The sequence below is a fragment of the Phaethon aethereus genome (genome assembly GCF_964289735.1).
Source record: "Phaethon aethereus genome assembly, chromosome: 3".
NCBI classification, from domain to species: domain Eukaryota; kingdom Metazoa; phylum Chordata; class Aves; order Phaethontiformes; family Phaethontidae; genus Phaethon; species Phaethon aethereus.
The window spans coordinates 47,413,041-47,485,129 of NC_138576.1; positions in this window are offsets into that span (position 1 = coordinate 47,413,041).

Consider the following 72,089-nt stretch of genomic DNA (forward strand, 5'->3'; position numbering starts at 1 on the left):
TTTTCACTTATTTGTAGCTTTAAAATATTCAAGTGAAATTATGTAATGCTGGATATACTCTGCAGTTCATTTCAGTTATAATAGCCAAAATTATGTGTTTAAAGTTTTTACTTTAATTATTGTTGAGTTTTCAACAAAATTAAAAGTCTTAGTGGATAGCCCTTATAGTCCATATCAACAAGGTAAGTCTAAAAGAAACTTCAGAAACTCAGTTTAGCTTAGTTTAATTCTAAAGTAATCTTCTATAGCATATCCTAAAAAGTTCCTATAATGATATCTGGTGATTAGTGTGAAGAACTGAATGAATAAAAATGTTTCTGGCTTATTTTAGTTATTTCAGAATAAATATCCTGCCATATGATCTGTGAAGTTTACCGTCAAATGGGAAGGCTGAGCTCCTGAGGAGTTCCTCAGCAAACAGCAATAACAGGGGTGCCCAGCTGGTCACATACTAAATACCTCTCCGTAGAAAAGCCAATTGGAGACTTGGTTTGCACATCAGAAACTAAAAGGAATCTACTGAGAAAAACTCTCCTACCAGCTGCTGAATCTGAAAAAAATTTACATGAATAAGGGGCTAGTGTCAATAAATGAAGTAAGCTCTGCCTGGTAAGCAGTTTATGGTAATAATCTTCCTACCAGATTCCTTTCCTGGTAGGAAGACTGTGGTAAAAAATGGGTAGCAGATTTTAAGGACAAACTAGACCTAAAAAGTAGTTAGTGTTTATTCAACCAGATCATTCAACTATAACAGAACTATTAATTATACAGCTGTAGCTATCCCAGGAAAAACACAGTAGAGACATGGTTTCTATAACATCCTTTCATAAAATTAGTTTTAGGAAAATGAAAATATCTGTTTTACAAAAAAATTTATGGAAGAACAGAGATTCTGTGTCTCCAGTTTTCTGCCATTTATTCTGTGTCTCTGTTCCAGTTTACAAAGTGATTTAATGGCTTGTCAGTTTACTACCAATGTAGTTCATTTCACCACTAGTAACTGTTTTAGAAACAGGTTTAATGAAACCAATGTACACACAATCACTAGCAAATATAAGATGGACATTCACATAACGAACATGATGTTTGTTCTTCAGAAATGCAATGTTCCAAAATAATCTGGACACCAAATATTAAACTATAGTGACTGAAAAAAACCCTTAAAGCTTTCTGTATTCCAGCAAATATAAAGCTCACGATTTATCAATGACATATAGAAAGACATATATGGAGAAACCTACATTCAGATACCTTAATCTCAGGTTGAAAAAGGATCTCTCTTTAGTCTAATGATTTGGGTATTATTACATAGAATGGAATGAAATGGAATGGAATGGAATGGAATATTTCAGTTGGAAGGGACCTGCAAGGATCATCTAGTCCAACTGAGTGACCAGTTCAGGGTTGACCAAAAGTTAACAGATGTTATTAAGGGCATTGTCCAAATGCCTCTTAAACACTGACAGGCTTAGGGCATCCACCACCTCCCTGGAAATCTGGTTCCAGTGTTTGACCACCCTCTAAGTAAAGAAATGTTTCCTAATGTCCTGTCTAAACCTCCCCTGGAGCAGCTTTGAACCATTCCCATGTGTCCTATCACTGGATACCAGAGAGAAGAGACCAGCACTTCACTCTCCACGTCCCCTCCTCAGGAAGCTGTACAGAGCAATGAGGTCGCCCCTCAGCCTCCTTTTCTCCAAACTAGACAAGCCCAAAGTCCTTAGCCGCTCCTCACAAGACATTCCTTCCAGCCCTTCCACCGGCTTTGTTGCCCTCCTCTGGACACATTAAAGGACATTCACATGCTTTTTAAATTGTGGGGTCCAGAACCAAACACAGTACTCATGGTGAGGCCGCACCAGTGCTGAGTACAGCAGGATGATCACCTCTTTCGACCGGCTGTTACGCTGTGGTTGCTGCTCCCAGGATGCAGTTTGCCCTCTGGGCTGCCAGGGCACACTGCTGACTCCTGTTGAGCCTTTTGCCGACCAGCACCCCCAGACCCCTTTCTGCGGGGCTGCTCTCCAGCCACTCCTCTCCCAATCGATGCTTGTGCACGGTGTTACTCCATCTTAGGTGCAGAATCTGGCATTTCAACTTGTTAAATTTCTTCCTGTTGATCATTGCCCAGTGTTCCAATTACTCCCTATCCCTCCTGCTGCCTTCCTTCAGCTGTGAGAAACTGCAGTGCCATTGCCTTGTGTCAGGATAAACTAGCAAATATGTTCCTCCCCATGCTTTGGTAAGCATGTCCCCCGGCACTTCGAGCAGCCCTCAGCAGTCTCATTTAATCACTAGCACATTCCTTAGGGCAGTCTGTTAGTGAAGACATATATTAGTCTAGGCTAGCTCATGAACCCTGTGTAAGGCATCCAGAGGTAGGACCTCATCAGTTGTTCACGTGTCTGTGTCTGAGCTTGTTTCATCCTGAAAGCGCTGGATTTTGCTGCTGTTATGAATTTCCCTTTCTCTGTTACAGAAGCAGCAGCAAGGCAGTCCAGTATGCTGCTTTTGGGAGTGACAGCCCGTCCAAGCCCAGCCTTCAGATTTGCCCTTTGCATCAAGCTGCTCAAGATGAAGCAATTCCTTCCCACCACTTAAACCAAACCTGGCGGGTATTATGGCATCCCACAAAAGGCAGCTATTTCTACTCCTTCCAGGAGCCTCCACCCAGGCTGCTCTCCTCCAGATCCACTTACTGCTGGAAAATGCTACATTCCCTGGGGGACTGAGGGAGGAGTAGTAAGCTACATTGAAAAAGGCTGGCCAATTCTAACCTCGTAGCCTTTAAAAGAAAGATTACTGTTGTATTTCTGATGCACAGAAGTTGGAATGAAATACTAGAGTTGTATTTTTCATGCTGTTCGAGATCACAATGGCAGCACAGCCATCTGGTCTATCAGCCAGTTTTCCCAGTTTTGTATCATCTGCAAACTTGAGGGCTCTCTTATCCACATCCCCCTGCACCATTTGCTTGCCAGCCTAGTCCAGCATTTCCACAGTTGATTGGGGGTTGCTATCTCCCTCCCCCATAATTCCTAATTTAAAGCTCTCCTTGCAAGGTTGGTCAGCCTGTTGGTAAATATTTTTTTTTGTCCAATTGCTCAGGTAGATCCTGTCACTTCCTAGCAGTCCTTGATTCTTAAAGGGACTCCCATGGCCATAAAAGCTGAATCTTGTTGACACCAGCTGGGCCACAGATCTAGAACTCAGCAAGTTTAATTAGGAGGGGGGAAAAGATGCAATAAGCTGAAGATAATTGATACTAGAAGAGCAGTTTGCAGTTATCGCATCACTATACAAAACTGATTAAAAGAAGAGAGGAAAAAAGCCTTGTCATTTCAATAGCAGTGACACATGCCAAAAAGAAAAGTAAGTTTTCTTTTCCCATTATTTTAATATGAAAAGTGCTAAATAAAACCAGGAAAAATATGCTAAAGTACAAAGTATTTTCATTAAAAGGCATTATTTATAGAAATAAAAATAAAACAGCTAGGTATATTAGAGAGTATTTTACCATCAAATATTGCCATAAGATTATCTGGTAGGCTTTTGAGATAAACAAGGATTCTTGACAGAAATAGACATTAGAAAGGGATTTTATAAATATACCAAATCAAGCATCTAATTAATGTATGTCTTTTTCCAGTAGTTTAAGAGAATTTGTTATAATTATTTCCATATTTTGTCTCCTCTCTCTCCCTTTCCTTCTGTATGTGTCATCATGGATCCCTTAGTGCCTGATGCCTATTTGTCTCTCATGATGATCTCTGTCTCTCATGATGTTCTCTGTCTCTCACTGTCACCTCTTAACTTCTGCATGTTCTTTATCTGATTAGATTTTTTTCTTCATGTTTCCTCTTCCTTGTTTCTTTTTTTTATCCAGTTATTTCAGAATGATGATTTCTCCTCTGTTATTTCATCCAATCTTCATTAGTTAAAAGTATCTTTCTATTTTGGAGTGCCTCTTCTCTGAATATTGCCTGCTTCTTCCTCTCTCACTTTTTCTTCTATTAAGGAAGTTTTTGGGAACCTCCAGAAAACCAGTATTTATCATTATTCTGAAGCACCTTATCAGTTCCATCCTATTTTGGAAAGAAGTGTTCAATTCCTTTCTATAAAGCTACTTTCACCCTTGCTCTTCTTTGGGGGAAACGCAAAATTAGGTAATGTAAAAGTAGAGCTGCTCAGTAATTGAGGAAAGACCAGAGAAAAGCTGAAAGACAGGATTCTCAGCAGATCCCCAGCAGGGAACATGGGACATGGGAAAATTCTTATGCCAGGAAATGGGGTAAAACTGACGAATTTTTGCATAAAGTTAAGAAAGATCATAATTGTTATCAGTAAAGGGATTTAAACACTAGGTCTTTCACATGCAACAATTTTCTTTTACCCACTAGATAGGAAGAAAAATAGTTTGCAAGCACTTTCATACATGAAATATTTATAAGGGATAACTTTTTAATGGAAGCAGCCATCATGCTTAGAAACAAAATTCTTGATGTCTTAAATAGCTCTACTTGTGTGCTTAAATCTATGTGCATACTTCAGTCAATTGAACAAATTGACTTGCACAGGGTTCCTTTTCCTCATTATGAAATGCCTAAGGAGCACAGAGCGGCATAACAAACAAAAGCCTTTTTGCTACGGAGGAAGTGGGCTGTCTGATCTGCCTTACTCTACAGCACAGAAAAGGAGTTTAAAAGCTCTTCGGAAATATGTAAAACATCAGACCAAATAGAACTCAAATTCTCTTTAAGTAAACACAGTGGGATCTCAGAAACCAGAATAATTTTTTAGTATCAAACATTGACTATTAAAGTACAGTATTTGTGACCATAATATCTGTCTGACTGACCTTGAGATAAACAGCTTATGATAAATTCTGTAGCCCACCAAAGGCACTCTGCAGCTCTCCTCCTGGAAACGAGATCGGTCTTGCAGGGTAATTAATAGCTAATATTGTAGCTGACAGATTCAGGTTTTGGAAGCACTGATAAAAATGGGTTTTCTTGGGTATTGGGTTTTTGGGTTTTTTTCCAATTGCTTTGTTGACATTATACATATAAGTAACTACAGTCTCATTTTATGCTACTACAAACAGTGTCCTAGCTTTAGGTTGAAAGGATATTTCCTTTTTTTTTTTTTCTCCTTTTTGCATATTCAGTAATATCACAGTACAACATTGTTACAAAGCAGAAAATAATAATTTGTGCTTTTACTAATATTCATGATATTCCTGCATCCCATTGGTTTGTGAACAAGGATGCCACATAAGAAATGAAATTAAAAGAAACAAATAATTGTCTTTAGTGATTTCAAATATTACAGTGTTAACTAAGCAGAAGGCAGCGTTAGCATCTTCACAACAAAAATTAAAGAAGCCTTCTTACATACTATGTAAGAATCAATTTTTAACCCTTTCATGCACACATCTGACTGATATGGTAGAATAAAGTGTTGAGCAGTTATCAAAAGCTCTCCAGATAAATTTTCCTTAAATCTGCCACCTATGCCTTACTTTCATGGAGATACATACACATATACATATATATATGTTACAACTATTAGAGCAATGTATTCAAATGCATTTGGTGCCTCTCATTCTATCGTTTAACATCAATTAACATGCACATACATTTTATCTATTTTGTCAGCATCATTAAGGTTACAGCAAACATAGTATCACTATCTTTAATACCAGCACAGCTTAAACATCCCAAATATCTTATCAAAATACAAGCCTAATAAATCAACCCTATCTTAGTCCAACAGGCTAGCACATTAAAAAGATTTGTTCTTTTATTATCCAGAATATCGAATTTATTCTCTGTCAAAAGAAAGCTCTATAACTTCCTACTAGGAAGCTTCTTAGGATACTTTCTATTCCTATTGCCAACCACAAGTATTTCAGTTAGTCATATTTCTTAATTAATTTCTACCTTTATTAGTAATGTTGCTTAAAATACAGTGTTATGTGTTAAGATGGTTAACACAGGAGCACAGTTTTGAACCTGACAACAATCCCACTGAAATCAATAGGAATACACACAGGTCACTGTTGAACATATGTTGAGGTGTTTTGTTGTACTGGTCACAAACCACTAAATATCACAGAACCATGGGAAAAAGAGATGGAAATGAGCTAAGGCTTAAATCTGAAAATTTAACTGTGAATACTTACTCAATTAAATGTCACTGCCCACATTGCTTCTTTTACCACTACTGGTCCTGAGCGCCTGCTGTGAATCAGATTGAAGAAACGTACCTCAGGGGAATGTAATGAGACAACAACATAGTCTCAGCCAAGTTTTGTTCTGCACTGGTTTAGGTTTTTGCAAGGGTTTATATATTGTTTTCATGCATCTCTGTGCAACATTATTGTCCTTGGTATCATGGACTGCAGTGGCATGCAGAGATAGCCAAAAAGCTTGGCAAAATACAGGCTGTCTACAGTGCGTAGGGCAGTGAAATATATGAGAGTGGGTTGTGGCAGCCATATAGCTATTAGTTAATTATGGAAGGGCGTCATCTTGATGTGACTGTGCTGCTTCCAATTTTGGAAATAGTTCAGAGACCTCTACATCTGTGTCTGCATCTGCAGGGCCATATAGCTTGTTGCTGATATAGCTTTGATTTTCTAGAAAAAAAATAAGGAAACTTCTGGTCATTCATCTTTGAAATTAATTTTCAAGGCCCTTCATTTTGTCCTTGTGTTAGGAGTCCGTGAAGAAAGTAAGATGGCGTAAGATGAAGGAAAACACTGCTTACATATTGTAAGTCCTTTAAGATGTAAGATTTACTCAAAATTTCTTCTTGGTTTTGTAATCCACAAAATTCTACTCTTAGACAGAAAAAATCAAGATGATATGAGAGGAAGAAATAAAGCAGGCTATCCACATGGACTCACCACACTGTTTTCAACCTTGAGAAAATACTCGGCAAGCAAGATATGTTCAAAGATCTTATCTCTCTCTCTCATTTATCTAGAAATAAAAAGACATCTTTTTTATTTACCACAAATGATAAATGAGCTCAGTTCCTAGATCACTACAGACTATGTAAAGCCGCAGAGCAGTTCTCACAACCAAATACAAGATTTCTCAAACCTCTATTAATGAAAACAATTCCTACCTGGAATTTAAATTCACAATCTAAGCAAATTTTTACCTTTTTTTTTTTCCAGAAATACTGATAAATTTTCATCTTTGAAGGCTGTTAGCCTTACAATCATTTCACTAAGGAATGTGCTTTAAGGTTACAGTCTTATCTGGGAGAAGTAGTACTAGTTAAAAGAAATTAGTTGCTTCCATGTTCTACCTAGCCACATATAAAATACACAAACCCCACAAACATTGAAAAAGAAGTCCTCTACCAATCCCCGAGAAACCTTGATGTCAGAAAATCTCCAAAAACCAAGTAAATGAAACATCTCATTCAGAAATCTCTCATCATGATAATCTGTAAACCTACTAATTAATTAGAAATAAAAATAACACCTTGATGATAAGGCTCCAGTTATTAGATTGCTATATTAGTAATTATTAGATAACTAAATCAATATGTTGCCAAAGCTTTAAAAGCCAGCAGTCTGTTTTTTAAATATTTGTGCTTTTTCCTTACTAGCCATGTAAGCCTTCAGGCTAGGCAGCTCTTTTCCAACATACACAGAAATGTATGAATATTTTTGTCTTAAGTTGTCAAAACTATACAGGCAAACCTCCTCAGACCCTGCCGTTATCTGGAGGAAGCAGCACATTCGGCATACTGTTTCTGAACTGATATTCTTTTTCTTTTTTAAAGGAAGGGCAGTGAAACAAACTTCTTGCATTCACTATTTTCTTACATCCCCTGACATATAATGGGTACTGTATTGTAGTAAACCTGTGGTCTTCCCTGGGAGGATGTTTGCATACATTTAATTTCTTCTAGCAAGAAAATTAGAAGACCTCATCTACCCACCTGGCAGAAACAGCATGGTTCTGAGTCAGGAAAACAATTGCAAACTGTGTAATGCTCTCTTTGCCTCCCGTCTATACATATCTTTATGAGAGATGCTGTGGGACATAAAAACAGTTGCCATGGAAGTTTAAACTGTTCTGCAGCAGAAATTGTTTTTCTGGAAATTTTTTTTTTTTATTATTCCTATCAGTTTAGCTGTGAATTAAGCTGTAAAGGACTCCTTTCTATGAAGTTGCACTGGAAACTTGTGAGACTTGCTGATGTATGGCCTTATTTGACCAGCCTGGCTCTACCTCCAGAGAGCGGAAAGTATGAGAGCAAAACCCAAGGAGCTGTGGATTTCCCCTCTTAGAGAAAGGACATTTTTCAGGTAAGATAAATTTTCCTATATTGCCCTATAAATCATAAGAAACGAAACTCAGTGGTTTTATTCCTGGAAATATTTGTAAATCAGTTATTTTAACTATTCAACCAGCTCTGCTGACTACTCAGTTTCCTGATACAGCCGTACCCTTAGGAAATTACAGGATACTGACCCCGTTTACACAGATGAAGTTAATTAATTCAAATACAATTCAAACAGGATAGTTGTACATGTCTGCCAAATAAATCTTAACCAACTACCTTTCCAGCCCCTCCCTCACTAACCCCTACTTCTCATCCCACTCCACTTCAGCCTGGAAAACAAGCTTTCCTGTCCATTATTTATTTTGTGTGGCTCACCAAACCTACATTTGGCATCCCACACCAAACAGAAATCCATTCAAACATTAACAATAGATCACACCAGCTCTCAGTCTGCAGCAAGGGCAAGATTGAAAGTAGAGAGGCTGGGGGTTACAATGTCCCCCCAAGGTTTTTTTTTTAAAAAAAAAAAAAAAGAAAGAAAAGAAAAAGCCATATTCCTCTTTGATCAAAATGAACTGAAGCTGCTTGGGACCAGGCTTCAAAAACTACTGCTTTGTCTCTCCCACTCTGCTAGGGCCCCCAAGATCTCCTGCCTGCGCACGTTAACCCGCCGGAGCTCCCAGCTTCAACACAGCATTTCTTGCTGAGGCAGAACAATGGCTATAGGACCCGAAACTGGCCTCTTTTGCCTCAAGTTCCTCCTTTCCAAGTCTTTCTCCTTCCCTGACTACCAGGCACCTCTCTTCTCATCCTTTCTTCACCCACCTCCGTGGCTCAAGGTCCCCTGATCCGTTCAGAAAATCATGGCTGTAATGTGGAGTTACACTGTGCACACCTAAGTTTTTCATTTAAGTCCAAATTCAGATGCGTTCTCCAGTTCATTACAAATGAGGTGCTAATACACTCAAAGGATTATAGACTTTCTTGGCTGAAAACCAAGTGGTTGCTTTATACTGAAAATTTTAAGTAATTGTCCTGATGTAAAATTCCAGCAGTTGCTCAGTTTTCATGTCTATGCAGCTAACCAAGGTAAACCTCAGAGATGGGGAATAAGGCTAGCCTTAAATAGTTCTGCACAATGAGAACAGTTTTACATTAAAAGAAATAAGGCCACTTAAGCGTCACGAGTTTTGTCACTTTTTTGTCACAAGTGAGATCATAGTTGTAGTTTTGGGATGGGAAGAATTCAGTTTTCTCATTAGAAAAAAAAAGTTTTGATAAATCCCATACAGAAAATCCCATACAGCTGCTACATAGCAGCCTATACAGAAATCAAAATAATAATAATCACATATTTTAGCTAGGCTTTTATATGCTACAATATAGCACTTTTGCAAAGCAGGAGGCTACTAACATATTCACCTTAAGGTGTCTATTCTAGGGAAATGCCTGAATAAGTAGGTAAGGCTAATCAAGCTAATTACTGTGAACTGAATATGATTTTGTGTTTGTCTTAGGATAAGTGAACACAAAAAATAACCTATATGGATTTCACCAGAAAGTCTGATGACTAGGAAGCGTGCTTAGAAGAGATTAATTTGTATTTGTAAATAAGTATTTTTATTCACAAATGATCCTATTTATTAACAAACCTGCTAAACTGTAGTAGCTTAAAGGACACTTGAGTGTACGATGGGTTTCCCTATTAAGGCTGTTATTAATCTTTTGAAGATTTTGTAGTTTAGCTCCTAACATGTTATAAAACATAAAGTTGTGTGCTGCTTGCAAGAAAATTATTGGACTCCCAATTAATATTTAACTTGAATTGCTAGTTTTTGATCTTCTGTGTGACATCATACAAACATGCTCTTTGCACAAGAGTTTTATATTTCCAAATGAGATTTAAATTATAATCTTTTAGTGCAATATATCAGTGACTGCTGTTATTTAAGAATTCTTCAACAGAGCAGTTCTGCCTGTTATTATAGATTGGATTTACTGACCCAGACATCACATTCTTGTACTCTCAGAGTTGACATCCATGGCAAATGCTACAACTTTGGCATATCTGACAATGCTTTACAACGCATTCTAGTCTGGAATGGTTTATCTTCTTTAAGATCTCTTTTTCTTTTGCTTTTGATGGTAGCTCTGCATCTATAATAAATATTTGCATTAACATTTATCTACATGTGCATCAACTTCGTTTAAGTTGAAATATAAAATGATAATGGTAAATAATTTAATTCCCACAAAGCCCCTATTTGTATTTCACAATCGGTTGTTACACTATTATTTACTTTGCTGATGGTGAAGAAATAACAATATATGGCATTTTAGCAATAGAAAGAGAATAGAAGAAGGTTATTTTCCCCCCTTCCTCAAGACTCAGACCTGCTTACCTGTAAATTGCCAGGTGATACGCCTCCTGTGTGTGGGAATCTCTAGTGGAGAAAAGTTTTACAGTCTTCGCAAAGTTAGGGGCATGGTCCATTGAACGCCACATGGATGGAGCGTTATAGCTGTCAAACTGCTGGAATGTTCTTGGCAGCTGGTGTGCTGACATTTAGTCCTTCACTACCTCAGCTTGTGCCTGTTTTGCATACAATTTTGGTCATATTCTTTACTGGGTACAGAGGAACTTTGTTCAATTGACACAACGAATGTGACATGGATGAATCAAGCTATGAAGTCCTTTGTGGCTTCTGTTCTGATCCCCAATCCTCCAGACAATAGTATTGGGAAATATATACATACTTTTAAAAACATTTACACTCAAGTGGCTTCACTTTCAACTAGTGCAGTAGAGGGATAGGGAGCGTAAGAGAAGGGGCATGTGCTGTAAGTGGAAAATGGCAAGTAGTTGAAGCATTCAGAGATGTGGAATACAGGGCTGCTGTCTCCCTGAATTTCTGGCTGGGCAATACCCTCACTGCCAGCCACAGAACTTCTCTGTGAAGGATAAGCTGCTCAATGCACATTCACTTACTGTGGATGTAACTTCTGCTTTGGGAAAGTTCCCAAAGCCAAGGGTCTCGCTAAGAGACAATGACTTTGCTGTTAGGAAAATTCAGCTGCCAGGCAGCAGCTACAAGGCTCGTCTTGCCAACACGTTGAACCAGACAGTCAAAGTGTTATTGTATAGCTGAACAGGCAGTATTAAGACTGAGAACAGGACTGCTTAAAGAGAACAGATTGGCCAAAAGTAGATTTTTTTGGTGGATTTCAAGAAGCAAGATGCCTGTGTATCAATTATCAGAGAGCAGATAGAATTTAGGGCAAGACAAATGTGCCCATGTCCCTGTGGTGACTTCAGAGCCCTTTGTCTCTTAAGCTTACTATTGCTAAGGATAAGTAGTTCTCTGATTTGAGAAGGCAGGACAGTCACCCATATATATGTGAGTCAGGGTGCAATAGTCCAGAAATCCCACGTAAAAATAGGAAAAGGGATTTGAGGGCAAGACCCAAGTCTGAAAGAAGCGCGCTAAAAGATAGGGCGGAAGCAAAGATGCTTCGATGTACCACTCTCAACAAGTATGAGAGAGCAGCAGGGGTAAATATTCAGTACATGGCATTAATAATGATAAAATATAATAATAAAGTATCAAGTGGAACAGAGAAAAAAATATTCTATTTTGTCCTAGATAAAAAAGGACAAAAAAAGAGACAGGTTGCATTATGAGCTGTGTCTTCATAAAATAAAGCCAGGATAACTGGACTGAGCAGATAAACTAGACTACATGTCTAGTTGATTCTGCTGCTATTTGGATAGCCAAGGAAAAATGGGACTCAGAATTATATGGGAACTTTGCAGTTAATCAGCAGAAGCTGAGGACAGACAGGCAGATAAACCAAAGACTTGGCTTTAATAAGAAAATGGACTCCGGAGATCATTACAGCCATGGGCCCTGAAACAACTTTGCCCTGTGAGTTAAGCTGGAAATGTCGTTTTACAAGCATAGCTACTGTACTCTTGGCACTTTTACACTTTACAATTTTGGTGTACCTAAAATACACTTGCTGGGAACTGTTATAGTTAGATCCTGCATGATCTCAGCTGCAACTAAAATGACTTTACCAGTTTTCCTTGGTTTATGATACAGCAACTACAAAACTTCTGAAGGAGTTTGGCAATCCAACCCCCTGAGCAACTTTATTATGTTACACTGACATTCCTGGCTGATTCTGTTAATTTTAATGTCCAAGGCAAAGGTAATGACTTTCAGAAGGTTTTAGATTTACATTTGATTATTTTTAAAAGTTGGGGTCCTAGGCAAACTAAAATGTACTCTTTTTAACCAAATAACTTGTTTTTTAAAATAAAAGCAGACTAAATAATATCGACTGATGAAATCTTAAATATCCATTTGCTTTCTATGCTATAAAAACAGCTACCTTGATGATTATCTTGACAGAGAAAACTGCTCTAGTTTGGCAAATTAATAATAAAAAATAGTAGTGGGAGCCGAAAGGAATGCATATGCAGGAACTGATGTTAGGATTTCTAAATTTTGCAAATGCAGAGTCCTGCACCTGGGCTGGGGCAACCTCCAGGATCAGTACAGGCTGAGGGATGAAGGGATTGAGAGCAGCCCTGCTGAGAAGGACTTGAGGCTGCTGGTGGATGAAAAGCTGGACATGAGCCAGTAACATGCACTTGCATCCCAGAAGGCCAGCTGTACCCTGGACTGCACCAAAAGCAGCGTGGCCAGCAGGTCGAGGGAGGTGATTCTGCCCCTCTACTCCGCTCTGGTGAGACCTCATCTGGAGTCCTGCGTCCAGCTCTGGAGCCCTCAGCACAGGAAAGACATGGACCTGTTGAAGCAGGTCCAGAGGAGGGCCACAAAAATGATCCGAGGGATGGAACACCTCTCCTATGAGGACAGGCTGAGAGAGTTGGAGTTGTTCAGCCTGGAGCAGAGAAGGCTCCGGGGAGACCTTGTTGCAGCCTTCCAGTACTTCAAGGGGGCTTATAAGGAAGATGTGGACAGACATTTTAGCAGGGCCTGTTGCGGTAGGACGAGGGGTAATGGTTTTAAACTAAAAGAGTGTGGATTTCGACTAGATCTAAGGAAGAAATTTTTCACAATGAGGGTGGTGAAACAGTGGCACAGGTTGCCCAGAGAGGTGGTAGATGCCCCATCCCTGGAAACATTCCAGGTCACATTGGATGGGTCTCTGAGCAACCTGATCTAGTTGAAGATGTTCCTGCTCATTGCAGGGTGGTTGGACTAGCTGACCTTGAAAGGTCCCTTCCAACCCAAACCATTCTATGATTCTATGATTCTATGAAATTTTGCCTATTATGGTGAGTATTTCACATGACACTAAAATCTGAGAAAATTGATTGACACATGCACATTTAAACATATGTATTTATGCTCCTTTATTATCATGTACTTCTATCACAAGGGGCTACAAATTCCAGGTGTTGATGCTACTTTCCTCTTCTTCAAATACCATGCCAAGCCTGGTCATTAGGCTTACACAAGGTCAGCAACATCTGGCAGGAGGCTGCTCTGAGATCAGTCCTGTCTCAGAGTGCCCTTGTACTCTGCCATCTCTCTGGGTCCATTGGCTGCCTCTAAATTGCAAGCTTGTTAGGATAGGACAGTGGCTTTTATTCTGTGGTTGCACATTTCTGTTCCTCAGCCTTGCCTTGCTAAGCACAAAGGTAATATTAATGACAATAATAAAAAGTGAAAAGTTGCTGCTGTGTGTCTGCAAGTATTCATGGAGTTGTCTTTTTTTTTTTTTTCTTCCTAAGGGGAGAGCACATATTTAAGCAAGCAAAGTCCACTAATCTTCTGTTTTCACAGAACAGTTATTCTTCTTTTGATGCACCTGGAAACTAGCCCATGACTCCCACTAATGAGGGGAACCGTGTAGCTAATTCCCTGGTGAAGTGAGTTGCTGACGTGTTTCGTTCTTCATCGAAAACTCAAGTTTTGTATTACTCTGCTCCAGTGTGCTCTCCATAACAAATGTGGGCTGTCTGTTGAGAGATGTGCTGCCCCATGGGTACTACCTCTTGCTCCGGTGGGCAGGAAGCCCAGGCTGAGGTCTCTGGGGACCAGTCATAGAGCAGAGGAGGTGGAGGAGAAAAGAGGTGAGCTCTGGTGTGGGTGGTGGAGGTGGCAGTAAGCACAGAGGCTCTAAAGATGATAGTTCTAAATTGATTTCACCCAAATAAAGTCAACGAAATTATGCCAATTTATATCCACGGGGTTTTCTCTTTTTGGCTGCATTCTGGCCTGAAATAAAGGATAATGCAGAACAATGATAATATCATGCTCTGTATACCTAGAGAAGATTTTTCTTCCCCTTCAAGATCTATGCAATATCAGAGACTTTTCACTGTCTTTCAGCTATGCTTTTAATTCCTCTACACTTTAGTATAAATATATTTGTATTATATATTTTTACTACACTTGCATAAGCATAATCATGTCTGTAGAAATACAAAATGAAGGTTTTGTTATACATGCATTGATAATTACAACACCTTTAGTCCATGTTTGCTTTTGCTTTTCACTGTTGATGAATATGTGTAGCAAAGGCGAGTTGCTAGAGAATGGAAGCAGATCACATTGCTCATTAGCAAAGCTTTTTCCCGCCTTAACCTTATATTTTTCCTCAATAATGATACTTTCAAACTCATAAAGCCATATACTATTCTTGGCAGGGCTGTGCCTGTTTCCTGTGGAGACTTGCAGCCCACACGTGGTTGGGAGGAGACTTTACCCACCATGCATACCATGTTAGGAAGAAATCAAGGACTAACTTTCTCTTTTTTGAGTTGCAAGTGGTTTTTGCCAAGAGATACATCAAGGAGGAGCATCAATTCCTCTCCAGTCTCTGCAGTAGGTGGGATGATTGCAAATGCATTTCCTTGCTTGAGAGAATATCATGCCAATTCCTTTTAGGGAAAAGAAATATACAGTCAGTATCTCTTAAAACTAACTGTTATGGTTTCAGTTTTTGACTGTGGATATTTTCAGGGCATTCAGAAGGCCACAGAGGGAAATTTGTTGATGAAAGTTAGTAAATAATTCCAAGTAATGCTGGGATGAAAGAAGCTGTCGGATACCACTAGCAAGGAGAAAAGGCTGAGATTAGTTTAATTCATTGTCTAGTGCAGGTGATATGTCAATCCAGGTACAGTTCTCAAACTGTAAAACCAGTCTGTTTGTAACTCTGCCAAATATGGACAGACGAATGAAAATAAAAGATGCTGTTGATACAGCAAATCTCACAGAGCACGAAGTACAGACTTATTCCCAGGAGAACAGAAACACAGCACTATTCTTCCAAAAGTTTTGGGGTTTGTTTTAAAGAACGGATCAGTTTTCTCATGCTGATTTTAGTGTTCTCAAATGTACTGACATGCACCACCTCAAGTTTAAACTGAAAAATGACTGTGTAACAAAAAATAGCAGCCCACCTATTAACTTATCCCTGATGGGCTCCTAGATTGGGAAAGAAATCTCAACAGCAAGAGCTGTCTTATTGAATCCAACTGGCCACAGGAGAGACAGCTGAATCCCTTTCCCTCCACATAAATCCATCTTTGCTTAAAATGTTGATGGTTAGCTGAAATCCATGCACTCCCTGTTGCAAATCCAGGTTTGCCTTGCTCCCTGGGAAGTCCTTAGATTGTTTCCAGCCAAATGATTTACCTGCTGCAGAATGGGAGCTTGAGAGCCCTGAAGCTGTCTGAGACCAGGAGAGGGATTTCAGGTGCTGTACGCTGCGTGACCCAGAGAATAGGTGGAGAATGCCACCGGTAGCTGGCATTGCACAGGGCTTCCTCAGCCCTATGATAATGAGTAGGACTGGGTCACCCCAGTGACTCAGGAGTTTGAAGTATGGAAGCCTCCCGTGGTGGGTTCTGCAAGGTGGACAGGGCTGGTACTCAGAGAAGTGAGAAAAAAGGCTGCTTGTAGAAGAAAGAAAGTGGGTGGTACATTTCCTAGAGTCTTGTAATTTACCTGATAAAAAAGGATTTGTTCAAATAAACTCCTGTATAATTTTAATTAATAGTATTCTGACTTTAACTGGATTCAGAGTTCTAGGGAAAATTCATTGTACTTATTTCAATGCTACCAAAAAAATATCTAAAGAGCATTCATAGATTCTAAAAAATATCCGCCGTAAAATATCTCAAAATGACATAAGGCTTTGCACTTCTATTCAGCATTTATTAAAGATAAAATTCTTGCAATTTCTCCCTTATTTTACAATTTTATTAGAAATAAATCTATTCTCTACACTAATTATGCTGTCAAATATGGAAGAAAAAAATGTTGGAGAATTTTACAACCACTGGATGTCATTGTTGTTCTTTTAAACTACCAAAAAAAAAAAAAAAAAAAAAAAGCAGAAGCGATTTCAAAGATTGGGGCTTGAAAATAAACATCTTCTGGCTGTTTCCACATTTTTCATTTTAAATAGCATTAAAAATATATTTACATTAAATAGTAGACCGTATTAATACTAGTGCATTCCATAAAGCCAAATGAACAACACGGACATTACATAACAGCATCCTAACTGCTGTTCTCTTTGGTAGTTCATCAGTCAGTGCAAATTTCAATATAGCTGATTAACAGAAAGTGATCTAGATTGCATAGTGGATGTGTATAAACAGCTCATTTTATTAGGTGTAGTCTTCATCATTTTTTACATGACTCAAATCTCTCTTGTGAAAGGTTAAGTATTGAATTCCAGCAACAGAATGCAGATTTCAGCTAGCTCGTTTCATACAGTTGCTTCAAAATTGGGTACAAATAAGAGTCAGTAACAGCTACCAGGAGACAAATCCAGTCCCTTGCTCACTTCTGAGAGTCATCCTGCAAGTAAGTGTCAAGAGCCTGACTCAGAGGAAGAGATGCAGCTGTAGCAGTTAGTTCTGTGCATGACAGCAAAGGAGCAATGGAATCACTGTTGAATGGAGACAGGCGTGAGAGGCTAAATCCTCTGCTGAGCAAAACTCTCCCGTCCTTTTCTGTGGCAGGCACCCCAGTAAGCCACGGACCTGGACAAGACTTCCTTGCAGAGCTCTGCAGCTACAAGGGCTCTTGCAGTGGCCTACAAGAGAAGATTTCTTCTTAGTGCTTTCCCGCAGTCCCTCCACCCCCTCGCCGTACATCTGCCCAGCACCTGGCCCGGAACTTGGAAGAGTTCTTAATTTCATTCTATGTGCACACTTATTACCCTCATAAGAAAGTAAGGCTGAACTACACTCTCCTTACAGTGGGTGGGTTGAACACAGCTGTGCAGCAGACCACTTGTTCTCTTTCTACTCTGTGAGAACGACGTTGTTTAAAGTATCCAGTCATCTTTTGCCATCAAGTGATTTGAGAATGAAATTATAACAACAAGCAACAAAGGAGGGCAGACAGATTTTGTTTTACTTCTCTGGAAGTCACCCCATTTACCTGGAGCATTAGCATTGCTCTGAACTATTGCCTGAGGCCAGGGCTCTCTGCTGTAGCTGTGTCAAGGGTATTTCATGTCAGGAGAAATCTAGAGAAATGAAAGAGTGATGTCACCGGAAAAGAAGCAGCAGGCATCTAGCTTATCAACTGGAGACAGACTTGCTGTTAATGGATGGGCTGCCTTCCTCACCTCTATGACTGAAATGAACGGTGGAGGCTCTGACGTGGGGAAGACCGAGGAAATGCGGCTAACCGGTCTTAATGCAGCTCCAGAGTAACGTGGATTTGAATATGGTGGTACCATAACTGAAAGTTAAAGTCTGCAGCTTCATTGTGCAGTCATAACAGCTCTGGTGCCAGAGACCTTTTGTTCTTCTGCTTAGTCTCTTTTCAAGCCTGCAGAGTTAGCAAAGGAGCTGCGTGTGCTCCTCTCTGCACCGAGTATTCTTAGGTTGCAGTAAAAGGTCTGAATTTGTCTTGGGTAGAAATAAATACATTAGTTTTGGTATCTTCAAATGTTAATAGTAGTGCAGATGTGGCAGTGAGGGCAAACTTGGGCCAGCCATTGTAGTCCATCACTGCTGTACAGCAGACACCTCTTCTAAAGTTGCAAGAAGCTCTGAAATGTTTCTTCAGCACAGGGTGGTTCTCCATCATCCCCAGTGTATAACTGCTCTCTGACGGCACATCGTATTGCTGAGGCTCAACCTTCAAAGTCAGTCCAGTGTGCACCTATGCTTCAGCGACTGAGGCAAAAATAGTCCATCTGGATTCTATTGCAGACCCCAGATGTCTGCAAGCTCGTAGTGGTGATACCCAAATCACTCTTTTCTTTTTTTTTTTTTTTTTTTTTTTTTGTCTGGTCTTCATCACTCAGTGGGAGTTAGGTGCATAAATGCCTTTGAGGATTTGGGACCAAGATTTTATCTCTAGTTCAAGTGCAGCCATTAGAAAACTAACAGGAAATTTTGCATCCTCTGGGCTGGACACTGTGAGTAAAAATTACTTCTGTAAGAACTAAACAAGGGCAAAGATTTCCCAAGGAATGGAAAACTCTTTGTTGGAAATAGCAGTTTATCATCACCAAGATTTTAACAAAGATAGACAAAGATATCTGCATCAAAGCAATTGATAGAATAATTGATAGTTTAGTAAGTGACTATACTGCCAATCTAACTCGCAGCTGACAGAGGCTGAGCACTCTGAGTCACCCTTGGGACCCCGGCTGGTGTCAGAACAGGAGCCGACACCTCGGTGCTCCTTGTCCCTGGGAAGTGCCACCTAACCGGCTACTGAAATGTGGATGCTGTCAGTTCACCCGTTCTCCCCTTCTCTCTCTTTCTCTTGTTTTGTCGGAGCTGGGCTTTGTTGTTTTTCTCCCTCTCTCATCTTTGGCAGGCCTTGGGTTCTTTCTGATGCATAATGGGAAAAACGAGATCTCGAAAACTTTCGCGGGACAGGAAAACCACTTCCTACCCAGTTCTATTTCTGCTTCTAAAATTCTGTTTGGTGGTAGTTTCAGTGAACTCATTCTTCCTTTGTGTGCCATATGATCCACAGTTGTTTTCTAAATCACCGAAAGCCATTGACAGGCTGTGTGGTTTTGATTTAGGACAAAGATGTTCTTTTTAAAAAATCATTAACTCAAAATATAGGAGAAAAAAAAAAAGTCTGTGTTCACCTTGTTCTTTGCCTTCCAAAAATTTTACAAGAGCAAAGAGACTTATAACCACACTATTTATAGACTAAAAGAAGATTAAACAGAACTGTGTTTATCTCAAATTAGATAGCCAACATTGAACTGAAATGAGGTGCATAATATACATATATATTCACGTACACATAATATCATGTACATCTGAAGCTTGTAGAAACATTTCAGTAGTCTTCATAGACAAACAGATCTGCAGGTATGTGGGGAGAACAAATACATATATATGTATATATAATTTTTAAATTAAAATTATTTACTGGTTCAAATGTTCCATAAAACGAACAGACAACTACACATTTGTACTTTGTATTAATTTTGAACTTTCCAAGTTTTGCCCATTCTTTCAATATTTATCTATTTCACCCCAGATGTTAGATTACATTTTTCCAAGGACGGAGAATACTATATTGGTAAAATAACCGCAGCTTTACAGGGCAAAATAAGAAGGAAGATGAAATATTACAAGCACTTATTGAAAGAATAATATTTTCCCCAGGGCCAAATGACATCATCCAATATGAGGCAGGCAAAAATACAGATCAGATCTTTAAACTGAACTCTGTTTTCTTCTGGTACAACAAAGCAATTTTGCAGTTGGCTCAAATGATGATCAGAATTTAGGAAACCTCAGGATGCCGTGTGTTTGCTGACTTAAAAGTTTGTTCATAAATATCACAGTGTGAATTCCTGGATACTGAAATGCCACTAGTAGCTAATGGGGAGTTGACCATCCATCACTGCCTCTTTAGACAATAACTTGGGGACAGGTAGAAAAGATTGCTGCCTCTATAAAGCCCATCAAGAAAACAGGAAGAAGTAGGAAATTCAGCAGCAGACAGCCTAAGAGACCCTGCTGTGCTCTGGTCATCTGTTGGCAAAGGTTTCTGTGGCATTAGTGGCAGTTTCCAGCGATGTACGTTTGGAGGAATATTTGGTTACTAGTATAGTAATCATTGTACCTTAGTACAGCTCGGACCCTCCTAGCCTGGAAAATTTTGATTGTTGCTGCTTTTTCAATTGATGTAGAAAGTAAATAGATTAGGAAAATATACCAGCGGGTAACCTACTCCATCTTCATGCCTCAAATGCAAAGTCAACTATGTATCCTGACAGATATTTGTTCAAATTGATCTTAAAAACACCAGTGAAGTAAGTGCTTCAACTCCCTCAGGGCTTTAATGTTCATGTGACAGGCTCAGGCAACAGTTAAGATCTTTCCTCTTTGCACCCAGCTTTTGTGTGTCTGTGTATCTAGCTTATGTATCTGAAGACTTTTGGTAAATTTCTCTAGTCTCCTCTGTTTTCTGAATTAAACTACTCCACCTCCACCACAAGCAGTTCCTCACAGACAGTGCTTTTCAGATCTCTGACCTTTCCTGTCCTTCTTGACGTTTTCATCAACTGGTCCACACATTCCTTAAAATGAAGACCCTTAGAGTGGATGAGATATAGGTAGCCAAAGAAGCAGAAGTAGTAGTAGCAGAAAGTACGCAGCTTGCACATGACACTCCCTGTACACATTAATGTGATGCTTATCTTTTTCTTAACATCACAGCATTGGTGACTGGGGTTTGGCTGGTTATCTGCTATAACCCCAAGGTGCTTTTCAGCCGAACTCTTGCCTAGTCTGTCATTCCACAGTCTGTTCATGCAGTTGATTATTCCTGCATAAGTGAAAAAGTTTGCATTCGAGTTACATCTGTGGGTTTTTTTCCAAACCATTTCCTCAGTTTGTTCATTTTGAATTTTAATCCTGTCTTTCTGTGTAACTCACCCTGTATGCACCTGTTATAAGCATGTTTTTATTTTATCATCCACAGCACTGGCAAATATACCTCTAAAACATCCTTCCAGTCTGACAGTAAAACATTGATAAATGAACTTCTAATGCCATTTTTATATCCACTCAGTGAAACTGTAGTGCAGTCCATGTTTCTAAGCCTGCTCACATGGAATCACTGAGGAGAAAAGAGTTCTTAGGAGAGCAAAAGTGCAGTGAGGGTGTAGGTGGTGGTGGTGGTTTTATCCATGTATTCCTATTTTAACTAAATCAAACTGGTATGATGATGAGCTTGGGTTTTGAAACAGAGATTTTACTAACCTCTCTCATTTTGCTGTAAATCTGGTGTATGTTCTCAGTCCTTTTTGGACTGATGCACCAGATTTTACTGGAGTCTTCTCTTCCTTCCCTCACATCCTCTGAAAGAAGAAGGTTTTGTGTGAATTGCCAGTCTGAAATTCAGACAGTTCTCAGCTGAGGCCTCTCCTTTCGGTTAGATGGTAGCCCTTCCAAACCACTTAAAATATTACATGAATGTATTATTACCTGAATGCTTAAAGCACCAAGTTCAAAGTTTGTGTCTTCAACTTTAAGACAAAAAAATCAGAAACTATCTGCCAGATTTTTATGCAGAGCTACTAAAATGGATCTATTCCTGGTTTATGAGGTTTCAGACAGACAGATCTTTGATTCTGCAAAGCTGTGTGTGACTTTATGAGAGAACTTTTCTTAACTCATTCATCCAGCAGTTCTGCTCATCCTTCAACTTTTATTTTTGATAAATCAAGTGACCAGATCATATACAGGCAATGGAAACAGCTTAAAGCAGAGTCAGCTTAAAATATGTATGGAATGTAGCTGTACACACACACACAGAGACCAGTTGTTTTCCCCATAGATATACATATACAAAATGTTGTGATATAATTCTGCATTCCTAGCCACATGATAGCCAGTTATTTTGAAGTGAGAAATGGATATAAACATAGACAATTTCGCTCCATACATGTGGAAAAGAATCCAGACTGTCCAGGAAGACATTATTTCCTGGTAAAATACTCTATGTGGTTTGGTAATGTATTGAAAAAAACTTCAAAAAGCCAGATGGTTCTCCCTGTTATTTTAATGTTATTGTTTAATGAGTGGTCCAAGAAATGCATTTAAGTAAGTGAATAAAATCCAGTTGTTTCATCATTGTGTTATCTTAAGCAAACACAAATAAATAAAGGCATGCCAGTAATGAAATGTTTTCCCTGTAAGAACTTGGTGGAGTAGTAGTGCCAAATTCTGCAGTGATGTAAACTGGATGGATGCAAAGCAGATGTAACTTCATCTGCTGATTGCAATTGAAAGCTTTTAAAATTTGCTTGGAACATATTTATGCCTTGAGATGCATGGAGAAATGAAGTTCAAGTGAAGTTTAAGGAGTATTATCATTTCCCTCCACCAAATCTTTTTCTGTGTCACTGATCTCCTCAGACAAAGGTGGGGTTTTGATGTCAGGTTTCTTTAAAGCTCTATTCTCTTCTTCAGATGTACAGTCCTCTATATGCAGTATGAGCAGGTATGTAAAGTCTTTACCTATCAGTAAATCACTCAGAATACCTCACAGTACTCATAACCTGGCAGAGGAGTGTTTATCTGCTCACTCACCTAGCAGTAATGACTCATTCCTCATAAATAACCTGTAGATCCATTGATGTTGGCTAATGAAGAAAAATTTTTTGAGCCACGTTAAAAACAAATTTAAGCTAATTATAGTGCCTATTACAGAATCACAGAATCACGGAATCACTAAGGTTGGAAAGGACCTTCAAGATCATCAAGTCCAACCATTAATCCAGCGCCACCATGTCCCCTAAACCCTGTCCTGAAGCGCCACATCCACACATTTTTTGAACACTTCCAGAGATGGTGACGCCACCACCTCCCTGGGCAGCCTGTTCCAATGCTTGGCCACTCTCTCGGTGAAGAAATTTTTCCTAATATCTAGTCTAAACCTCCCCTGGCGCAACTTGAGGCCATTTTCTCTCATCCTATCACTGGTTAGTTGGGAGAAGAGACCAACACCCTCGTCGCCACAACCCCCTTTCAGGTAGTTGTAGAGATCGATAAGGTCTCCCCTCAGCCTCCTCTTCTCCAGACTAAACAACCCCAGTTCCCTCAGTCGCTCCCCATAAGACTTGTGCTCCAGCCCCCTCACCATCTTTGTTGCCCTTCTCTGGACACGCTCCAGCACCTCAATGTCCTTCTTGTAGTGAGGGGCCCAAAACTGAACACAGGATTCAAGCTGTGGCCTCACCAGTGCCGAGTACAATACATTAATAAATATACAGTACATTAATAAATGTTTATCTTGGGTGATGAACTTTACTACCCTTGACAACATGAAATATTAATTCAGTATACACAGTTAAGTCTATTAAGAGGTTTAGACCCTAAAGTGGGAGTTGGTGAGAATTTGAACACTGAAGTTGAAGATTATGATGGTCCAGCTCCACTAACTCTTTTCAATTCCAGGAGACTGTGGTGAGTAACTTTTCATCCATGAGTTTTCCACATCTCTAGAAATTTTCTTCTGCACATGTTCTAACCTACTGCCATTGGGGACAGAACAGCTCCCTGCCTACAGATGCGCAAGACAGCTAACTCCACACACAAACTAAAGTGTCCCTTCACCTTCTTCCCTCTTCACTTTCCTCTCAATCTGGCTTAAAAAATGTTCTTAAACCATACCAACACAAAACATTGAAACTGATGCAAAACATGGCAACTATCTTCGCTTTCACTCATTGCTCAGGTGACATTGAAGCTATGCTTTTACAAAACAGTATTCTCTCCAAAATAAGACATCTTGGTTCTATATTCTATTCAAGTTCAAATCTTTGTCTTCCATTAATACGATGGACCTTAATCATAGAGCAGGAAGTGCCACTCTTCATCCCTGCTGTTGAAACTACCTGCTAGGCTTTCTCATTTCATAACGTCAGAAGAAAAGAGGTACAAGAGGGACCATTCTCTAGCACTTACTCAGGGAAAAGTCCCAGTACCAAAGTACAAAATAGCTGGGCAGTATAAAACATTGCTTTGCACCAACTCAGGATGAGGAGGGACTAAAACTCTTAGTTTCCGTTTCCTAAGTGACTACTGTAGCCACTGGGCAACAGTATGAAGAGGATAGCATCAACATCTTCTCCTTCTTTATCCAAAAAGACCAAATCAATCTTCTGTTCTCTAAATGGTGAGTGCAGATGCCTAAGACAAGGAGAGGTTCCAGACTGTGAATTTAAGCCCCCCTGAGGAGACTCAGCCGTGAAGAAGGACAGCATTCCTGATGCCCCCCTTTTGTCTGTAACAGTATGTGTATTTTTCTCACCCATCAGAACTTTGTGTTATGGGTCCCATTCAAAACTTTCAGTTTCCATAGCTACTTAACATCAGCCTGTGGATTTTTGCTGATGAACAGGGTGGTAAACACTGTATGTGGTGAAAATCAGCATTGTAATGCCAAAGTCCTGGAAAAAGAACCCTGAATCCTGCAGGTGGATGTAACCCAATGAATCCCACACAAATGCAGATCTGCAGCAGTGACTGACGCTGTGTTCTGATGCAGGGCTGCAGTCTGGGCAATCCCTTTGCAAGATATAGTTCCCATCTCAGCTAGACACAACACAAGATATCTAAGAATAAATACCCTAAATCACAGATAATCCATAAATACAGTCAATTTCCTTAAGTCCCAGGTCATGTAAATGAGCTTGGTCTTGTAACCATGACAAGTTGCCTTGGAACTCACAAGTCCAACCAGGTTTCACATACAGTCCTGGTAGCTCTCTGAATGGCCAATGGCACCTAGCATTGTCAAGAAAAGTATCCCTTTTTGAGCCCTTGATAATGAAAAGTAAATTTAATTTTAAATGTTTCTATAAAACAGTTCTGCACTAAATTTTCTTAGGTTATGTTTATAGACGTTTGCCACAACATTATTATATTTTCCAATACACAAACTGTATGCAATTATTGCGCAGAATTAATTTTCACTTCTGCCGAGGGACATGCTTCAGGAAAATCCTCAAGGTGGCAGCACTACCTCAGTTTTTAAGCTCACACACCACTCTCAAGCTACCAAAAATATTAAGTACCTGAAAACAATGCATTGCTAAGGTGAACCTTTTAAACTATTTATTTTTTACCCACTGGTGTGCAAATGCCTTATTAATCAACCCACTGGTCTTTCCTTTGGGCCTGAAAAATGTCAGCTTGAAAGCACAGGTGTCTTCAGGCATCTTTAAACAAACGCTAAAAAATAGAATGGTGTAATTAAAACACCACTGATGTTTGCTTTTCCACCCAGACATGAGAAAAATGGGGTTTATGGACTTTGTATAATAGCTGGGCACATGCATCTAAGCTTATCTTTCAAACCCTCCTAAATATGGCTCTCATTACTTAATGCTGCACTCTTTCACTTATGTTCATAGTTGCTGCTACTTCTCATACCTCAGACAAATGGTTTGGTAGCAGGGTGCAACAGAAACACACGCTGTTGTATAGAACTAATCCTACAAATTGCTTTGAGTGTTGCAAGGGAGCATTTTCTCATAAATGTTTTTTATTATCACTAATAGGACATCATTTGTAAATAAGAAAAACTACCTACAGTACCTGCAGACGCCAGCAATGATGAAAACAGCTGGAAGATTCCATTGTTTTACTTTTAACAATACATCCTTTGATACTGAAATCATCCACAGTTATACCTAAACAGTTTTCAAGTTAATCTGACAAATTACAAATTTAGAAGTGATGCATTTTCTAAAAATAATATTATGATTTATATGTTGCTTCTACTAGCAAGAATCAAGTTGCATATTTGGTTGCATAGCATAAAGCAATCTTTATGCTAATGTCAAATACAATTATTAAGCAAATTGGTTTGTTTAAAACACAGAACAGGCATAAAATCTAAAAGATATTCAATTTTTTGGTACTACATGTAAACAATCCAGTCTGGGAACCTGTTTGGCCAGTTGTTTCCAGGAAAACATCACCCATGTTTCTTCTCTTGATATCTTTTTAGAAAATGACGATTGAAGTTAATGGATTAACTTTTAAATTTATCTTTTTAAAAGATGATTAGATTTCAAAAGGGCTTGAAAGTAGCAGGCAAATTTTGCCACTAAAGGTCACTTGTAAAACTATTTGTTTGGTATGATAGTAGTCAAATTTTTACGTTTTCCAATCTTGACTTTGGTGAGGGTTATTATGGGCAAAGTAGCTGCAAATGGAAATTCATAGCCAGCCTCCTTCCCTACCTTAGAACTTGTGAGTATTTTAGCAGAGCTCATCTCTAGAAACGAGCTCATCTTAAAGATGGACAACAGCTGGGAAGACACAGCTTGATTAAAGATGGGAAGCATAAAATCGGGCAAGAGATCTCATGTTTGAAGACATTACTAACATGGTAGATAAGGAGAAATCAGTAGATGTTAATATACAGTTTGGTTTCTGAGACACATTTGGCAACCTCTCATATGACTAAAATAAAGACCAGTTTAAAAAAAAAGGAAAAAAAAGTGTTAAATAAAAAAAGTATTAAAAAAGGGAACAGTATGAAAGACTCATTTGGAAAACTTGTTTGGACAACAACTTGATTATTTATCTATTTTTTTTTTTCCCCACAGAATCTCTTAACACATTGCAGTATATAGAAAATTAAATGTTAAAACATGATGTGCAACTTGTTCTACTATTACACAAATCCCAAAAAAATGAGGGGATATAATCTGTGGCAAACCTCAGCTACAAGCAAACCTCTCAACAAATATCATTCTGTATTTTTCTAGTCTACAAGTTTCTCCACTACACTTTTCCCTTTATAGAAAGAATGAGTGGCATAGTGAGGCACCAAGTTCTCCAAGATCCAGGTTCTTAGCTATATTTCATTAGCTGAACCCTAAGGGTCCTCAGATGGTGGACGGGTAGGAACCACAAAAACACATACTTGGCCATCAGTATACCAGGATGTTTACTTTTCTTTAGGAGAAGACATAGGCAGGTTATAGTGTCTTAATACTGCAGTGTGCTTATGCTTCATTCCTTCTTGTTCCACCAGGGAATGAGAACCATTTTGAGGCAAGGGGGTGATCTGGAAGCGTTCAAATGGTAGTTACCCCACTGCTCTAGCAGGTTAAGACATTAAGATACAGGTTCTGTTTTGCAGAGTTCTATGGGACTTAGTTACCTAAATCTCCTGCAGATTTGGCCAAGCAGCTGAACTACTTTTGAGAAGTACTGCACTTGTACTCTGCAGATATTTTTGAAAACAGATTCATGATTTGCTTTGCGCTAAGGAAAAGGTATGAAGTGTTTCTCTTCTATTTGTTACTCTCACAATAACACAATATTCTCTTGGAGAAGTTCCAGGTTTCCGCAAGGTTTTACCGTCCAATGGCCAGTTATTTTTTGCAAACAAGGGTAGAGGTACTGCAAGGTCTTTGGTTTATGTACCTCTACAATTGTTTACGCCAGAGAAAATTTTTTTGTTGCTAATTCATTATGGGTGTGATTTTAAAATTTCTCTTTCTTGTTCCTAACTCACTGAAGGGTGCTCTGAAAATCACACTATTTTCTATATTTCCTATTACCTGAGGTCATACCTTGGCTTATAAGAAAAGGATGCATAATTTTTCCTGCACTCATGTAGGGCATAGGTAATGCTAATGTAATTACAGATTTTCTTAACATTAGCTATTTCACTTTGAAGAGATGGGAACCACAGCCTATTAGTTTTAGCACCACACAGTATTATTACAGCTTTTGGGGTGAAAGAGGGGTTGGTACCTGGGGATAGAAATAGTGGAAGGCTAGTAAAGAAATAAGGCTACCAGGCAACTACTGAAGTTTTAACACGAACAGATTAAGTTAACATAAAACAGTGCCAAATCCTTTTTGACCTATTACTCCTTGCTAACTCTATGCAATATGCCTGTAGCCAGTCCCAAACTTTGCTTTGGTATAAGTGGCTTGACAGGAATCAGGAGTACAAGATCTCACACCATTGGAAGAGAAAGAATATTCATAAGTGCAGAACATCAGATCTAGGTGAGGCAAGGACCAAAGTGGAAGCAGATGTAGCTTTGTGCCACCCAGGTTCTGAGCACTCAGGCCCAAAGCAGAGTTGCCTCAGAGCAGTTGTACCTATTTGTTGACTATTTTAGCTGGCAGGGATGACCATGACATAGACATATCTCAGAAATGCATCTTTGCCTGGAAATTCCCTTCATAAAACATAGTTGCTCACTTTTCTTAACATAGTCATGACTGACCAAAAAATGTTTGAGAAAGTATTTGCCTGTCTGGAAACACTAATTCATTCAAACTATAAACCTAATGGACTCATATCTGAGAAACAGAATCACCCTGAAAGACACACTTGAATATAGGTTTCTCATATCTCAGACGAATGACCTAACACTGAACTAGTAGATTTTCTTTTATAGTTTCATTCTGATAAAGAATAAAATAAAATTCCAATACCTAGAAATTTTCATGAAATATGTTTTTCGCATGGAAAATGGCAACAATTTTTATCTTCATACCATTTGGCTGAAAATTCCGAAATCCTACTGTGATGTGCATTGGAACAGTACTGCAAGTCTTGCTCTTCCCACAAGTGAGTGAGGCTGCTTGTCCCATTGCGCACTCTGCTCTCCTGTCCTGCAGAGATACTTTATAAGTCTCTCCTGGACATGGCTTCCATGCTTCTCCCCAAACATGCCACTGTGCCAGAAGGGACAAAATAATCCATGCACAGTACAAACAAGGGTCTTTCAGAATTGTGTAAATAATGTTTAGTGCATCAATGTACAGTATTTTTAAAAATAGATGATAAATTTATCTAGCAATAAGGATGACTCTTATTCATGAAGATACGGGACATTTGCCCAGCCTCTGCTGAAATTTCATCATGGTTATTCCCTCAGCAGGACTTTCCTGTAACACTTCTTAAAGTAGAAATAATTATGGATTTCTCTACTTGTTCTGCAGTGACATTTTTGTTTTTCATTTCTCAATTTTGCCTCCTGTGCAGCAGGTGCTTCACCTTCAACTCCAGAGGATTGTCTGAAGGCTTTTTAATTCAACCGCTGCTACATGCCGGTGCACAAATTGCCTGGCAGGGATGTTATGGGGTGATAAGGCCTACATCCTACAGCAGGAGATTTACCAGCTACCCAGCTTCTTAGAACACACAGATCCTGGCTCCACACTGGATATGGGTCCAGTTTTTGTAGCATGATGTACTGCTTCAGAGCAGTGGAATTAGCTCAAGATGTTAATAACTAGAAATTAGTGATGGGGAAAATAAAGTTTTAATACCTATTTCAATGGGAAATGTTTTGAGGATTTCTTTTCTATTTTAGGATATACAATCTATTTATCTTACCCATCACTTTTCATTTTTCCCTGCCTAGGAGTCAAAGAAAACAGCATCATGTTATAAAAGCAGCATATTACCCCTGGCAACATTCAAGGTCAGGCTGGACGGGGCTCTGAGCAACCTGATCTAGTTGAAGTTGTCCCTGCTCGTTGCACGGGGGATAGGCTAGATGGCCTTTAAAGGTCCTTTCCGACCCAAACTATTCTATGACTGTATGAAAAGTGAAAAATAAAGGTATGCTAAGGGAGTGGCACTGTCTGCTATTTCAGTTTCTATGATCTGGACCCTCACACCTCCAAAATCACGTAATCAAAAAAACTATTCAGATGCTACTTAGCTTTTACAGAGAGTTTTAAAATATCGCTTTGGCACCCAAAGCACAACACACAGAGAATGCAAATGCATGAAGTCAGAGAAAGTAGTGCTACAAATCCTACCTGCAATCTTGATGTGTTACACTTCCCCCAAAACTTTCTGAGGTTGCAAAAGCTGTGCTACCGTGAATGCCCAGAAAAGCTTTCAGTTGTCTTCCCTATAAAGGTGTTCCTAACTCACATACAAAATGTCTTTACCGCCCAACACCTACCCTGAAAGCTCTTGGTTCAGCTCAGAACCAGATGCACGCTGTGGGGTGCTGTGCTTGAAATGGTTTTGGCTATAGCATACCTTCTAGAAAGTGTCCAGCCTTCAGGGGTAGGAGAGACCTTATGGTTTCATAGTTTGACCCCATAATTAAGAAAGCAACTTCTAAAAGCACTGCCACTGTGTCTTAACTTGCTTGGCTTCGCTTCACCCACTGCTTTTTGTTGCACTCTTTTTCCCCGGCCTAACAAAAGCTTTAGTATTCAGAGTGGGGTTTTTTCTTTTTACCCAAAAAGGATTTCTGCATTGTCATCAAGTCACTCTTCAACTTTCCTTTTAGCATGACTAACGGACTTACAGCCAATAGAAACTACAGCTTTTCCTTCACCATGGAATATATTGTCATCACTCTTGTATGTAAGTTTTTCAATACCACTTTAAAACCAAAATTCTATACCAGCTTTCCATAGCATGCCAAACATGGCACTGGCATGTGACCATTTGAATCAAATTCATCTCTGGCTTTGCTTTTTTAAGAGATGGCCAGACAGGGAAGGGTGTCTGTGCTGGTTCTGCCTCCAGATAGTGGCCTTAACCACCTAGCTCCTTAGAAATGGGAGGAGGCCTGGGTTATGGTGGATGTTGCCCAGACTAGTAATCCTAAAACTGCTTAAATTAAAATAACAAAAAAACCACCAACAACAATCTAGTGATCAGTGCTTACAATCCTTTTTTACCTCATCCAACAGGGATCTAATCAATATGCTACAGAGTAAAGGCATAAATTACCTACTCTTCAACTCTGGCATTCATTTCAGCATGCTAATGTGCTCCAGTGGAGGAGCATCTCTTCTCCTGCACTGAGAAGTTATGGAAACATCCTACAGAAAGGAGTTTTTTGAGCCCATTAACCCAGAGGCCTGTCTAGATCAAGTCACCTACTTGCTAGACAAGTATCCCATTTATAACTGTTAAAGACTCTGGAGGAACGAGCTCATCTTCACTATTTGTCTTAAGACATTATGTTAATTTTTGAATGGACAGAAGTGCTTAATAAATAACTAAGAAATGTTTCTGTGAATTCAAGGGAAAAATGGGAGTCCTGGCATTCCTCTTATCCTCAGACATTCCCCATTAGCCTGATCAAGGCAACTGTCTGTTCAGCGTGTCAGCTGTCCAAACCTTTGTTTTAATAATACATAATTCTTCCCAACTGATACCCCAGGAACTTATTTCTTTGAGACTGTTTCTTTTCTTTGAGTCACCCTCCAATGGAAAGGTATCTTTTGCATATCTTGAATTACGTTTAATGACTTCCTGTACATTACACTTAGTTTCTCTGAGGCCGTTTTCTTTTTGCCTCTTCTCAGTGTAATGATGCCAAGATCACTGGTCCTTCCAGCAACCACAAAGATCTAGTAGACGAATCTGTAGTATCTATGTAAGTAAATCCAGAGTAGAGTTACTTTAGATGTAGTTTTCTATGTTGTTACATTAGAAAATTATGAGCTCAAACTGACATTCCCCTAGCAGATATTTCCATATAGTACAGACGGGTGCTGAAAGGATAAATGCTCCTTTTCTCCGCTTTGAGTCAGTGGCTTCCACCAAGCCCCATCTTGGGCTACATCAGTTAATACATGAACCTGCATGCACCCATGAAATAGGCGGTGGCAATCCCACAATAAAGGGCCAGCTCAGCACCTCCTTTTATGCGTGCTATCCTTCCTCAACAGATTATAACCAGGACTTTTAACTGTCCAGGTATGTGAACTGTCCAATTAGGTTTCAGAAAATGCCAGTTACATTAAATTTCCTTTCATCAGTCAGAACCCTTTTTTTTTATTTCTCAGACCTCTAGGAGTAATATCCGTCATTACAAAGCTTCTTCATTTTATGTTCTTTTCCATCTTGTGCTCAATTTGTTCACCACATGCTGAGTTAGACTCATGCTGCATTTGCCTTTTTTTTTATGGCTAGTCTGATGCTCTCATGGCTGCTTCTGATCATTTTCCAGTATGATTAATTATCACTGTGATCAGATGCAATCCACACTGCTTGCCATATACCATTCCCCTGGACTGTGGTCCAGCGGTCCTTAAATGCCATCACATTCAATGTTCATGATTGTCTGGTTTTTCCTCTCTGTTGTATACATGGTAATTGAAGAGTCATTAGTTTCTCTATTTTTTGTTCAAATCTCTTCCAAATTCCCACAGTCATCTTTTAACCTTGCAGTTCCTAGTGATGTGTTCCCTTTGGTATCAGTGTGTTGTCGTCTGTATTGATTGACAGACAGCTTCATAACCTCTTCCAATCATGCTGTTGCTGCTTATATTTACATTCCATTAGATAACATGCTATCTGGTTACCCTGATTTGCACTGCTGATTTCTTGGCCCACTCTTCTTACTGTGCTGATAACTAGAGCCAAAGAAAACACTTTTTTGCAAAAAGTCAGTATGTTAAAAATATTTTAGGTCATCCCAAAGCTGTCTACAAATTAAAGTCAAATTTATTGAATAATTGAGTGAAAAAGAAGAATATAGATTAAGTCAAAATATGAGTGCCAGAAGTGCAGGAAGGGAGAGACTTCATTCATCTCATTGATCTCTGACCCAATTGTAAGCACTGTAAGCATTTAATTTCCGTTTTTCCTGAAAGGATTAGAATTCACATCATGATGCCAAGCATCCCAATCATCGTACTATTTAGCATTTTGTATAAAGGCTCCAACAAGAGGGCAACCTCAGAATATCATATAGCCTGTAGTGGTTAAGACACTCAGCTGGGTGGAGGAAACAGCAGTCCAGATCTCACTTTTTCTAAAGTAGGGACAGGCATTTGAATGACAGTGTCTGACCTCCCAGCTGTGTGCTCTAAATGGAGAGGATTGCAAGGTAGATTTCTGTCATGTAAGCTTGTGGGAGCTGTTCGTTTCTCATTATAAAGCATTTCTAAACACACATTGGAGTTCTGAACTGCTTCAGTTAGACTACTTCCAGGTAGTCTTTACTAGTGCTTTTCCATTATGTATATTTTATTTGCTTGAAGTTGTCCCTTCCAAAGATAAAAAAGATAATAGCTTAATCCTTATTTTCAAAAATTTTACACAGAGGAAGCATATGTTTTAGAGGGTGGAATGTGTAGTATTTTGCCCTCTTTCAGACATGTGCTGGATGTGCCTTACTAATGGACGGATAATCCACTTCAGAAATGCTGTTGTACATTGTCTTGCCACCTGCGGTGAAATTGTCTGAGTTTTTCTTTCTCCTTGGTCCAATGACTCTGCAATTATTAGACTATTACTGGTTCCCCACATGCGTCTAAAATATTTTTAGAGGACTTAGGTACTGTGTCTCAAAGTCTTTGGTTGATTGTCATGTCAGGCTTAGTCAGGACAATACAGAGTTCCTACTGCAAGAATAAAAACTTCAACAACCTCTTGTTCATTTTTTTAACAACACAGAGAGACAGCAATGATAGAGGAGGAGGATGTCAGTAGCTTACTCACATAATATAACCCCTTACTAGATGTTGATTTACATATTTTCATTCCTTTCCGTTTCTTTCTACAGATCTTGGTTGGATTCATTCCAGCAGAGGAAAGCACAAGAAAAAAAAGATGACTTTACCCTGGCAAACGCACACTACCAAAAGGTACACAGCAGCTGTTCAATCTTAGCATCAAGATTACGGACACACACACAAATCTCAAGCAGGCATACTTATTTCAATGCTGGTCACAATGCTCTGACAACAATTTGTTATAAATCCTTTCACAGTCAGCCCAGACAAGATGAAGGCACTTTTGTTGGTGGTTTCAACAGATAATTCTTTTTTCCTCTGGAAAAGGAGATGGCAATCTAAGCTATCATCTAGGTTACTAAACTCCTTAGGCTTAAGTAATTATATCCCCCCCAAAATAATAAAATTTTGCCTGTCATTAGAATATCCAACAACTCACAACAACTATATCAATGTATGCAACCTTCATGTCTAACGTCTACATTTCAACATATTAGGCAAACACAAAGTAATTCAACAATATCACTGTTTCACAAATAGCTTGATGGTCATCAGAACTAGTGAAGCCTGCTTTCCTGTGCCTTTCAGTCTTGTCACTGACTTTAGTATCTAAGTCATGCAAACACCAAGTTAAGCATTACCCTACCCTGGGCTGGTTGCAAGGGCTTTCTCCCATATCAGCTGTCCTGGCCTTCAATAACACGAACTCACCACAGGATGGAGGGATGATGGAGGGAGCCTGTGCCTCCATCCTCACTCCCACTCCAGTCCCCCATTCTAAAAGCCATGTTTCCATCAGAAACAAGGCCCTATTTTCATATTATTTATTTATTAACATATTTAAAAGAATAAAACTACACTCACCATTACCCTGGTGGTGGTGAACATCGCGATAGAGCGGTTGTTAACCTGGGATCAAAACCAAATTGAACTGGCCATGGCAGGTGAAAGCTATAGCCAAATATATCACAGTTCCTGTCAAGATACTTTCTAAAAAAGGTTTCTGGACTACATTCACAGCAAGATCTGTGAACTCTTAACTCATCTGTGAAGTCTTAATTCATCAGCACTGTCCTGCCTAGAAGTATAATTTAGGATCCTCAGCCAAGTTCCCCACTCAATGATTGGAGAAAACCTAAGACCTAGGGGTCCAGAAGACTAGGAAGGAAGCTGCCTAAAAATATATCCAGATAGAAATTCTGAATAAAATAGTTCACAAAGGCACTGGCAAGGACTAATGCCTGTCTTTTACGCACCTTCAGGTGCTTTCTTCCAGAGCTAATAGCAGCATATATTGGAATTTGTAGGGAAAGTTGAGGTTCTCTGTTCCAAACACTCTTTTGGCACCAAACTCAGGTCGTCCTTTCACAAAAAATCCAAATCCCAGGAAACAAATGAATAAAAAGAAGCCCTAAGACATGAAGTGCCCGGTAGTTTGGTGATTAGAGCACTCAGCTCAGGGACTGCTGATCGTTCTTCAAATATATGCCTGCCTGATTTGAACCAAAACCACTCATGTCTCAGAAGAGTGCCTTCACCACCAGATTATTGGTTACATAGGGGTACACACAAAAGATGCACCCCAATGATGCAAATTAAATTATTATTTATGAATAAACTTATATTGCTCAGCGCTCGGAGCCTGTATCTCTTAGATTAACACACTAACTACCAACTTTGAGCATTAAACTTTTTATTTCTTCTTTGATGAAGACTATTTAATAAACGGTCAGCATTTATAACAGGGAATTTGCCACTGGCTTCTCCCAAGGATCTGCTTTTCAACATGTGGTGCTTAGTATGTTCTTACATGGGCCAAAAAAGAGGGCGAGCACTGCAGTAACATCAGTGTGTGGCAGTGAGAGCTAAGTGAATTGATGGAAACTACTGAGTGAGTAAGCGATGAAATGGCAGATTAAATTCAATGTCAGTGCATGCAAAATAATGCATTAATGGAAAAATAACAGTAAGCATTCAGCCAGAGACCAGACAATGGACTATAAATTAGATAGTTTCACTCATGAAAGGGATCTTGGAGTCACTATAGATAGTTTTCTGACTTTATCAGCAGAGTACTCCTCAGTGGTCAAAAAGCAAGAAGGGTGCTAAGACTTATTATTATGAAGAAGGAATAGACAACTAAGCAAAAAAAATCTTTAGCACTTGGAGTTACGGTTGCAACATATCAAACAGGATACAGTAAAAAGAGTACAGAGAAGGATGAAAGGGATGACAAGAAGATAAGAAGAAATTAAATAGACCAGAACAGTTCTGTCTGGAAATGACTCAGCTGAGCAGGCAATAGATATGAGAGAAGAATATGATATCCTGCATGCCAGAGAGAAGATGAACGGGAAACAATTATTCGATGTTTCACATAGCTCAGGATGTGGAAGACACCAAATGAAATGATCAGATAGCACGTATAAAGGAAACCAAAGGAAGTTCTTTTTCCGAAGGAAAAATCACATGTAAAAAGTATAAATGAGATCAAAAAGATAGACAAAATCAGAGAATAAAACTCTGTCAAGGGTTATCAAATGTCATATCCTGATGCCACTTGTGGCTCCGTATATCTTGCAGGTTAGGAACCAGGAGAGGCTGAAAGGGAGGGGTTGCTTTGTACTTCCACTGCTCTCTGACGCGTCCCTTGCTGGTGATGGTCACAAAGCTAGGTGGACTTCTGCCCTTGCCCATCATCTTCATTCTTATGTAGTTACGTATTCCAACAAAACCTTCACTTCAAACAAGAGAGCAGATTCTACAGTTAATATGCAGATAACCAGTAAAGTATTTACAAGTCCAATACCTGACTTGTTCTGCTGTGTTGCAGGAAACCTGTTTCAGATCCGACTCCAGGTCAGGTAGAGGAGGGATTCAGGCATGGATATCTCACAGCCAAGGCAGGTACATTTCAAGTATTTTAGTACCTTGCGCAGATTGCTTTAAGCAGAAACAGGTTATAGTCATATCAGCTACGTAATGAAGGAAAATTTTCACAAGTTCTGTTACACAGTTTGCAGGAAACAAAGAAAATATGATTGGATTAAAATACAATAGTTGGCATTTTAAATTTTATTTGAAAAAATGCAATATTTATAAGTTATTTTACAGGTCTTTTTAAAGCAAATAAAAACGAGTAAAAATATAAAACCCAGATGACATTTGTACGTATTCAAAATGAAAGGCTCAGTAACTTTTCAGTTAATTTTTTTTCCTCAGACAGAAAAGGAATCACTGTCTTCAAGTTAAAATAGGAAAGAAATCATAGAAATAAGAATCTCATTCACCTGATAAGCTTTTTTGAAAAGTGTGGTTGCTTTGAATAAACTCAAGAAAAAATAGAAATTATTGGTATTATGCTTCTGACCGGAATTAATTGGATTACTGTTATTTCCTTCCATTTGAGCTGGAAGGCATGGTTCTTTCGTGTCTCTTTGTTGCTGCACTGAAATGCTCCAAATCATAAAGCTCATTTTTTACACAAATATTTTATTCAACTAAAATCTCGTACCAGAAATGTATTGAAATATTTGGTATTTTTAAAAAGTTCCTCAATAAACAAATAGATAATAAGAGACAAATACAATTAAAAATATATGTGTCAGAAACTATTTTATGTGTTTGAAGTGATCAGTCACATAAGACTTGTAAGGAATTTAGCACTGTGGAAGCAAATTGAGAAAAAATCTAAAATTATTGGCAGAAATGATTTTGTCAAATACTTAAGAGAAAAAATTGTTTCCAGAGAGCATGGCTGGTATGGAAATTATTTGCTAGCCAAATGTTGCTAAGCAAATAATTCATCCAGCCTCATTTCTTCAGTTAATGACATCCTTTGAAAATTTTGACTGTCAAATAGTGTTTGTAAAGCATATATTTAATTAAAAGTCAGAAAGATATTTTTCCACAAGAATAAATACTAGTAATACATTGATCATGTATCTAATTATTTTTGTTTTACCGTAGACTTATTATCCATATTTCTTACAATTTCCTTTTTTATAGCTGCGAAAACAATCCATCCAAGTTGAAACATGATATGAAGAATGTGTCATGTTGCTTCTTAATGTGGGTGAAAACTTCTTTCTAAAGCATAGTGAAAAATGTGTGTGGTTTGCTGTTAATTTTGTTCGTGCCAATAATACTTTCCAGTGATGGACAAAAAACTATAAAAAAGAGTCTAACTTAATTATACTTAAATAACTAGGGCGCCTCTAAAAGGTAAACAAATACCCTTCTGTGGCATTGCCTTTACCACAGTAGTTCCCAAATTTAGAATGTATGTATACCACAGGACCGTATTTATACTAAGTAATAGTAAATGTTTACTTTTTAATATGGTATGTTCACTATGTATTTATAAAAATGAACTGCAGAGTTGAGAATGGATAAAAAATATGGGGAGAAGCTGAAAAATGAAAAGAAAATCAAGCTATACTTAGAGAATGAAAAATAAAATCTCAATTTAGCTGCAAAAAATAGCATAGCACCATGTGAACAGCACTATGAACAAATTACTCCAGTGTGGAAGGTAGCACACAGACTTGCTACCTAAGCAAGGTAGCATCCTGCAGAAGGCATTCAGATTATAAGTGAGCTTAGATGAAGTAGAAGGTGCCATGAAAAGAAACTAGAGCAACTTTACCCTATTGCAAGCATGTACATTCAGCAGGTGTCAAAATATCTCCATTGAGTTCTGCAGTCCTGGATACTAGAAGCAAGCTCTCAGCTGGTGGAAAACGTATCTTGAAGTCAGTCAGCTGTAGCATAAAGACCAGTTTAAAATTTAAGGACTATCAAGAGAACGGTTTTTCACCATCAAAGCCCACCCCTCAGAGTGTAACAACTACCTCAACAGTTTTGAATTCTCCTTTTCCATGATATGTTTTGGCTCTTACAGAGCCTGGTCAAAAGCTGGAAACGGTAGAAGATTCTGGGAAAAAAAGAAAAGCCCTTCCACCTAAATGTGGATATAGAATCTCTCTGGAAATTTTCCATGGAGAGGAAAATCCAAACATGATTAGTATTTGCATAATCAAAATATTTTGTTCTGAAAATTTCATCTCAGTTTTGTTTTCCAGCCCTTCTAGAACAAAGAGGACTTGGCTTCATAGGGTAGAAGTGGTGACTTTTGATAGCCAAACTTCATTAAGGTCAAGTTTTTGCTCAGTGCTAGATTTTATCCATCCCATATCCTGAATAATTTTAGAATATTCAAAATACAGTCATGTTAATCACTCTGACTTACAGTGCTCAAAGTCAAACAATAGGTACGTTAATATAATTTTCTAATTTTCCTTTAAATAACTCCCTCTGCAGGTCCTACAGAGATCTAAAGCTATGATATGTTTGAAGAAAAGTAGGTGAACCCATCTGAAGTTTTTAAGTGAGAAGTTTAAATTCTGAACTTTCTTCTGGAGGTTGTCACTCTTCCGGTAACATGAAGGAGAGTCAGGTGTTACTTTATATGATGTAAAACTATCTTTGTTTTACTTCCACATACCAGTAAGAACAGAAAAAACTTAATTGTATTAACTTCATGGGTTTTTAGAGTTACTAAGGCTAAGATTTGGATGCAGGACAGAAGCTGTCATTCTCCAGAGGGTTGTGCTAAACATCCTTCCAATGCTGAGAAACCAAGGATGGAATCTAGGACAAACAGGCTGTGGTCACACTCCCCTTTTTCCGTAAGAAATAATTATGAAAGACATTGACAATAACCTGTACAGTTCTAAATGTTACATCCTTATGGCAGGATTTGAAGAGCCTTTATTTCATGACTGCATGGTACGGCATGAAAACAAAGTGCTCAGGCAGCAAAAATTGACGCATTCCCACTCCAGTCCTGGGAGCTGCTCTCTCCCAGACGGGTAGACCACCCTGCCTGCTCTTTCTTTCTCCTTTCCAGGAGGAAGATATTTGAATGATGCTTCCCGAGGGCTGCAACTAGGAGAGGGAAGCTGGCCGGCAGGCACGTGTCTGTGTCCAGATAGGACAGCAGCTGAGCTAGCAAGGGCGTGTGTTTGGCTTTATGTGGTCCTATTGCCGCTGGTTTGAATGATAGCCTACCATCGCCTCGGCTGGCCAAGGTAGCAGGTGCCGCAGCATTGCTTTTGTTGCCTGTTGTGGCAGCAGTTACTCTTGTTGGCTGTGGGCATGGCAGCTGCTCAGCTTGCCAGAGCAGAGGTAGAGGCATAGCTTTCTAGCTGGTCAAGGATAGCTGACACGGCATGCAAATCACCGCTATTAGTAATGCAGCGCTGTCTCTTGCGTTCATACCACCATTACTAGATAAAAGGACCCAAAGACAAAAGTCAGGACAGATTTTTGCATAGTATTGATCACATTAAATACAAAACTAAGCTGAGTGCTCAAATGCCCCTGGCTATCATTTTTGTTCATTTGTTCTTCTATTTACATGGACTAATGGCCTAATGTTCTCTCTCAGTTAGCAAATGGTGTAAATTATATCATATTTGATCATGATTTATTCTCTCAATCTGGAGTCCTTCTTTTATACACAGATTATCCCCAGAGGCCATTTACAACCATGATTCTATGGGCTATAATCACAGCTCTAGGAATGCTAACATGAACTCTTCTCTACTTTACACTGAATATTCACCAGCATCTGCTATGGGATTAATATAAAAAGATTTTGCCACACATGGCAGCCAATTAACAAACAATATGTTGATATAGTTTGGGGCTGTGCCTTCATCTTCCATGCAGAATCTGTTGTGGAGATATCTCCAGGGGTTTAAATTGCAGTCCTCAGCTTCTCAATTTACATTTGGCCTTTCATTGACTCTTTCTGTCTTAATAGTATACTTTTTCGTTTGTATACAAATATTTTATGAATGTTAACCAGGATTTCCTCTTGTCGTCTTTGGCTATTAAGTCTACAAGGATGAGCTTTTGTTTCTTCCAACTGGATGTCTCTCAATTGTTCTCTTAGTAAAGTAGGGTACAGAGGAACGAGCATTATTTTCTTGTGTTTGAGTTTATTTTTCTTTTCTTCTGCATTTATAGTAGAAATACTTTTATATTTCATGTAAACACTGGTGTTTCGAAGCTCAGTAATGCTGCTGCTTATTTGGATTTCATTTCATTCAAATGAAATACCATTATCCTCCACTTCTGAATTAGTTTGCCTGAAATGAATTTTTTACTATGCCAGTTTTAAGGTTTATTTTCAAATTCCCTTTTCTATGCTGCCTATAGAAGTAGATTGTTACACTGATGTATTTTTAAACATTGAGGTTGGTATAATTTTCCATTGCCTCCCACTACAACATTGACTGTATCATTTATTCCGGTTTTCAAGACTTTTCATTCACCAGTGGCTTGCCCCCACTCTCCGTCCTACACAAGTGGCCTTTCGACTTCTGCAAAGCTACAAATATGCCAAAAGGTAGGCATATATTTATGCACACCCAAAATTTAAGTCCTCTCACTGGTTTTATCAGGAGTTGAAAGTGCCAAGAGCTAAGAGTATCAGATTCTTATTAAAAAAAAAGCAGGCAGCTATACTTGAGTCATTTAAGTATAATTTGTACTCATTGTAGTTATGGGAACATACTTGCTTCCTTTTCAAGAACTACAGGATTGGGAATTGTTTCCTTTGCCTTAAGTATTTAAAATTTAGACACTGGTTACTATATAATGTTGTCATCTATGCTCCTTTTAGAGTTAGTAGAGAAAAAGAGACATATGGAAATGACAGTTCACTGTATCTTGATATAGGTGTCTATAATAAGTGAGATTAATGGTTTTTCATGTTGTGGTACTGCTTCCTATGGTCTCTAGGGTTGTCATGCCTGCTGATTTTCTCTAACTTACCTTTTCACTATATATTTTATAAAAACACTTTCCTACTTTTTCCTCTAGCAAAATAAAAGGGATTTTTTTTTTTGTTTAAACCCGTCCTGCTGTGATTAAAATAAAAGTCTGAAGCGAGTATCACATAGGTATATTTTGGCACAATATTGATCTTATATATAGTTCTATACCTCTCATTAACATCAAATTTAATTTTGTGTGAAAGTTTTCCACCATCAATAAGTACTTGAATTTAATAATTAATGTGAGCTCAATTTAGACATTCTAAAATTTGATATCCAGAAATAAAATGGATTTGAAATTCTAATATATATTCAAAGCAAAAATTTGAGGGGCTTTGCTGGAAAGAATTTGAAAAAGTTTATTACCTGAAAGGGTCTGCTGATGTGTGCTCTTCTCCCATTGCAAATGACAAGCAGGAGTAAAAGCAGAGGAAGAAAACATAAAACAAATGGAAGGAGATTAAAAACAAAAGCTAGCATAAGTAAAAAAAAAAAAAGTAAGAGGTCACCAAAGGGAAAGACTTACAGAGCCTGTGATCTGGATCCAGTTATCAACCTCTAAAGAAAATAGTGAGGTGTTATTATTTTTATTATATTGGAATGAGTAAAATGAGCATCTTTAACACTGTTTATTTATCTCAAAGCTAGGTCTGAGGGGAAATTCTCTGTGAAAACAGAGGGCTGGGGTAATTTAAAACCAAAATGTAAAAGCACTCATTGTTGGATGCGTCTCTGTTTATGTTTGCATGGACATGGGCTTGGTTATATCAGTCTCTGAACTAAGCAGAATTTAGGAAGGCACATGAAATGGAGATCTAGTCACTAAATATTGACCTCTGAAGGGCTCAGGGGAACTTTTACTTTGAAAGAAAAGTAAAAGTAAAGCTATGTTGCCCTTGGACAGTTTCATGCTCCTGTTAGCTATTCAGTTTTCCTAAGTAGCTTTTTTTCCTTGCAAGTTTTGAAAATGAGGAGTAACCAAAAGAGTTGTTCCAACATGGCTTGATAATTTACTCAGGATCACTTGAACCCTGTGAATTCACAACACTTGGAGAGAGTACAGCGAATTTTGAACAGTTGTGCTCCGATCCATCTCTGACCCATGTCCACTTGATTCAGACTGAAGCTCCCTCACTCTCACACTGGGAGGCTAACAACATTAAGCATTTCCACTGAGTTATGGCCAAAATCAAGTGAAATCATACATACCTTTCATTTCTTATTAAATGCAAAAGATTATGAAAAATCATAGTTTTCCTGTCTCATGAAACAACACAGAAAATACTTTATTTAGCTCAGCTGTAGCTTCTAATATGACAGCAGATAATGAGTGAAATTGTACTTCAAGTCTCAGGAGGAGAAGTCTGTCAGGAAGGGGGGAAAAAAAGCCCTCATACAGTTTGTTCAAGACCCTTAAGAAACAAATACACATAGAGCTATCAGCATTGTCTCATCACAATAAAGAATAAGGAGAATAGTCTAGCTGAGACAGAATAGGCTGAGTAGAAGCCAGGACACCATTTTATTGTTAATCTCTTCAGGTTTAAGAACTGAGAAATATCAGGGAAGTTTATATGTATCTGTTGCATATAATTTTTATTCTGCTCAGTAATACTGAGATCTTAATCCCTGTGATGGCATTTCCATTTGACCACGAGCAGGGAATTTAACTGTAACTTAAGCTATAATTCAACATGTCAGATCAATGATGCCAATGAATGCTGATTTGTCCCAGTAGCATTTGTTGCTATTACTGCAACAAGACAGGTGGAATCAGTTGATGATGCCTGTGGGAAGAACCTTTACCAAAGGTTGAGCTGACTTAGAAGAGGGTGGTGCACTCAGTTACTTTTCTGATAGTGACACAGAAGTTTTCAAAACACTCTGCAATTAGATATTTTACTTCTTTTTTTAAATACATTAAGATTATGAGCCAAGGACCGTGAATGTTGATAAGACACCTTTACCTATGCTAGGAACAGAGATATTACACATTGTTACCTGAGTTGTAAAGACTTAAAGCTGTAAAAAATTAAAAATTTCAATTAGTTTTACCTTTGCCAAGATAACTCTGTATCTTGGTGCTAATTCTTCCGTTATCTGACTGTATTTTGCTCAGTTGAAGTATTTGATTCAAGACTCATTTCAGCAGACATCACATCATCTGTCTTAGTTATCTTTACATCAGCCCAATATTTTATTTATTCTTCTGATGTCCCTTGTTCAAAGGTTCAGTGTATCTACACAAAATTAAAAGAATAATGTGGAAATCTATCATATACCAATATATCGAATAATCATATACTGACGAAAACTTCCTAATTTAAGCTGTTATCCCTCATTTTTTCACAGAATCACAGAATCATTAAGGTTGGAAAAGACCTTTAGGATCATCAAGTCCAACCATCAACCCAACACCACCATGCCCACTAAACCATGTCCTGAAGTGCCACATCCACATGTTTTTTGAATACTTACAGTGATGGCGACTCCACCACCTGCCTGGGCAGCCTAAAAAGGCATTTTAAAATGCCTTTCTGTCCCAACTCTTGTAAGCATTTGAAAAATAGATTCCAAGTAAGGAAAACATATTTAAAAACCTACAGATTACTAAATTTTACTCCATGAAACTGTACACTTCAGCATATTTGAAGATAAATCAGACCTTTTACACCATATCATACTGCAATATGTATAACATCCATGTTTCAAGATTTAAAAAGTCTATCCTGTGATAAAAAGGAAAGGTAATGTCCTTTTTTTCAATTTTGTTTCTTTCTTTTTACTTTGTTTTTTTCTTAAATATCTTTCCTTCCTTTAATGCCTTCCATGATACCTTGTCACAGAGCACAGGCCTCGAAAGGTTTCAAAGATTTTCTGAAACTTAAGAATCCAGGAACATGGGAAGATGTGAGTTTTCACAGGAAGAACTTTGAAAGGTTTAAGTAATGACAAAGAAATGCAAAATAACCAAAGTTATAGAATCACAAAATAGAAAGTCTGTACTCAGTAGTGGTGAGGTTGCACCTGGAATACTGTGTTCAGTTTTGGGCCCCTCACTACAAGAAGGACGTTGAGGTGCTGGAGCATGTCCAGAGAAGAGCAACAAAGCTGGGGAAGGGTCTAGAGAATAAGTCTTAGGAGGAGCAGCTGAGGGAACTGAGCTTGTTCAGTCTGGAGAAGAGGAGGCTGAGGGGAGACCTTATCGCTCTCTACAACTACCTGAAAGGGGGTTGTGGCGAGGTGGGTGTTGGTCTCTTCACACAAGTAACTAGCAATAAGACAAGAGGAAACAGCCTCAAGTTGCACCAGGGGAGGTTTAGATTGGATATTAAGAAAAATCTCTTCACCGAAAGGGTTGTCAAGCATTGGAACAGGCTGCCCAGGGAAGTGGTGGAGTCACCATCCCTGGAGATATTTTAGAAGACGTGTAGATGTGGTGATTGGAGACATGTTTTAGTGGTGGACTTGGCAGTGCTAAGTTAACGGTTGGACTTGATGATCTTAAACATCTATTCCAACCTAAACAATTCTATGAAAGTGAAGGATGTGGTTGTATAGTCCTAGACGTCTAGAATTAAAGAAGAGGCAAATGTGTATTTGGAGCTAACCACTATGGCAAGCTGATGATTTGAAGCAAGGAGAGCTTTTTTTCACATCTATTTTATCTCAGCACGCATGTCTTCTATGTTCGAGCTGCTTGCAGGGTGTTTTTTCCTTCACATCTTACCTTTCCCATGTCAATCTGATGCTGAAAGAATCCAAGCTTTTAAATAACTTATGAATTGTTTTCTCAGCCACAGAATAAACATTAAAGACCAGTTGTGTCTTACATTAAAATAGCATGTTTACATAGAGAAATTTGCACTCATTGGTTGTTCCTATGTCAATACATATGCATGCAAGTGTTCAAAACTTAAATGCTCTTGGTTAGTTAGAATAGTACATACATTTTCCTCTGACTGGATGAGACCCCTAGAGTTTCCAGCACAAAATACTTCTGTATGTGAATCTAAAGGTTTGTTTCTGAGTGCGATTACACATATCTTTTTGAAATTGGTTTTATATTTGTGACATTCAAATTCAATTTCTCCAATGTTTGCAGAAAATCAACACACACAAAAAGCACAATCATGGCTAAATGAAATAATGTAAATTTTTAACCAAATGCTAATGGAAAAGTTTTGCCTTGTTTATTAAGCTCTCACTCATTAATGCCTTTTATTTTTATTCAGGTTTCTGTGCACTGGATATTAAAATCTTGACTATGTAGCTGATTACCAGTCCTTTACAAAGTCAACTTTATCTTTCACCTTTTCACCCTTTGAGGTAAAGCATATCTGAGTGGGAAAGCTGAACTAATTCCAAATTAAGGATCCTTCTACAGGAAAAGCATAGTTAAAAAAAAAAATATGTTAAAATCTTACCCTGGGCCTATTAATCAGATAGTTGTAGATTTTAATGTATTTTTTTACTCCAAAATTAAGACTGTGAGCCAATAAGCTATAGGTAATCATCTGGAGAGTTACTGCTCTATAGATTAAGCATTGACTGCAATAACCAAAAACCCTACAACTTTATGAGATACATTGTTGAAAGTACTGATGCAAATCTATATATAGCAACGTGTATATAGACGTTGAAGATAGAGACATATATCTGCAAATCAAATGGACACAACTTTTTTTAAGACTTTTAGCTTAAGACAGCTCTTGTTCTAACAGCAGTTCCTTCTACATGGTCAGCATCAACTAATTATTTGATCTCAGACTTAACCCTGTTCATTCGTATCAACAGCCCTGTCAAACACTGGATATTCTCTAGGTCCTACAGCTGTCCTGGCCATGAGAACTAGCTACAGCCAATGGCAGAGTGGTGCATGAGACTACTCTGGTAAGATCCCAGCATTCCATATGCTGTATGGATTCTAGCAGACTTGCTTGGATCAAGCTGAGGTGGGAGCTGTGGCTTTAAAACATGAGTTCTCATATTAGTTGGGAGTAGCTGTAATTTGCTCCACCCTAAACAGTCTATATGTGGTCTTCCTGCTCGCAGCAAATAAGCAGTATAGTCCCCAGCTGGAAAAAATATGTGGATACCTCTACCCAAGACAATTTAGAAAGTGTTGCTGCTTAGGTAAAGTTGCAGACACAGTGAATTGCAATAAGGAAAGCAGGGCATGCAGCTGAAGGACACCTCACATACTCTCTGCAGCTATACATATATATGGTTACATACTTCACTGCAATTTTATCTGGATTAAATGATTTGTGTTGGGGCAGCACAATAGGCTGCCAGTGTGTAAACAGTCTCTTAACATTTTGCAGCCCATTATATTTTGCTGCCCAAGGCAACCTTCTGCTCTGTGTGGTTATACAGCCCTGTTTTTATTTTCTGTTGTTGTCAGATATGAGCCTATATATCACTCCCTTCGGGAGAGGCTGGACTCAGCATTGCAGCATGTAACTTAACATCGGCGGCTGTGATGGCAGGCAGCTACTTAAGGATCCTGCTGGCCAGTAGAAAGTTACTGGGTGATAAGCAAAAGGAAAATACCACTAAGTAGGATACAAAACGTGTGAATAATATGCTTTACTAACTACTTTAATTTCTATAAATAGGACAGGTGGGTGATAAAAATCTTTTTCCCATGCCCCATGCCTGAAGTGCCATTTGCAAAGGACCAGCCCAGAGCTGGCACTGTTTCCAAATATGCTGTTTTCATGTCAGCGAGTCCATTTTGGGGGATTAAAATGACCTTCCCAGATGGGGAAGCATTTGGTACTTCCCAAACCTGCAGTCAAAAGGATTCTGAATGCAAACATGAAATTCAAAGAATGGGCAAGCATTGGTTTGGACAGTAAAATAAGCAGATTAGCCAAATGACACAGTCCTTGTGTGCAGAAATATTGAAGCCTTTACAGGGAAGCTGCTACTAACATGAATCATCTGCTAATTGTTAACACATGCTGTGACACCACTGCTGTCTACTGTTATAAATGTGACAAAAACATAGTATCTTAAGATGTATGGACTGATATTTCATCCTTTTTCATCTTGAACTATGCACCAGAATTATCAGAGCATCCTATGTGTAACGTATTGACATGTAAGAAAAAGCAACAGAAAAAATGAGAAATAAATATTTTTATGGAGAAATGTTTAATTGCGCATTGAGGCAGAAGTCTCATATATGTAAATAGGAAGCTTAATGGGACACATTATCATCATACAATGTTAATATTAATTAGTTTAAATAGTTTTAGCTAGGCATTTAGCCAAAACCTAGGACCCTGTGGACTGTTTGTTGGGAGGAAAAATTGAGTCAGCCGTGTCTTGGATGTCACCCTGTTTGTTTCTAAAGGAATCCAGTCCTATTTCTCTCAAGACAGCAGGAATCAAGCAGCAGAAGATAGTTTCCATACTTGTAGTTGTTTCCCCTCCTTCTTTCTCACATGCGCAGAGACAGAGTTTCAGCGCAATCAGTTCTCAGCCTGTGGGTGAAATCACATAGGGCTGCATCACTGGAGGAGGTATTCTGGGTGCTAGTCCCTGCTTTTAAACTCCGTGTTCAGTAAAGAAGGTCAATGGCTTCTTCCACCTAATTGAAGATGTTAAGAGCTACAGTTACCAACAATTCTGTTAACTTTTACTCAAAACTCTCTTCTACCAATTTTTCTAATGAACTCGTGATTTTTTTACTGCCTTTGTTTTCCTGTGCCTAAATCGTTATACTCTGAGGTCTATGACATGGTCAGTGCATATTCCATAAAAATCATGTCCTCATCAGATGTTAACAAGTTTCATGTTGGTTATGCAGGAACTTCAGCACCAAAAATCAGTTCTTGGTTTTGAAACTATTTGTTGTTGTTTTCAAAACTGTTGGATTACACCAAGGGCAAGGAGAAATATTTCTTCCAAAGCTGGAAATGTTTTTGAGTTACTAGTCTCTACAGAACCATTTCATTTGAGGTTTTTAACTTTTGGATAATGTTTTTGGTTTAAGAACTGCATGTTAGTCACCTCAAGCCTTCCAGATAGTAAAATGCCCTTGATAATTTTTTATTTGAAAAAAGGATTTCGGATTTTTTTTTGTTAATTACATTCCTACAGATATTTCCAAATCAACTTCTGATTTTACTGGCATCAAAATGCATTTTCTTGCCACTGACTTCAGTGTGAACAGGACTTTATTGTCTCCTGTAAACTACTCGTAGCTCTGAGGAAAAAAAAGACAGACAGACAGAGAAGGGCAGGCGGGAAGGCAGGAAGGCAGGAAGGAAGGAAAGAAGGAAAAGAAAAAAAAAGTAGAAAAGGGGGAAGGAGAGAGGGAGGGAATGAGGAACTCTTTTATGTCAGCACGTCCAGTCTCCTATTGAACCCATACAAATGATAGGTGTCAGAATATATGCTTTCACGTTATTTTGTTGGTAATTCTCCCCACTACCACCATCAGTTTAACAGTAAGATACCACAGAACAGCAGCACTTCAGCAAAATTCTCAAAAGTATTCAGACACATAACTCCTTTGGAAAAATATTATTTCTAAAATGCCTAGAGACTTTTAAGGTCTCTTTTCAACTTCACACCTGGTAAGTTCATGTCAATGGCATGCAATTCAAGATAAAATTTTACATCCCCTGAATTTTCTGGGGCTATATCCTTAAAATGGTTACTTTGAATAAAATCTTCATACCTCTAATAGAGTGTGCGTGTGTGCGCTTGAGTGTGCATGTCTGTTTTACTTCTCTTCTGATACTCTTGGCATGAAGTGTCAAGGGAGTTTGTGTAAATACAGTCTACCTGCAATAGCGGCTCAGGAACAAACACTGCCCTGCGGTCTTCGGACTGGAGCACTAGTTTTGGCTTTAATTACTACAGCAACGAGAGTGCATCTATTTAGAAAATAGCTGTCAGTGCCTCAGAAAGGACACTGAAAATCTTTTGAACAAATAAAAGGCATAAAAACCAGTTTTCTCTAAGCAATAACAGCAGCCTTCCTAAAAGAACTCTACAGCTGGCTGAAAATGTCAGTCAAATTTGTTTTTTAAGGGAAAACAGATTTTGATGGATTTTTTTTTTCTGAAATGTGTGTTCTTTCTGGAAAAAAAAGAAGTGTGTTTTTACAAAAGTCTTCCCCAGTTTCTCATGGGAGTTCACAGTTTGGTGCCGAATGTCTCTCTTCTCTTTTGTCAACAGGATTCTCCATTCTAAAATCACCATGGCAAGTATTTTTAAGACATATGTGGTGACTTACGGATCTCATAGTTCATGATGGTCAACAAGGTGATATAGGATAACTTATGCGCAGGATAGCTGCAGTGCTTCCAAGGAATTCTTCAATATTTCTGAATCCAATGTGGAGTTTTCCAGATTAAACTAAAGGACTATGACAAACATTTTCAAATATGGGTCAAAAGAAATCTACTTTTGATGTTACACTAAAAATGTAAATTTCTTCTGGGAGGTGCTGGCCAAGAGGGAATACACCATTCCCTGTTGACCTACAGGAATTCCCATTTTAATATATCCATTTTGAAGGTTAACTGCAGCTATCCAGGCACTGCTCTCAAAGCCTTGGAGAAAACTTTCATACAGATAGTTATCTCCTGAAGAAGCTGAAAAGTGATAAATGCACCAAAATTGAGTTTAAGACCAAACTCTTCATAAATAAGCCTTTTGTAGTTGTAAGTAAGGCTGAAGTTGCATTTCTCTTGCTGCTTCTACAAAAAGAGCTCATAGAAGTTCTATTAGAGCTAGTAGAAGACAACCCACTTTCTTTCCTTCACTGTTCGTTCTCATCTCTGTGTTGTCAGTTCCTAACACTCTGTTCCTCTGTAATTGTCCTAGTGGGTGTGCAAGAAAAAGGGTTAAAAAGCAAGTCTGTCAGCATAGTTGGTGGCAATGGACACAGATTCCACAGACATGGAAACAAGCAGCCTGAGTGAGGGAGAAGTTACACTTTCAGACACTTTTGCTGCCAAGGTATTGTAAAACTACACCATAACATGTGAAGATTTTCAGCCTCGGCCTGAGTCTCCATTCCATGGAGAAGACTGTGTTGTAGATAATATTATCTGCAACAAGACCTTTCTGAAACCACTACATTTTCAGTTTGCTAGTTCCACTGATATCTAATTAAGACACTTCAATTGTTCTGTCCCTTTTTAAATCTCCATGATAATTGTCTTGCTATCTCCATTTACTTTCTGCATTCCTTGGAACTAAAGCAGAGGCAGGAGGTGTGGGTCAAGGGATGGCTGAGACCCAGGGCTGAGACATCAGTGGCCTGTTGGAGAGATGGTGCAGAACTCTTTCCCATACACCTGTGCTTACACACCAGTGAGTGAGCTCTTCAAAAGGACACTGTGAAAACCAGTTTATCCACATTCGTATTTTTCATTGTTAACAAGTTTAAAGCTTCAAGACGATACAACCCAGAGAAGATGAATGTAGATTAGGGGAAAAAAAGCTGTATTTATGATTAAATAGTTAATTGAACACTTGTCAGTCGGTGATTTTCTGTAATGTTGAAGCTGAAGTTAAAGCATAATGCTTCATTAGCAGCCACGTGAAGCTAGGCTTTATTACAAAATGAAGAAATAAAGGCACAGTCATCTGATCTAAAGCTTTGACAAAGCTAAGAATGATACCCACAAGTCCTGAAACATACAGTTGCTACAGACAACCAAAAGGAATTCCTTCCTAAGCTGCTCACAGTATTTCATGACAATACAGACATTTGTAAAATGAACAGAGGGGAAAAAATGTGTCCCTGAGTATGGACCTAAAGTTTTTGCTCCATGCATACCTTGCCTTTTGTCAGAGCTGCCTATATCTTAAATTAGCCAAGGGCCACTGGTACCTTTTTACTTTGTTACTGGAGGTGCATACACTCTGGGAAATTTAAAACATATGGGAGGAAAGTGCTTTTTTTACTCTTTGGTCAGTTCCGTTTTGAGAGATGTGTCTAGTGTGAATTTTATTACCCTCGTATCTCTCATTTTTATTATGCTTAGAAACAGCCAAGCCACAGAGAAAGAGAAGGTTCTCTGATGTGCCTTTCCATCATTTCCTTGCTGCCCTTTGTTCGTATAACATTCTTTTCCTATGACAGTGCTCCGCATCTCTATCGTTTCTATGTTCCAGATTCCACATCTCCTCCACACTACATCTTCTTAATTTCTGTAATAAAGCATTTGCCTTATATGAATATTATATTGGAGGTTTTATTGCTTATTAACACTGTATGCAATCATTCGTCTCTACATTTATAGGATTTGAACATAAGTCTTAAACAGGGTACTTAGGAAATGAAATGAGAAATGTTAGAAAGGGCAGCATGGTTACCAAAAAATAATTAATCAATGCACAGGATACTTACATAGAGATAACAGGAAAAATGTCAGATGTGCAGTGCTGTCTTCAACGTTGAAGTTCTTCTGTTTAGACAACAACACAGCGTTTACATATGCTGAATACCCAATAGCTTTTCTCTCTCTCTACTTGCCAAACTTACCCCACTGCATGATTGCACCTTAGGCCACCTCACTGCTTTATCCAGCCTGAATGGACAATGTGTAATAACTTAAGTGATAATCTCTGACACATTTAGTGTGTCATATATTCCATCCTTCCCTATGAAGGAAAAAAAGCCCAAAGTTTTTTTTTCATCTACCAGAGTAAGGAGCAAGCCATCCTGGAGCTGACCATCACACCTAAACCCAGCTTGAAGGAGATTAACAGGTCGATACTCTATGGGTATTCTTTTCCATCTACTCCCTTCTTGGTCAGAAAAATGCTGCTAAAATTAAGGCTTCAAATAGAAGCCTTAGGGCTTTCCCTTACTAGAGAGAGGAAAAGGAACCTTCAAAAAGCAATTCAGCCTGCCTAAAATCAGCAGATTATGGATTATCTCCAAAAATAATGAATAACCTTGCCAAAGAACATGTGAAAGTAAAGACCTTGTTCAGATAATGTGGGTAAAAAACTACATTAAATGTATTTAATTTAAATAGTTAAATTAATTATTTATTGGCTCACTAATCATCAGTTGATCTCTCCATTTTCTTTTTGGTTTAAGTTTTGCTACCTTCAGAAAGGGAAACTGCTATTAGATGTCATGTCACACCATAGATGTGGATTCCTTGGGTGTAGATGTGTATTCAGCACTGTCTCTACCAAAGTCAGTAGGAGCTTTGCCATTTCTGTTTAGGATAGTATTGTTCTGCACAGTTTTGAGGGAAGCAGAGCAGCACCTTGGCATGCCCCACCAGAGCGTGCATCATAGCGTGTAAGGACTGTTGGCTGGTATAGACTTGCCAGCGTAGAGCATCTGTCACGCTGTCTGACTATGGATGAAGGAGAGGGAGGAAATATATCTTTCCTTCCTGACTACTCTCCAGGATGCCATGCACGCTACAGCTCCTTGCTTATTAAGGATGTTCCTGTATGTTTCAAATCAGTGGATTGGGGAGAAAAGAGTTTTGTGATAAAAGACTTTTTCTACACTGACACATCTCTCTGCTTAATTTACATCCCGAGCAACCACCACCAAAACAGGGTGCCTTATTGCCTTTGGCCAGTCCATTTTACAGCAGGAATTGTCAGAAATTATGTGATATCACGAGGAATAGCCAAGAGATCACAATGACTCCAAACAGCCGGTACCCAGTAATATACCTGTTATTACTATAACAGGTATATTACTGTTATTACTGTATCTCTCTCTATATCTATATCAGTACATCATGCTGTCAAATACCTGAGAAATCTTGTGCCCTTGTGTCGTGGTTTAACCACAGACAGCAACCAAGCACTATGCAGCCGCTATATCCCAGCTGAAACCAGGACACCTTGGTTGAATGAATAGTCAAGATTCTGGTGCAACTTTTCCAAATATCCACATGTAAAAATCAAGACCCTTAAAAAACCAAAACTAAACTGATATTAAGGTATCATATTGAAAAAGAATTATAAACATGCTGATTCATAAAATAAACTATCAACAGTATTGTTGAAATACTGCTTTGGCATTTGAAATAATATTTAGAACTTTGTTGAAATCATCTATATTTGTTATACTCCAGTGGAGAAACACCAAGAATTATCCATATTCGGTGCAGATGCAGGCTTACCTAGGGATCTAGAAATAGAGCTGAACTAGTTCACATCAGGAAACTTAAGCTCCAGCCACACAGGTCAATCATTTTCTGTTTTAAAGTGAAAGTTTAAAATCTGTAGAAAGCAACATGGTCACTAGAGAAATGCAGGCACATGGTCCCCATGGGACTAACTGAATACAAACCCTGAAGAAAATAAATAAATCTTTATGACAGCAGTGAAATTCAACAAGTCATCACTACTCTGAAAGAGCTTTATTTTTCTTTATTAAAAATATAAATTGGATAGCAATGAAAAATATTTCAATAATCATATTTTGGTGACAAGGGGTTAAACAGAAATGTAGATCATGCATTTATGATAAAAAAGGCAAAATAAGAAAGAAAGACTGCTTCAATAAAAATTAGTTCCCAAGCAAATTCTCTGTAGTAACTGTATATTGGAGGAACCTTTAAGCAAAGCACCACTGATCAGAAAAAAATAAATCAAGTGGTAAGTTATATGCACTAATAAACAGTCATCACAATAGCTCACACTCCCTAAAATAGCATGAAAGGGTAGCTGAGTGACAAATCATGAGCTATTTCAGAAATGAAGAACGGATGGTTTTCTGTAATCCTCCTAACTTTCTAATGCACTGAAAGGCTGAAGAACGTGAAAATGTCTTTTTGTGAACTTTAGCTAGCCATTAGTCATTAATAAACAAATTGCCTTGTATCATTTGTGCTTAGTGACAGAAATATATAAATATATATAGTGAGATAAAAAATAATCAAAGTACACCTGGTTATTATTTGTAAAGACTTAACTGTAAGTTTTTAATGATTAATTTATCTGGCATCTAATACCTTAATAGATCATGAGAAACATCAAGGGAGGAATGTGGTACTGCATTTTTAAAGTCTCTTTCGCTCTCACTGAATGATAATAGGCATGGAAGCTATCATTAGTCTTGTTAGATGATGGTTCCTTTAGGAATCTCTTATGTGTTACCTTTTAGAGGGAAGGTCAGAGAAAATCCCCCTGGGAGTCCCCTTGCAGGATACAGCTAACACAAGCGTAAACTGTATGGAAATGGCTAAATTATCTTTAGAGAGACCTTGGTCTTTCACATCAATCAGACCTTTCTGAACTAGTAAAACAGATAAGCATCCTGCTTGTAAGACTGTTACTATCCGTATGTTTGTCATGACTGTCAAAACAAGTTTTGAATGAAAAGGCTGTTGTCTTACTTTTCTAGAGGAAAATACGTCTATTGGTAAATGTTAAAGGTAAGTGTAATTTATTTTAGTAAGACCTACAGGAGCTGTTAGTATAAAAATCTAACATTTAAGGTTGTAGTTAAGATCCAGAGAGTCAGGAAACATAAAAGTTAATGCTATAAGAGCAACCTCAATGTTACCACTGCACATATCTTGTATATTTTATGGTATAGATTTTACAGCATAATCAATAATCTATTAAGCTTCACGTTTAACAAGAAAACAGGATTACAAATAGAGTATTTATAGAATATGATCAGTAGTTGTTGAAAACTTTGTGGTTTTCTTGACTTTTCTTGACTTTGGCTATAGAAACTTGATGTTCTGTGTTTAAATTCATTTTAGTTTAGAAAGGTTTTGGTGAGGATAGCCAGCTCCCAATATTTGCTTTATTGTTTTTTCTTGTCAAATAAAATTTTTAGCTTCCCATGCCATTAAAAAAAAGGCATAGGAAAAAGGAAAGAAAAGCTTCATGTTCATCTGCTCTTTTTGTAGTACTCGAACAGACTATGTGGGCTAGAAAACAAGTAGCAATAGCTCATTTGTATTTTGTCCACTGTGACTGTAAACCTGCTTTGGTAAAAGAATTTTAAATGATAATTTAGAATTTTCACTGTCATAGAATCTAGATGAAACTTTGAACACTACAAAATTATTGGAAATGCAGTGGTAGGTCCTCAGTCATGCTAGTGCCATTTTCAAAGGCATACATCAGAACTAGCAGAATGAAGAATACATGTCCAATAAAAATCACAATTTGGGAAAGAGCAAATCTTCCCTAGGGACATTCTTATTTTACCTTAAGCTTTCATGTTTCATTTAAGTTTTAAACTTCTGCATAATAGCAATTTCAAATTTCACTCAGCTTTACACTCAACATGTGAGATATTACCAATCTGCATAAATTGTTATTTGGGTATAGTAATACTTCTGATAAATTCTCGTATTGCTATGATAGTTTTAGGGGCATTCAGGCATTACAGAAGTAATAACAATTAATGCCTTTATCAAATAATTTAGGGCCATACACAAATGCTATTATGGTACCCAATGGGAAGCTAGTCATGTACAATCAAGGTGATGAATAATTTGAGACGATAAATATCCAGGGCTCCTCATTGCCTTCTGGGACAGGCTGCACAGTCTTGAATGAGGAACTTTGCGTACAAAGCATAAAGGGCTGCTCTTATGAAATCTTGGCTATTAGCCCATTTATTTTATAAGCGTAACTTTCATTTAAATTAATCTCTAAAAGGAGCTATCCTTTCTGAAGTTAATTGTGAACTCATTCTATGGTGTATCCCTACCTTCTCTCTGTTGGCTCCTGCCCTATGAATTTATTGGGTACCCTCATATTTATTGGTTATTAAGGTTATGTTGGCAAGATTGCACAGGGTATGTCTGGGGCTACTCCAGAAGTATCATATGAGTAAGGTAATCACTAATTATTGTGCCAGGCAATGCTGGGATACATCAGAGAACTCGTTGCTGAAAATCCCACCAGCATTTAAACATGAAATGTCTGTGACAGCTCTTGCTGTTACAGCTCAGGAGGTCTTTGTCTGTCTCCAGCCATCCTTTGCTGTTATACTTTTGTCTGTACTCTTTGGCAATAAATGAGGTGTTTCTGTAAAAAGTTTTGATGTTTCTCAGGAAAAGTGAAGTTTTGGGGATCTGATTTATTTCTCATCTAAAGTAGCAGTAAAATTCTAAAAAACCTTTTTCTGAGAGTCTGCACTTAATATAATCTGTGCATAAGTGGCAGTAACACACTTCGCAAAATCCACTCAACTCAATCCATTTTGCATAGCTCTCCATGTCTGAGATTCACTTTAGATTCCTTAATTCAATTCTCACCATATTCTGGCATATTCTCTTTCCCCTTATAACATTCACTATTTTTAAAAGTATCTTTTCTCTACCACTCCACAAGGTGTTGGTTGTTACAAGGTTTTTTCCATGGGCTAGCAAGACTCATAACAATGACTAAAAAAAAAATCTCTCACTGGATCCCAAGAGAGGTGTTGTAAGCAAGCTAAAAAACTATTGGAAGTCCAAAAGTAAATATAAGTCCAGCTCAGTGTTATACTTAAACTAAAATTAACTTACCGATCAATAACTTCTTCTCAACAGTTCTCTGGGGTGGAAATTTATCCAGGTCTGGATATGGAAATGAGGATGATAACCTCTTTTTTCCTAAAATGTCAAGTCCATTCGTCAGGAAATCTTGTGTGACACAGATTACCTCCCTCACAGAAATTTCCCCAAGGAAGATCTCACAGGACTCTGGCTTTGTTGTTTTCTATCCTGTTTGTATGGCTAATCAGGCACAAATATGTTGCTCCCAACAAATCTTCCCAGTGCAGTCTTTCCAGTGGTTTTCCAGACTTGCACTCACAGGATAGACACACATGTGCCTGTGTGCTCAAAAACACAGACCTTTTTGTCTCAGCAGGCAGGCACCAGGAGGACTCCATTTACTCTCCCATTTTTTGCCCCTCTACCTCAATTTCGCTCCTCCATTTAAGCTTCTCTGTGACTACCTTTGTATGTTAAATGGCCTTCCTTCAAACTAATTTTTTGGTAAAGTTTTCATTGAAAAAAATAATTTTTATGAGATTCAAATTTTACTCTTTAGCCTTCCAATTTTTAGAACCCCCCCTTTTTTTTTTACTTTTCCTTTAATTAAAGGAATGTTAAATTAAATATTGAGCCTTCTATCTTCAAGCTGTATGTGATCTGTGAGGGAATTATCATTTATTCTCAGGGCCTTGGCTACTGGCCATTTTTTCTGTTTCTCTGGCCAAGTAATATATTAGCTATAGTTAAAAATTAGGAACAGAAGAGACCATGAAAGGACACGTTTTTCCACATTTCCATGATACTGTTCTAATTGCCTTGGCCAAATGTGAATTTGGCCAGTCTCTTCCAGTTCAAAGGAAAATAAGGGTCCTTTGAATTAGGAGTTCATCTTTGGGTCACAAGAGTGAACTTAGCACTGTCTGTTAGGTCTTGCACTAACTTAGCACAAATATGGCTGAACTTTTTTGGAGCCAGCAGCTTTAGACAACTTTCATTTCATTGGTGAGTTCTAGCACCAAGTTTAGCTCTCCCTCAGTTTATGGCTCTGGAGTCATCTCTGCTTCTTTTTCTTTTTTTTTTTGGCTTTGAATGAACCTGTTATTTCTCTAGTATTGCTACCTTTTTTTCTTATTACGCATTTGTGTGACATGCTAGACACCATTAACTCTGCCTGCAAAGGACATTTCTCCACTTCTAACAATAAGACTTGCTTCCCCCTTTCTGGTCTTGGTGTGGGAATCTTTACATGATGTCAAAGGGACTGTTCTGCCAGAGAAGGTTGCTGATGATGTGGAAAGGTAGAAAAAAGGAGAAACGAGAAGGGGAAAATAGGAAAAAATGGAAAAAGGAAAAAAAAAAGGAAACAAAAGGAAACAAAAGGAAAAGAGAGAAGAGAGGAGGAAGAAGAGGAAAGATGAGGAAAAAAAGAAGGAAAAAAGAGAAATCATTTGGCATTAAGATCCTAAAAAAAGGTTCTCCTAAAAGGACTCGAATACAAAAAACCTCACTTCCCTGTAATTCTGTTTACCAGTCAGTGAACTCACAGAAAAATATTTCTCCATGTCTTTCACTTCAGCTTGAGATGAACCTGAGATCCAAATAAGATCTCAGATAGTAATAGGGTATCCTTGAGCTGGAATGTTGCTATTCAGGGCATATCCCCCCAGTTAAATTTCTTTTTCATGGACACCAACAGGAAGTGCCATTTATTTGTTGAACTCCAGGATCAGTCTGCTCCTGACAATGGTACCTTTTCCTCTGATACTTTTTCTTGAGGTTCCCTATGAAACTGAAATCAAAATAATTGTCATCCAGCAAGACTGGATCAGATTATTTTGGTTCCAGCACAGATGCCAAGATTTTGCCTCAAGTCAAAATTTGCTACCATCAGATCTTTATTTGTTCCAATAGAGTCCAAGATCAAGAACATCTGAAAATTATTATTAAATAGGTATACTAATATCTCTTAATGTGGAAAGAGTATAATCAATACAAAACAAGGAACAGCTAAAGTAAATATTACTATATGAGGAGAAGAAGAGAGGAAGTCTCCCAGTTTTCCTGGTAATGTCACATTGTTGCAGAACTGTAGCTGTTTTATTTATAATAACAGAGAACTTTTTCCTAAATTATCAATTAAAAAAATATTTAAAATGCCATTATCATCTGCTTTGCCAGCTTAGTATGGGGTTTTATCTTAATACAAGAAAAAAAGTGTATGTTTTACTGATGGCAGCCCCTATGTTACATCTATATTGTTTTCCCTAAGATTTTGTGTCAAAAGTATTCCTGTTTTTTCAATGACAAAATTTAATATTAAGCAATAGCTTTCTCAACCATCATGTAGGAGGCCAGGTATGTTTTACTATCATGTTGTTACACAATTCATTGAATTAGAATTGTAGCAACATATAATTTAATGTGGAATACTGTTAAATAGTCAAATAACCTTACCTCCATTAAAACCGCATTTTTTGAAAACAAAATTATGTAGTGCAAAACTTTTTGTATATTTGCAAGGAAAACATAAAAGCTCTTTTCCTCTAACATTTATAAAATCTCTTGTATGTATTGCTATTGTTTCCCTAAAATCTCTTGTATGTATTGCTATTGTTTCCCTAAAATTATGTTTCAATGAATGTCTGAAATGCAACCAGAATCTGCAATTTAGCTTCAAGTAAATCAGAATATTCAGTGTAAAGATTTAAGGTGCAGCTGTTTCTGCCATTCAGTTGGGTAATCACTGTACATAAATTTATACACCATGAAAAGCTTTATTCATGTTCATATGGTGTGAAAATTGAAAGAAAAACTCTAAATTAATTACCTTTTTAAACAAAGCAATTTAGATTTATCACATGTAGCAAGGGAATTTATTCACATATCATAAAGCTTCTGTGAAACACAGAAATGAAATACGAGTTAGGAAAAAGGGTTTACGCTCTGTAGAGACTTTAAGATGTGAAAAGCAAATTAACTGCCCCTGACTTCAATCAACACGCTCTTATGAGTTTGGGTAAAGTTTACCTGCAGCAGCAGTCTGGTGCCCTGCGGAGGCTCCAGAGGAACGTGGAGCAGCACAAGCCATTGCCTAGAACCACCTGAGACTTTCCCATCCCCAGCTGCAACTTTTAGAATATGGACTTCAGCTGCCAAGGTAACACATTATTAGTTTTCCTTCACACCTGACTAATAAATGTCAGTCTAAAGCCATTATATAGCAGTATGTCTTCCTGAACACAATAAAAAGAACTTACTCTCTTCTGCTAGGAAGTGTCATTTTCTTCCACGTGAAATAAGTTGGCGAGTATGTAGAAAAGCATTGCTGCTTTGATTTTGGTGAATGCTTCCATTATTTCTCATTATGAACCTCAAGTTCCTCACTGCATATGCTTGATTATATCCCAGTATACTACCAGTTATTTATTCAGGTAGTGTTTGCCTTTAATTTACACTCAGAAAAAGAAACATAGGCTGATGAAATAATTTGCAGCCTGAAATTGATCTCCATGAAAACAAAATATACTCAATGTCTTTTACCATAAGAAAACTGCCATAAGGAAATAGTCACCCAAATACAGGGGATGAAAATAATATTTTTTCATTTCTTTCAAACACAGCCATGCAAAAATGTTTGCTTCACAGAGAATATAAAATGACCAGAGGATGTCATTCAGGGAAGGAAAATATTTTAAGACTTAATTCTTCAACACTGTTGTTTCAGCATGCTAACAGAATCAATGCTAACAAAAATCACCTCCTTTTAATCTGTTATTCTTTTGTTCCATTGAAGTAACTCGAGATCAATATGTATTGATTTGCTCCCTAATTATATTAATTTTTCTTTCGAAATTAGGGAGGCCATAATGAGAATGTGAAGTTACTTGAAGACAGTACATTATAGGTAGTCTAATTTCGCAGGAGTCTGTGCATGAGATTAATTCATTAAATGCAGCCAATTACCATACAAACAGGGGAGATAAATAAGATTTTTTCCTTTAATTTGCATTTTATATATTCCTTTGTAATTTTTAAAAGCTTAAATGAATTTACAGCCTAACTATGCTTTTAATGTATATCTATTTTATTCCTGGGGAATATAATTGCATTTAATTTTAACCTTTACCTTTGTCTTTTAGGCATAGAATTTTAGACAATGTGATCATGGCATCCAGATATGAGACATTTTATGTGACACTTTAATTAAGAAAAATAATGAAATGCTAATACTTTTAAAATTCCAACTATTCTTTCCACTAAACTTTTCTCCACTTACAGATAGTAAGATGTTCAGTTGATAGATAATGATACAGGAAATGAAGGTGGTTTGACCTGTCTTGGCTGAGGATCTGGCTTCTAAATGTATCTCGGACACAAATGACTATCTATAAAGATAATCTAAATCATCATTTCAATTGGATAGCTACATATTTTATCAATGCAAATGAATGCTTGATGATATGATTTCTTTGAAGTACTTTGTTGTTTTTTTTTATGAGGTTAAAATGGACTGGCTTATTGTTAGTATGATTCTCTCCTTGCCCTTCTTGCACTCTACCCCAGCATAATCTGGAGAATTTGAAATCCACGTGAGATACTTGATTCTTTGTTGCTTTGCAGCTGCAGGATTGGGAGTAGCTCCAGTGAAATATCACAGAAGTAATCACACTGGTGTAATTTAGTGTCTGTAAAGAGAGAATCAGACCCAAGAGATCTTTAAAAGACATTTACTGTGATTTTAAGCCATTTGTAATTCTCATTAAAACTTAACAAAAAGTCCTTTAGCTAACTGAAGACTACCTTTTTCCAGAGAAGATAAATGGTGTCATTCATTTTTTGGGAAGTTAGAAAGCTGAAAAACATTAATTAAAAAAAAAAAAAACAAGGAAGAAAGAAAACAAAGCATTATGAAATTAGAAAAAATAATTGAAAATGTGTACTTCTTGAGATCCATAAATTATTGTATATATAATACCACGTGTTAATAGAATCATAGAATAGTTTGGGTTGGAAGGGACCTTTAAAGGTCATCTAGTCCAGGGACATCTTCAACAAGATCAAGTTGCTTAGAGCCCCGTCTAACCTGACCTTGAACATTTACAGGGATGGGGCATCTGCCACCTCTCTGGGCAACCTGTGCCAGTCTTTTACTACCCTCACTTAGAAGAAGTGAAGAAGAAATTTCTTCCTTATAGCTAGTCTACATCTACCCCCTTTTAGGTTAAAAATGTTACCCCTTGTCCAGTTGCAACAGGCCCTGCCAAAATGTCTGTCCCCATCTTTCTTATAAGCCCCCTTGAAGTACTGGAAGGCTGCAAGAAGGTCTCCCCAGAGCCTTCTCTTCTCCAGGCTCAACATCCCCAACTGTCTCAGTCTGTCCTCATAGCAGAGGTGTTCCATCCCTCTGATCATTTTGGTGGGCCCCCTCTGGACACACTCCAACAAGTCCATGTCTTTGCTGTGCTGAGGGCTCCAGAGCTGGATGCAGGACTCCGGGGGTGGGTATCACCAGAGCAGAGGGGCAGAATCACCTCCCACTTCTTTTGGTGCAGCTCAGAATATGGTTGGCTTTATGGGCTGTGAGCGCACATTGCTGGTTCATGTCCAACTTTTAATCCACCAGTATCCCCAAGTCCTTCTCGGCAGGGCTGGTCTCAATCCCTTCATCCCCCAACCTGTATTGATATTGGGGGTTGCTCCAACCCAGGTGCAGGATTCTGGCCTTGTTGAACCTCATGAGGTTCACATGGGCCCATTCCTCAAGCTTGTAATGGTTCTTGCCATAGGTAATAGACTCATGCAAAAGGTTCAGTCCAGTTGATTTCCTTCCTTAGCTCCCTTCCCAACTCCTTTATGTTAAACCATGATCAAAGTATGTTTGATGCTATCTCTGTTCAGAAGCATTTAGGTAATTAATTGCAGCTACGTGATGTGGAACTTAGGATAAACCCATGGAAAATACAGGCCTTGGACAAGTGGAAGGATTCTCTTATGTAGGAAACTCTGAAGCTCTTGTCCGGTTTCAAATATGTATATTCTGAAATAGGTGATACTGAAACCTATATGAAGTGTCAAACCCTGGCCCTCTGCTGCTAAAGCTCAGTGCAAAATATTTCAGTAAAAGGAAAGGCATTTAGCTTTCAAGTGAACTTTGGCGCTTCTTTACCTCAAGCTGAGCTATTCTTTGGTATGGGTCCCAGTCATGGTTGTTCTCAATAAGGTAGGTGGTAGCTACCATGAATGTCTTTAATAGATGCTAGCGGACCATAGTGAGGACCTGGACTAGATTTACTGGCTTCCTTGGGTGTCCACAACACAGACATTGGTGCTAAAGCATAACAGAAACAGCTGAAGAGATTAGGCTACCAGTTCTGGTGAAACAGTACTTTTCTGCAATTTCTCTGTGTGATGCAAGTTCCAGGAAGCAACAAAGAGGAGTTTAAAAGCAGTTTTAGCAACATCTGGTGCCTTCTTAAATCCAAGCTGCCTTTCTCTGCCAGGAATAATTATCTGCTTCATGGAAAAACATGACCAATATGAAGAATTGTCATTCATATTGCAAGCAGATTGCCAGACAGATAACACATCATGATAATGATGATGATGATAATGATATATAAATGTTATACATACTGCATTCCTATCACATTCCTGCACTGAATACAGCACTGCAGAGCATAAAGGATCCTCCTTATAGAAGTGTTCAGCAAAAATGAGGGTGAGATTTTCAAAAGTGATCAACATCTATTTGTCATAGGATTTTCTACTGTTGCCCATGACTGTAACCACTGAACACATGCTGCAGCAGTGGAATGCTTCCACTGTATCTGGGTGCAATTTGAGAACAATGGGAACTGTCATCCCATTAAGCTTTTATTCCTTTTTTTTTTCTTTTTTTTCCCAGTCTTGCTAAGAGACTGAGTGTATATCTTAGCTTGATAGGCCACAGTAGTAACATGAGGATTACTGTTAAATAGGAAACAGGGTAAATTAGCTCGTGCAAATGCTTGGATTGTGGTGCCTGCAGCACATGGGTTAGCTAACGTAGAGCTGACTTGGGTGTGCCTGCAGTCTCCAAGTCTTAACTGCAGCATTATTTCATGCTCCCTGTTAGGGCTCATCCTTATCATAACTATTTTTTACAAAACTCTTCTGTTCCTATGTGTTTACTCCTAGGATACTCACAGTGCGGGTGCAAGGAGCAGTATGTTTTCTAACACCTTTAGTCTATTCACACAAATTTGCAGTCAAAGCACAATTTTTTCAAACGCTGACTGACACTGACCTCTGGCCCCTTCTACCTAGTCCTGCCCCTATAAACCGAGAAAGACTTATAAGACCTCCCTCCATTCAGAATGGAGTCAGACCCTGCTAAGGTCCTTCAGATTTCCTCCCAGGAGCAGATTCTCCGAAAAGGGAACACAGTTCCAGTAATGTGACCGTGACTTGCTCTCAAACTGAGCTAACTTCAATGAAATTTATAATAATAACTATGTAGTTACTTATAAAACACTGAGGAAAACAGGTGTAGAAAACATGTTATTCTGATTTTATATGTTCTGTATTCACTTATTACCTTCTGAAACATAAACTAATTTAGGTTGGAAGGCACCTCCAGATGTCACCTAGTCCAACCTCCTGCACAAGTGCACCTTGTTATGTTTTCTGTAACTTTAATATCAAACATCAAGCAGTGTGAAAAAAGTGGGTCAGTCTGGATAGCAGTGCAGAGCAGGCAAACTTTAGATGTATTTCTTTCAATGATCTACATGATTGGGAAGCTCTATTTAAAAAGAAAAGGCAACAAACTTATTACAATACCCTGCATTTTTTTTCCAGACAAAAACAAACTAGTTTCAAATAAGGTAAGCCAAATTTTATAATAATTTGTTTATCACTTCTAATTTATGATGTCTAGTTAGTCGGTTGGAGTTGATAAATCAAAATTAGCTGCCAGTATTCATTAGTAATATTACACAAGCTGTGAGTTTAATAATTTTTGAAAGGATATTTGATTTATATATAGGCATAATGTAATTGGAAATGAGCTAAATACTGGCTTACTGTCAGCTTCAGAAGCCTAGAATAGTTAGTTTTTTACTACACATTACATAAATTTATGTCTGGGAAGGAACCAGCAAGGGAAAGTTCAGTTCACAAATGAAACTTTTCAAAATTTCACCTGAGGCACCTGCAAATAGAAATGTGATCTATTTTTTGTAATTATAGTTTAGTTGCCACAAGAATATTATGTATATTGTAACTATATTCTAAAAAGTAATTGGCATTTGATATTCAGAATTATACCTCTAACCAGTCACTCAACCGGTTGAAAGCAGCTACAGATTTGGAGTTTCAAGGGTGACTGCTCCTTCCAAGCACCCACCTCTGCATTCTACACATTCCCTTATAGTGACCATCAGTATGTTTTCAAGCCATTTATTTACAAGATAAGGTGTGAAAGTTAAGTTTGACGTGTTTGTCAATATTGCACCTCCTTAAAAACCATGCTGAAAAAGGGGGCTAAAGTAATAAACACAGGAATGTTTGGAAGAGCCACCTACAGCTAAGTGTGAACAAGCCAAGGAAACAATGGCACAATATAGACACAGCTGAAAGCACTTAATTAGTTTGTGACAATTAGAGCAGTCATGTGAGCAGCCTCAGCTTCTTTCCTTTTCCAGCAGGACTAGGTCTTGCTCAAGCACCCTGTCGAAAAAATACATAAAAAAATACATTTGCTTGAGACAAGAATTTAAGAACGCTGTACCTTTCCCGACAGTCAAGCTTTTTAATGGCAGAACACTACAACTCTGGGACTTCAGAAGGCTGCGTACGGTTTGCTCTCTGAGACACATTTTTGGTACTTAATACAGATGGTTTCATTTGCTGATTTGGTCACTTAAGTCATGCTAACATATCAGAGATGTCTTTTTGCAGTATGAAGCAAAAGCCCTCTGGGGTTTGAACTTATAGCTGGCAGTGTAACATATATACACTGGTTTGTGAGGTTCAGTCCTCAGACTGTTTTAAGACTACTGTTGAGAGGTACCAGTTAGTGAGGTGTGTCTGGAGATCTAGATATCTATGGAACTATCAGTTTTTAAGCTATCTGCTAATCTCATGTATGAAACTGAACAGCTACCACTCCAAAGTAGCTTTTCTTGGCCCCTTCTGGTCTTCTTGGGTACCAGCCTGGAGACCTGTTGGACTGTTAAGCAAGGGCCTGATTCTATACTGCCTGCCAATTTGTTTAATCTCCACCCATTCAGAGTCAGAAATTTCTGAAACAAAGAAGTTTCTGAAATAAAAATCAGGCTTTCACAGGCTGACAATGGTTAGAAAGGCTGCTTTTAATTTTCAATGTGCAGATACTATGCACATTTCTTGGATGCAGATCTATTGAGGGAAATCATGCTCTTTCACCTCCAGACTAATAGTTCATTCTCTTGCTTTTATCCAGAACCATCAGAGCACATTTGGCTCTTGGTATGAAAAAATGTCATTCAGTTTTTGCAAGTTCACAACTTGCAATATTCTGGCTTCGAGTCCCGGTCCCTCCATGTACTGCCTTGAGTGAGATAAAGCTGAGGTATTTCAATCACCCTTTCTGCTCCTGTCCACACTGACTACTGCCACTGTGGTAAGTGACAGCATGCTGTCACTGGAAGATCCCTGATTATGGAGCTTGTACATGTGAAAACTAAAACAAAATATAGTTTAAATCCCACCTGCTCAGCTCCTAGGACAATAATATATAAAACTGGCTAAGCTAAAATATATAAACCATTCAGGAAATAGGAACATAAACCCAGTCTAACACCTCGTAGCTCTGACAAATACGCTACAGACATTGTTCCGTCCTCTTCTTCCAACCTGAAGGCCCTTGTAATCTTGGCTGCACTGATGTTCACATGATCATAGAATCATTAAGGTTGGAAAAGACCTCTAAGACCATCAAGTCCCAACTGTCAACCCAACACCATCATGCCCCTTAAACCATGTCCTGAAGTGCCACATCCACAAGTTTTTTGAACACCTCCAGGGATGGTGACTCTACCACCTCCCTGGGCAGCCTGTTCCAATGCTTGACCACTCTCTCAGGTAAGAAATTTTTCCTAATATCGAGTCTAAACCTCCTCTGGTGCAACTTGAGGCCATTTCCTCTCGTCCTATCGCTAGTTACTTGGGAGAAGAGACCAACACCCACCTCACTACAATCTCCTTTCAGGCAGTTGTAGAGAGCAGTAAGGTCTCCCCTCAGCCTCCTCTTCTCCAGGCTAAACAACTCCAGTTCCCCCAGCCGCACCTCGTAAGACTTGTTCTCCAGGCCCCTCACAAGCTTCACTACCTTTCACCTTTAAGAGTAATGGTGAAGCATTCCCCAGTCCAGACTCCTCTGTACGCTGGCAGGTAAAACAGCCTCATGTTGAGATGTGGCTTTAAAGTCATTTGAACTGACGCTGGAGCTGTTAACATAGACGTCTCTCCTCCTGCATGAATCCTTCTGTCAGGAAGCTGTTACGCAAAAGGCGGGCACTAACTTCTCTTTCCACTGCCTTTTCAGTAAAACAGCATGCAAGTTATACACAGGGCAGCCGTGCTTGTGCTTCTGTCCAGGGTGTACTCCGGACTACTGGCAAACCTTCATGGTTTTGTAGAGTGTCCATCCCCAGCGTGGTCACAGGGGGCTTCTCAACCCTGTGCTTCACGTGCACTGTGTGACCATGGATAGCTGTGTCTGGGTTAAGAGCAGGTAATTAGAAGTGGAGAGTTTTTTAGGATGTATGGCTTCCTCTGTCACCAGACTTTGTGAGGGCTTCTAGACAATCCCATCACAAAAAACAAAAGCAGAGTAGCCTAAATCTCTGCTGGGGGTTGTTTGAAATAACTGAAATAACCTGCTTGACTTTGCTATGACACATGCTGGAAGAGTTCCTCAGGCAGCTACAGCTGACAGGCAATTAGGAAATTGTTCCTTGCCATTTCACAAGCTGTCAGTTAATGGCTCCCAGCTGAAGCACAGACACGGCCTAGGCGAGCGCTAACCCCCTTTCACTGAAGGCCAGGGAAGGAGCAGAGCTGAAGACAGGAACTCACTTGGAGACTGGCAGGAAAGCAGTAAAGTTACTGTTAAGAAACAGTGGCTCCCGGCTCTGATACCTAAGGCATCTGATTGGGCTTGTGGCCGCCTCCAGCCGTGGTGTGCAGAGGGACAGGCTGGGGGAGAAGCACGACTGCAGTTAGTTCAGCTGGAAGCCATTAGCGTACAGCTGAGAGGCAGCGAGGAGCAGCTTCCTAAACTGCTTCCCAGCAATACCTCTGTGAGCATTTCCTTTTCAAGGCAGAGGCAAGCTGATAACATAAGACTAAAACTTAAATTGAACTTGCCTCATGCCAAAATCAAACAAGCAGGTTGGAAGCGCTCATATGTTTGGGAATAAGTGAGAAGTAGTTTATGGACCTGTTTTCTATCATCTTTCAGCTGTTTGATCCCGGCTCCCAGCTAAGACCTGGTAACTGATCGTGAGGATTGCATGCAGTCCCTTTGAAAGCGAAATCAAACAGGTGAAGACTGAAATCGCTCTTGGCGATTTAAACTTGCATCTTTAACTTCGCTCTGAAACAGAGCAGAATAGCTCTCTCAGAAACCAGTAATGTAAACCTGAGAAGTAATAAAGACCGACCTGTTATGTGTCAGTCTCAAAAATAGCACAGAAGTCCCCTCCATCTGCGCTTTACAGTAAAAAAGGTCAAGCTCAGCTTCAGAGCATTGAGCACCTGTGGTTTTCCTCCAGACTCTTCTCTGCACTTTGTCCCCGAAGCAATTGCATTTTGGGTGATGAAGATCACAAACTAAAAGAATAAGCTTAGTGATTTACTGATGTGGTCAATTAGACAGAACGGACTGCCAGACAGCAGTCCTTCAAGATTTCTTCTGGGGATCCTTGGCGTAGGTGTGTTTGTTCCTGAGCATGTCCCCTGTGGTGGTACTCGTCTTTCAGCTTGAGCTGGTTTTGTTTGCTACCTAAGGGTGGACGGCCCTTACTGCAGCCTTGTGGAGGCCACCCCTAATAGCAAAAGCTGCGGTAGTGACACTGAGTGGCTTTTGAGAGCTGGGCAGAAATCACTCAGCTGATTTCTGAAAATATTTATTTTGTCTGAATGATACCTGACATGTCTGACACCACCTTATATAGTGTTTCAACAGTTTTTTTTCTTTTAAGAGCACCATAAATCAAACACTGTGAGTTTCAGTCCAGCAATGTATTCATGAATGTAAGAAATATTAAAGCCTTTTTAGGCTCTATATTGGTCTTCCTGACAGATATGTGCTTAAGACAATTTAGTACGTTATGCTCCCTTTGACGTTAAAACATATTAGAAAACTGCTTCTCCCTGTTTGCTTGATTGGAATTATTATTTCAGTGATGTTCACTTTTACCACATTAATTTATATAATAATTTGATCAAATGCTCCCAAATCATAAAACAAAAAATTCATACTTATTTTATAGAAGATTTTAGGACAGTTCATCAGTCAGAGAACATTTCCGTTATAGCACAGGTATATCTTCAAATGAACTGTAATATAAAAAAATTGTTATTTTTTGTTTTGATGTTAACAGTTGCATGCTAAAAAATTGCAGATGGGTATCAAGTCTGCATATTAGTGTTTAATTAATTGGTTTACCCAGTCAGCAATGGTCTTGCTTCTGAACTCTGTAATAACAGTATGACAATATGAGTACAAGCTTTATCTACTTCACTGGCAAATTCAAGGCTTGCTATGTGAATCTTAACACTGAATTAATATGAATCCTAACACATGAAGCTTTCTTCAAACATAGTTCTTTTCCTCTGAAGGTTTTTTTTCTGAAGTGTTGTGTGAACTGCTAAAAATATTTATACAGTAAAACTTACTCCGAACTGCCCTTTGATCTGAAATGTCAGCTTCAAGACCTAAGTTTAAATTCCTCTATTACAAGCAAGTAAATGTTCAGTATTCCTGTTATGAAAAAAAGAAGAAGCTATAGTTTTTTTGCTTACTATGATTCCTTAGGAACTACATGCATTATTCTATTTACCCTTCTCATATGGACCTACATTATTTTTCATTTCAAAAAGCAGCATTCAAAAAACATTCACCAATCTCAATAGCTTTTTGGTTTACTTCATATTTTATACTTTTCTACTGTTTCTGTCAGCACTTCTTGAGGCAGGTGTTCTGCTTCAGGAAACTTCTTCATAGTGTATTGAAATGTCTCCTAGTGGCTGGTTCTACAGAATTCTTCTTTCAGCCAGACTCATATATGGTATTAAATATTTTGGTAATGGATAAAATTAGGAAGGTGGTTATGCCTAACAGCTGTTATAAACAATATAAATCTTAATTAAAGACCCTATTCATTCATGGTGTATCTACCGTGATTATATTCTAATACATAAAAATATGCCACGGTTTTATATATATGAATGTAATTTTGCCAAATACTTCATCTGTGTAAATACATCAAATTTAGGCATGAACAATTTGATATCTATTTAGCATTGTTCACATTTAAATGAAAAAGTAGTTTTAGTAAATCCAAACTTATTTGGGAATTCAAGTAATGTCTTACAAACAGTTTTAATCAAAAAGAAACAACTAGAAGTGTCAAATAATTTCAAACTCTTTTGGGATGAAGTTCCTTTAGTTTTGAGGCTCAAATTTGACAACTTAAAGAATGATAGAGGAAGTTTCCCTACACGTGCAGATGAGATAGCCCAGTAATGGGTATGCTCATGCAGCGGACTGAAGATCAATCCCTCCTTTCCTCTTTTAAAGTATGAATTTGTGTCCAGGACATCCAGGCTGCAAGGCTTTTTCATTATAAATGTATAGTATTTGAATTCTTTTAATTCATTATTTAGATTTTTAAATAAAATTTTAATAGTGGAAAAACTTGCCTCAGAACTCCTTTTAAAAATTTTTTAATAAATTTGTCAATCTTCAAAGACTAGCATTAAAAATTGAGTTCAGACGTTTTTGGTTTTCTTTCTCATTTACATGCAATGACAAATTCAGAAGAAGCCGTAAACTCATTGCAACTTCTTTGTCTATACCTGGAATGTTTCTAGGTCATGAGAAATCAGCTCATAACCTCTGGCTTCCATTTTGTGAAAACAAATAACAGGATTGGAAATGACCTCAGAGTGCTATGAATCTTCCAAGGTAGAATATCAATAGCAGTAGTCAATCGATATTTCAATTATCACCAGAATTTTCTCAGTATTCCTAAGTCAGTTCAATCAAGTATTGTGAAAATAGAGTAGCTCAGGGATTATGGAATATTGTGAGATGTAGGTGGAAATGAATGCTCCAGTCCTGCAACTTCGCCGTATGAAATCACAGACGCCTCCATGACCAGTTAATTCAGTGCCCGAGCTGAAGCACAGCCTGAGTGGTGCAGTCCCCAGCTCTGGGTTGTGATCCCAAGCAAGGTACTACCCAGCATTCTACCTGGGCTTTCTTTGATGAGCTGGAACACCACCAAGCCACACAGAAGCCAGGCTGGAAAGCAGAGGCTAAAAGCTGAGAGCAAGTTTTTTTGTAATTTCCCCATCAGCTTCACTGACCTGGGGGAAAGGGGAGCACTGGAGCAAACAAGGAACCCTCAGACAGATGCAGTTGAGGGAAACCTGGAGGAAAAAAAAAAAAAAAAAAAAAAGCAGCTTTGTTGTTTTCAGCAGTTAGTTTCTGTCCTCCTTTCCACTCCTTCTCAAGATGAATGCTTGAGCAGAGCTGCAACAAGGACACCAGAAACCCAGGCCCAGGGTCTAACCTAAAATGCCACCTCGCTTAGCGGGGCAATCATCAATCAGGTGTTGGCACGTGCAGTGAATTGGTAGGTTAGGATATAGATTTCTTGCATGCAAAGCTTTAGTAAATCTGAAGAGGGACATAAGAAACCTGCGCAAAGTTGGGTATAGACTGTAGTT